General features: G+C 36.8%; 2 protein-coding genes across 3 annotated transcripts in view; one reads left to right on the top strand and one right to left on the bottom strand.

The window, feature by feature from the left end:
• Window positions 1–18472: 18472 nt before the first annotated feature.
• On the bottom strand, window positions 18473–36866 carry LOC131158834 (proteinaceous RNase P 1, chloroplastic/mitochondrial-like). Of its 2 annotated transcripts, none has more exons than XM_058113741.1 (7): window positions 34973–36866; window positions 34789–34878; window positions 34500–34681; window positions 34266–34386; window positions 33739–33807; window positions 33502–33631; window positions 18473–18802 (listed from the first exon to the last, which is right to left on the bottom strand). In XM_058113741.1, the coding sequence occupies exons 1-7, from the start codon at window positions 36827–36829 to the stop codon at window positions 18585–18587; spliced, it is 2667 nt and encodes an 888-aa protein (XP_057969724.1). In that variant the 5' UTR covers window positions 36830–36866; the 3' UTR covers window positions 18473–18584. The 2 variants fall into 2 exon arrangements, with proteins under 2 accessions (XP_057969724.1, XP_057969725.1); XM_058113742.1 differs by having other exon boundaries at window positions 18473–18790.
• Window positions 36867–69365: 32499 nt separating this feature from the next.
• LOC131158833 (peroxisomal fatty acid beta-oxidation multifunctional protein AIM1) overlaps window positions 69366–72089 on the top strand; it is an 18826-nt gene continuing 16102 nt past the window's right edge. The window contains exons 1-7 of the mRNA XM_058113739.1: window positions 69366–69729; window positions 69851–69922; window positions 70707–70769; window positions 70863–70919; window positions 71044–71111; window positions 71188–71269; window positions 71378–71433. Of these exons, the coding sequence (XP_057969722.1) occupies window positions 69636–69729; window positions 69851–69922; window positions 70707–70769; window positions 70863–70919; window positions 71044–71111; window positions 71188–71269; window positions 71378–71433 (492 nt within the window). The 5' untranslated portion in view covers window positions 69366–69635. The remainder of the gene's footprint in view (window positions 69730–69850; window positions 69923–70706; window positions 70770–70862; window positions 70920–71043; window positions 71112–71187; window positions 71270–71377; window positions 71434–72089) is intronic.

The raw sequence follows: 72089 nt of genomic DNA, 5'->3' as shown, positions 1-72089 counted from the left end.
CAGGTACCATTAAGTAAAAATTAAATCAGAAGATGTTCCGAAAATGGCTTTTCGAACTAGGTATGCCCACTATGAGTTTTTGGTTATGCCCTTCAGACTGATCAATGCTCCTGCGATATTTATGGATTTAATGAACAGGGTTTTACATGAATACCTGGACCAGTTTGTAGTGGTTTTCATTGATGATATTTTGGTCTATTTGAAGAATCTGAGGAGCACGAAAATCAATTGAGGATGGTGTTATAGGTGTTGAGAGAAAGGAAGTTGTACACTAAATTCATAAAATGTGAATTCTAACTAGAGGAAGTTACATTCCTTGGGCATGTGATATCCAGGGATGGTATCTCTATAGATCTGAGCAACATAGAAGCGATAGTGAATTGGGCGAGATCGAGGAATGTGCAGGAGATCCGAAGTTTCTTAGGTCTGGTAGGATACTATCAGCAATTTGTGGAGGGTTTTTCCAAACTATCGGGTCCTCTAACACAGTTAACGAGGGAAAATATTAAGTTTGAGTGGACCGATGATTATGAGCAGAGTTTCCAAGAACTAAAGCAACGACTCATCACTGCTCTAGTTTTGACCATTCCGTCAGGAAATGATGGTTTCATCATTTATAGTGACGCGTCTTAGAAGGGGCTGGGGTGTGTTCTAATGCAGTAGGGAATTATGGCATACACTTCTCGACAACTTAAGGAATATGAGAAGAACTACCCTACGCATTATTTGGAGTTGGCTGCAATGGTGTATGTATTGAAAATATGGAGGCATTATCTGTATGGTGAAAAGTGTGAAAAATTCATAGATCATAAAAGTTTAAAGTATTTCTTCACACAGAAGGAGCTGAATATGAGGCAGAGGAGGTGGCTGAAATTGATTAAAGATTATGATTGTACCATCAGTTACCACCCAAGAAAAGCTAATATGGTAGCTGATGCGCTGAATTGTAAGTCAGGAAGTGCATCAATATCAACAATTGTAACTCAACATCAGATCATGATGAATTTAGAAAGATTGGGTGTGGAATTAGTAGAGGAAGATCACTAGGCACTCATTGTCAATATGGTAATTCAACCCACTTTATAGGAAAGAATTAAAGTTGCTTGGATGAAAGATGTGGAATTGGTAAAGATTGTGGATAAGGTGCGGAGTGAACAGAAGACGGACTTTAATATCTTAGATAATGGAGTGTTGAGATTCCGTACCAGACTATGTGTACCTGCTTATGCTGAGATTAAAAGAATTATCCTGGAGGAAGTGAATTGTCCCCTTTATGCAGTGTACCCAAGAAGCACTAAAATGTATAGGAATCTATGGGAGTCATTTTGGTGGAGTAATATGAAGAAAGAAATTGCTCGATATGTAGATCAGTGTTTGACATGCCAGCAAGTGAAGGCTGAGCATTAGAGACTGACAAAACCGTTGCAGCCACTTCTCATTCTCGAGTGGAAATTGGAGTATATTTCTATGTATTTTGCTATGGGATTACCACTGGAACTTCATAGACAAGACACTATCTAGGTAGTCACTAACCAATTCGCGAATATTGTTCATTTTCTTCCAATCAGAGTTAACTACTCCATGAGTAGATTGGCAGAATTGTATATACAGGAAATAGTTAGACAGCATGGCGTGCCAGTGTCCATCGTTTCTGACCAAGACCCACGGTCACATTTCAATTCTAGAAGAGTTTACAAGGAGACTTGGGATCTCAGCTGACATTTAGTACAACATTTCATCCTCAGACCGATGGATAGACAGAAAGGACCATAAAGATATTGGAAGACATGTTGCGAGCTTGTGTGCTAGACTTTAGTGGTAGTTAGGTCTAGTATTTGCCACTAGTTGAGTTTGCTTATAACAATAGCTATCACTCCCCCCCTATTCTCTTCAGCCGTCTCTCTCTCTCTCCTCACTCTCTCTCTCTCTCTCTCTCTCTCCTCAAACATTCATTCTCTTTCTCTAATATTTTTCTCCATCCGTAAGACAAAACGAAAAACAAACACCACTACAGGGTCCTAACTTCGATCCTCGTCATTTTAATCAGAGCAGACTCGTGGTTTGGGGATCCTAGGCACTACTCCAAAGTTAAGGTAAGAAAAATGAATTATGTCTATCGTTTTAGAATTTAACCAATTAACGGGAGCATGTGGGCCTATGGATGTTAAGATAGTAATTACACCGGGGTTGAGCTGATTAAATTAAGGTATATGAATACAGGGTTTCGTGCAAACGCCGCAAACACTATTTTAGGATCCCTGTAGGCATTTCTCCAAGAATCAGGTAAGGGAATAGATCAGCTATTTTTAAAAGAAACTTACCAGTTAAAATGCAGTATTTGATTATATAAATTATATGTATGATTTTTCTGGATAATCAGGTATACGAAAATGATGTTTATAATTTAATGTGTATTTTTGGGAAATCAGGTGTTAGAATTGAGTAAACCCTAGAAGTTGATTTAATATTATTTTTCAGCAAAATATGTTCTTCCCAGGCAGTTAGAATATTATAGAGTAATACTCACTTGTGTGGCATAAGTATGAATATTTTATGGTATATATATAAGCTAGCCAAATTATTTTATGATTATACAGAACAAGTATAGTTTGATAATGATTTTTAGAAAATGCTATAAACATTACAAAAATTATGATATTGTTCAGTATAATATGGTAGTTCAACCGGCCTAGTGCCGTGACAGTTTAGCCGGCACAATGTCGTGACAGTTTAGCCAACCCAGTGCCATGACAGTTTAGCCGGCCCAGTGTCGTGATAGTTCAGCCGGCCTAGTGCCATGATAGTTCAGCCGGCTTTATGTCATGATCTATTCAGAAATTATGATATGACATTTTTTACACAAAAATATGAAAACGAGATATGTTACAGTTATATTATGTATTATATGGTAGTAGAATCCTAATGGATTAGTTTAGATTTAGATTACGATACCGTATCTATTATTTTAGATTAGTGCCACCACACGTCTCAGATAAAGTATTGGTGTATGGTAGACGATTGGGCCATTGAAGAGCAGCATATCCCTTCTACCAATCCGAACCAGGTTGGGGTGGCCAGTAGTGCTTACGGACAAGTCAGTTTTGGCTTAGTGTGGTAAGCCAACCATTGCTAAGTCCTGCCTACGGGCTGCACAACCCAATCATGTGGGGGTAATACATGATATCAGCTAGTTATCCATCTAGGGAAAAATTTCAATATTATACAGATATAGCGGATGATTTACATGAATATAGAGATTTTCTATACCAGAATAAGTTTTTGTTGAAAAATATGATTTTACCAGTCTTATATAAGTATGAATACAGATTTACATGATTTATCAGTTACAGTTAATTATGTTACAGTTAATTATTTAGAGGATATGTTTATAATACACTAGAACTCATGTTGCCACACACTAATGATAATCTACCCCATCTTATTGAGAGGTGTCTCACCCAAGAATTTAAACATTTCAGGAAACCCAGACAGTCGTGTGGAGCGAGCTCCATAGTAGAGGAGACCTTGGTAGTATAGTATCAGGGTAAGTGCTATAAGTTGGGGAATATGTTTTGTATAAATCCTAGGATATTTTATGGATTTTTGGGGACATGTATGTATATTTGTGGAAACAGTAGAACTCTGATATTATATGTGAGGCTTAGGTACATTATGTTTTCTGTTGCATGAATAGTATGTATTTAAGAACAGGTATACCCCCGTTACCCCACTTTGGGTCTGGGTTGACATTGTTGATATTATTATTATTCGTATCGGAGCATATTTTTAGCACAATTCACAAAGTCGCTATAGTTCGATATCAGAACAAATTTATCTTATATATAAGATGGATAGTCGAGTTGTTATATTTTTTATCAAACTATCAAAATCTGGTAGCTAAATCGCGCACTGAGAATTGGGGCAGTAAAATCGTAGTTCTCCTTTTCCTTCTTACCTATTTTGGATATTTCTACTCCATTTGATCAATTTTCACCATTTTGGATGATCATGAGTTGTATAAAAGAGTTATAAGTGTTGTAGTATGTGGCTCATATCGAGTGAAATACGTGTACAGAGAAAGCAAGTTGAAAAAAAACTAGGAAGCTGACTTGAAGAAAACCATCTACGGTTTGATGAAATCGTTGACTAGGGTTAGTATAAATACATATGATGTAACCCTATTTGCTACAACAATAGAATTTAGATACCGCTCACTCCTGTGGATGTAGGCATACTGCCAATTCATGTTAAATTCTTGTGTTTTTATTGCTCTATCTCTTTGTTTTACTGTACTATTCATCATAAGTGCCGCATGTTTCTCAACAAGAAGCAATTCAAGTAGATTTTGAGCTTTTCACATGAAAATCGAGACAAGCCTCTTTCTTGTTTGTTTCAAACATTTTAATTCCTTTTTTGCCACTTTTTACTATTTTTAGCAATTTGAAATGATCCAAAATGGCTAGGAGCAATCCAGCAATCCCTTTTTTTGCCTATTTTGGTCATCTTTACTCTTTTTTTTTTTATTATCAATTTTGACAATTTCAAGTGATCTGAAATGGTTTAAAAGGGTTAAAAGCAATTTGACAAGCTTTTGGCTTTCACCATAAAAACTAAGAAAATACCTTTTTTAAGCGATTTCGGACATTTTTACTCCTTTTTAACCTCTTTTTTTTTTTTTTTACTCTTTTGGATGATCTGGAATGGTCCAAAAGGATTATGAGTGAGTCCCCCCCCCCCCCCCCCCCCCCTCCCCTCCCCTCCCCTCTTTTGCCTCAACTTCTCCTTTTCAAAAATAAAAATTACGCAATATTTTGTAAACAACTTTTGCAACTTTTAAAAATCAACTTTTAGGTTTTTTTGAGAAACTTTTTAAAATTACAAATTTTAAAATTTTAAAAGCTAAAAGCTAAATCCCCCCCCCCCCCCTCCCCCTCCCCCTCCCCTTTTTGCCTCAACTTCTCCTTTTCAAAAATAAAAATTAGGTTGCAATATTTTTTAAACAGCATTTCCAACTTTGAAAAACCAACTTTTATTTATTTATTTTTTTTTTTTGCAAACTTTTAAAATTACAAATTTTAAAATTTTAAAAGCTAAAAGCTAATTTTGTTCTCCAACAAATTATTTAATTTCACTATTGTCATTAATTTTTTTTTTTCGAATATTACAAAAGTGTCAATGCATTAAATATATTTCCTAAAAATACATATCTATTTTAGTAATTTTAAATACTTTTAGGCACCTTATAATTTTTTTTTGCAAAACACTCTAAGCCAATTTTTTCTTTCTAAAAAGCCCTTTTAAAAAGTCACAGGAGGGCCAAATTAACCCTAGGAGCGATCAAGATGAATTTCAAGCTTTTGGCACCCAAAAAAAAAACCCTTATATATACTTTTTCCTTTTTATGCAATTTTCTACCCTTTCTGGAATTTTTTGGAATTTTTAAATTGTTTTTTTTAACCCAATTGGCATTTTGTCCATTTTGTTGAATTAAAAAAAAATTAAATGGGCACATGCAGAACATAACAATATTGTTTTGACAAATCAATAGTCAACATAATCAGGGGCACGCATACAGACACATGCATTTAAATGACATCGTTTTGGTGAGCCATCCATTCAAAAAAAAAAAAAAAAGCGCACATGTGCGCACATGCACCCGATTGTTTCTAGTGAACAACGTCATTTTTTATTGAAAAAAAAAAATAAATATTTATAAAATGACAAAAAAAAGAAGATTAAAACGACATCATTTTGGCCTGGGAAGTTTCTTCTACCGTCTGACTCAGTTTTTGGCTGAATTTTGGCCCAATTTCCACCACTTTTCCCCACAGAAAATTGGAATTACTTATACAACCAGGACACAGTCAAGATATCCTTATAGATTGGGCTCTTTTCTTTTTTATGAACATTTGAGTATGTGGTATAGTTATATATATATTTTTAAAACAATTGATGGTGATATAATTATATTCATTTCGATTTGATATCTGTATTATAATAACTAATACATGATATTATTCTTAAAATTATAATTTTAGAAAGGAAAATCATATAATTTAGGAAAATTATCATATAAAAGATTTTTATTGACTTGGAAAAAGATTAAAGATATCAGTATGTACTTGTAACATAATTGTATGCATTACCATGTTAGACTATTAGAATATATGCACAAATTCCATAATTTGAAAGACATGCCTAGAGTTTGGACGTAATACATGATGTAAAGTATTTTAAAAGTATCTTTCCTTTGAAGAATGTTTGTTAACAAAACTTTTAAGATATTTCTATTTTTATAAAGATTTTGTAGTTGTTTGTATGTGAAAATTTTTATATAAGAAAATTAAATTTGAAACATTTTGTACAAATAACTTGTACAAAGTTTTAATTTTGTATACAAAGTTTTCCCTACAAGGGTAATATTAACTTGTATTGCATGTATGCCATGTTTTTTATTTGTAGAATAATGAAATATTATTTAATTACATACTAACATGGTATAAAACCTAGGAGTAAATTTAATAATTTTGATACATGATTTCTTTATGAATTTGAAGTTAAGAATTTATGTAAAATTCTAATGTATTATCCAACATTTTTGTTGTAATATGCAGCTCATATTGAGTGGAACACATGTATAGAGAAAGCATGCTGACGAAAATAAGAAAGCTGGTCTGAAAAAAATCATTGAAGATTTGCATAGTGAGTCGACGGTTACATCGATGATTTCAGGCAAAAACCAAGTCAGGAAGAAAATCGTCGATGGTTATATTGACAGTTTCAGACAAAAGCTAATATAGAAGGAAACTGTCAATGATTTGGTGAAACCGTTGATGGTTTTGTTCAGCGCTGTTTTTAAATTTTGAATGGGGAAGATCAATAGGTTGGGGATACGGAAGAAAATCCTCCGAGGATTGATACAGGGTATTTAAGAAACTTTTTAATCCCCCTGTACGTGTATGATTAGCATAAATACAATATTGTAACCCTAGTTTTGAAAGATAGTGAATTCTAACCGCCGCTTGCTCCCGTGGATTCTTGTGTCATTGTTTATTGCTTTCCTTATTACTAATATAATTGTGTTTTCTGAATAATGCATCGTTAGTTGCTGTATTGCACGATTGGTTTCGCACGCATTAATTTGCACAACAAATTGGTATCAAAACTATTGGTTACAATGGCTAAGATTTCTTCTCGAAGTTCGACATTGTCAAGTTTGATGGATCGAGAAATTTCTGACTATGGGAAAGGAGGGGGATTTGTTAGTGCAACAGGGTATGGTAAAGGCGTTATATGGAAGGCAGTTGGAAGGCATAGATGACATGAGTTGGAAGGAATTGGAAACAAAGGCTGTGGTGACAATCAGGCTTTGTCTGGCTAATGACATGATGTATCACGTCATGGATGAGGAATTACTAGCGTCAATTTGGCTAAAACTGGAAAGTCAGTATATGTCCAAGTGTTTGATGAACAAGCTTTATCTTAAGCACAAATTGTATGGGCTTAATATTTTAGAGGGTTCGGATCTAAATCAGCACATCAACGTGTTCAACTAGATAATTAGTGATTTAAAGCGAGTTGATGTGAAGTTTGAAGACGAAGACAAGGAGTTGATGCTGCTAAATTCCCTACCTTCGTCTCCTACGTATGAAAGTTTGGTTACAACTCTAATGTGGGGAAAGGAAACTATCGAATTGGAGGAGATCGCAGCTGCTCTTTTAGGTTTTCATCAGAGAAAGAAAGCCAGCAATGAGAATTTACAAGGTGAAGGGCTTGTGGTGAAGGGTAACCAAGAACGTGGGAGAAACAAGTTTTGGAGTGGGCCGAGTAATAATAAATCTCGATCAAAATCCACGAAGAAGAAGGGCATACTATGTTTTAAGTGTCGAAAAAAAAAGGCACACAAAACTAGATTGTCCAAAAAAAAAAAGGAATGTAGAAAATAAAGAGGATTCATCAAAATCTGCAAAAATTGTGGAAGAAGCAGACTCAAAGAGCGGTGATGGAGATGTGCTTTCGGTTTCATCTGGTTTAGATCATCTCATTGATTCTTGGATCCTGGATTCAACGTGCTCCTATCACACGACACCAAATAAAGATTGGTTCATCACTTACACGTTAATAAATTTTGGTTCTATTCTTATGGGTAACGATGCATTATGCAAAGTTGTCGGAATAGGAAATATCAGAATTAAAATGTTTGATAGTGCCATTAGAATGTTGTGCGATGATAGGCATATACCGGAGTTAAGAAAGAATATGATTTCATTGGGCACTTTAGATTGTAAAGAGTTGAATTACAAGTCTGCAAGTGGAGTGATGAAAGTGAGTAAAGTGTCTTAACCGTTATGAAGGGGCAAAAATTACCAGGAAATATCTATACACTACTACGTACCATAACTATAGGTGGAGCTACAGCTGCAGAGTCAGAGTCAGATAGTTGTCTTGTGGCATATGTGGTTAGGGCATATAGTTGAGTGTGGGATGAATAAGCTTCATAACAGAAATCTTTTAAAGGGTGTCAAAACATGCAAGCTGAATTTCTGCAGGTATTGTGTTCTTGGGAAACATAATAAGGTATAGTTCAAGACAGCCACACACAAAATAGAGGGAATTCTTGACTATATTCATTCATATATTTGGGGGGCAGTAAAAGTATCACGTGGAGGACATACGTATTTTGTGAGTTTTATTAATGACTACTCACTAAAGGTCTGGATGTACTTCATGCAGCACAAGTCAAGGACGTTTGCCAAGTTCAAGTTGTGGAAAGTTGAAGTGGAAAACTTGACTGGGAGAAAGATCAAATGCCTCAGGTTCGACAATGGTATTGAGTACACAAATTCAAAATTCATGGAGTTGTACGAGCAACATGACATTAGGAGGCATTTCACAGTACGCAATACACCATGTTAATTTAGGTATAATCCCAAAAGGAGGGGTGAATTGGGTATTTTCAAAAACTTTCAAATTATTTACCACTTAATCCCTATTTCTAAATTTAATAAATTGATTGCAGGGGTTTAAGACTGATTTAAATTATTATATCAATGAATTCTATTTTACCCAATATAATTATCAAGTGCGTGTGGGGGTTATTCAAACAAACACACATGTAATATAAGTAATGAAATGCGGTGCAGAAAATAAAAAGAGTAAAGGAAGAGAGAAGGCAAACGCAATTTTTACGAGGTTCAGCCAACCCGGCCTACGTCCTCACCTTAAGCAACTCACTCAAAGATTCCACTAAATCCCTACTCCTTTAATCGGGACAAAACTTCCCTTACATCCGCTACTTACAAGAGGCACAGCTTCCTCCACACTCAGTTCACAATCCGAACTGTGATTACAATATATAATGCAAAATCTACAAAACAACTCAAGATTTGCTTCTAACAAAGCTAGTGAGTACAATTGACAACTAACACATATCCATATAATGAAACTTGAAGTTCAGTATGTATGTAACGATATAATCGTTAGATGAATGATATGTTTCAACACACAATTTTTCTTTTTATCAAATCTCCCAAAATAATGATATAAGTAAAAGCTTTAGAGAAATTAGGGTTCTAGTTCAACTTGCTAAATACACGAATATCAAATGTGAACTTATCAAAAGATTTGTCTTGGATATTATAATGATAAAAAACAACAAGTTTTCTTCCAAATATTCAACCACAATATGATCTTTGTAATATGCCAATATATATATATATATATGATATGATTTCCAAAGATCAAAATCTAATATAATATTTTTCAGAAAATATCTCTCAATAATATATATAGTTATGAACACTAAGAATATTCAATCAAGTAGTTTTCTAATATCGAACATATCAAGTCTTTAAATGAAAACTCACTTAAATAAAAAATATTTAACCAATGACTAAAGCTTTTCTCAAGTATTGATCTTATCAAAATGATTTAAATATATGCACACTCAAGATCAACCTCTCAACAAATATTCAATAATGGATTTTGAGATGAAAAGCTCTTTGAAAAATAGATATCAACAAGCAGACCAGCTTAGATGAAAAAATCTATGAGAAGATATATTAACGAGAAAATCGATTTACCAAACCTCAGTACCAAGTTGATTGCGTTCCAATCACAAGAAAGTATTTGAAGATCAACATAGCTTTAGCTCAGATTTGAAGTATAAGATTTGAAATCCCAATCAAGAACTCAGCAGTGTATTCTCAAAGTTGTGCTAATCTTACAATATGCTCAATCGTATGCCAAAGGTTTGTTCTCACTTCACTTCTTGGGGGCACAAGGGTTTGGATGTTGATTATATAGGTACCCTTGCCCTCAGAATGAATCTTAATCGTTGGATCAAAAAATAACTCGCGTGTTCTGTCATTAAAAATCAAAATTTTTAATCTTTCCGTAAGTTCAGACGACTGAGGGTTAGAGCCTAGACGACTGAAGTTCCTTAGAGCTTCGAAAAAATTAACCTAGACACGGGGTCAGATGACTGAAGTTGGGGTTCAGTCTGCTGAAGTGTCAGGTTCAGACAATTGAAGTCTGAATTTAGTCTTCTGATGTGCTTCTGTTAGTTTCTGTGTTTCACCATTAATTCTTTAGACGACTGAACTTAATCTTCAGTCTTCTGAAGAAATTCTTAAGACGACTGAGCTTAATTTCGGTCTTCTGAAGTTAAATCTTCAAACAACTGAACGTGGAGTTCAGTCTTCTGAACTGTTCATTTCCTGGATTTTTCCTTTTTAGTTTCAAAAATTTGCTTTGCTCTCTTTCTTTGCTCTTTTATAAAATATTTTCCGGGGTTTCAAAAATATCTCTAAGTTCATAAATATCCCCAAATGATGTCCATGAGATGCATGAGTCCTAAGGTATATTTTGAGCCTCAAATTAAATCATATGAAATATGTGAATACATTAGTTCTAAATACCCATTCCCATGACGATTTTGAACTTGCCGCTTGCATCTTCATTCTTCAACTCTTTTAGTTCCATGGATTATGCCAACATGTATATTCTTTAATCTTCATGGCTTCCATGACTTGTTATCTTTCCGTACATACTAAATATTTTTCGTATTCACAATCTCAATGCACAGATCAAATACCAAGTGATTTGTTATTATCAAAACAGGATTAGACTCATAGAGTCAACACACCACAATAGAATGGTGTGGTGGAAATGATGAACAGAACAATAGCTGAAAGATCTCGGTGTCTCAGGTTGAATATAAAGGCTTGCAAAGAACTTATGGGCAAAGGTAGTGAATATAGCGTGTTTCTTGATTAACAAATCACCAAGGCAAGCATTAGATGGGAAAGTAGCAGAGGAGGTGTGGACAGCCATCAAGGTAGACTACTCTAGTTTGAGAGTGTTTGGATGTCCAACCTACATGCATATTTCTATTGAGGAGAGATCAAAGCTTGATGCGAAGTTTATACACTATATCTTTCTGAGGTATCAGAAATGGGTGAAAGGGTTCAAACTGTGGGATCTGAAGGCAAACAAGGTGTTGATCAATAGAAATGTAGTTTTTGATGAGAAAGTCATGTTGCAACGTACTCAGGAAGACAAGAAACGGGTGTTAGAAAACTGTAGCAGTAACAAGCATGTGGTGCAGATGGAGCCAGAGACTCAAGGTAGAGATGACAATGTTCAAAATGCAGGGAATTCTAGCTCTGGAGACTAGCAACATCACGGTATAACTATAGACAGATTCAAACGCACTATCAGGCCACCCTCCAAGTATGGATTTGATGATCTAGTTTCTTATATACTCATTACTAGTAGCAAGAGTTCTACTACTTTTCAAGAGGCGGTGCACAGCCAAGAGAAAAGTATATGGATGGGTGTTGTGGTGGAAGAGATGGAGTCTTTACATAAGAACTAGATATGGGAGTTGTTGGAGCTTCTAAAGGAGAAGAAAGCGATAAGATGCAAATGAGTGTATAGGAAGAAGAAGCAGTATTAGAAAAAAGAGAAAACGGTAGCAAAGGGTTACTCACAGAGGAAATGGGTTGATTATTATAAGATCTTCTCCCCTGTGGTCAGACACACTTCCATCAATACAGTGTTGGGAGTAGTGACGCATTTTGATATGCATTTGGAGCATATGGATGTAAAGACAGTGTTTCTTCATGGTTATTTAGAGGAGCTAATTTACATGGTATGACTAGAAGGGTTCAGATAGCTTGGACAGAAACACTTAGTCTGTAAATTGAGGAAATCACTTTGCAGGTTGAAGTAGTCTTCGAGGCAATGGTACAAACGATTTTATTCTTACATTACTCGGATTGGCCACATGATATGTAAGTATGATTGTTGTGTTTATGTGAAGAGCCTTGATGATTGTTCATTCATTTTTCTATTGCTTTATGTGGATGACATGTTGATTACTGCGAAGAGTATAAGTGAGGTCAATAATTTGAAAACCTTGTTGAGCAAGAATTTAACATGAAGGATTTGGGTGCGGCTAAGAAGATTCTTGGGATAGAGATTCACAGGGACAAAGCATCCAGGAGATTGTGGTTATCTCAGCGTAACTATGTTGAGAGGGTGTTGGAGAGGTTCAGCATCGATAATGCAAAACTAGTGAATACGTCATTGATGAATCATTTTAGATTGTCTACTGCTCAATGCCCAAAGACAGATGATGAAGTTCAAGTCATGTCAAAGGTTCCATATGCTAGTACAGTGGGGTGCTTGATGTATGCTATGGTTTGTACAAGACTGGACTTAGCACAAGTTGTCAGTGTGGTGAGTAAGTTTCTTTCAAATATGAGACAATAGCATTGGGATGTAGTCAAATGGATGTTCATATACTTGAGGGGTACTGCAGACTATGGCATCATGATTGGTAGACAACAATGTGATCCTTCAATTGTGGGATATGTGGATGCAAACTATACATTGGACTTGGATGACAGGAGGTCTACCACAGGGTATGTATTCACCTTTGTGGGAGGGCCTATTTGTTGGAGGTCCATGGTTTAGTATCTAATTGTACTATCTACAAGTAAGTCAGAGTATATGGCAGTGGTTGAGGCTACCAAGGAAGCATTATGGTTTATAGGAGTGGTCAAGGAGCTGGGTATTCAATAAGGTGGAGTTCAACTGCATTGTGATAGTCCGAGTGCCATTTATTTGTCAAAGAACCAAGTGTATCAAGCAAGGACCAAGCATATAGAGTGAACTACTACTTGAAAAAGTTCATACTTCTGAGAATATAGCAGACATGTTGACAAAACAAGTTGCCATAGACAAGTTCAAGCTTTGCTTGGACTTAATTAACGTCTCCAAATGCTAAATGAGAGGCGTCCCAACCTATTGTCCCAAGTGGAGCTGCGGGTTATGTTTTCATTTTCTCCTAAGAGGTGTATATTTGTTAAGGTGGAGATTGTTGTAGTATGTGACTCATATTGAGTGAAACACATGTACAGAGAAAGCATGCTAACGAAAACACGGAAGCTAGTCTAAAGAAAACCATTGACGGTTTGCATAATGAGGCGACAGTTACATTAACTGTTTTAGGTAGAAGTCAAGTCAGGAAGAAAATTGTCAATAGTTTGATGAAATCGTCAACAGTTTTGTTCAACGCTATTTTTGAATTTTGAATTGGGAAGATCAATAGGTTGAGGATATAGAGGCAAATCCTCCGAAGATTAATACAGGAGTATTTAGGCAACTTTCTAATCCCTCTATACATGTAGGGTTAGCATAAATACAATGTTGTAACCCTAGTTTTGACAAATAGTGAATTTCAGCCGTCGTTTGCTTCCGTGAACGTAGGCATTTTGCCAAACCACGTTAATTCTTCTGTCATTGTTTATTGCTTTCCTTATTACTTGTGTGATTGTGTTTTGTGTATAATTCATTGTTAGTTACTGCATTGCACGATCGGTTCCACACGCAATAATTTGCACAAAAATTTTAATAACTATTATTTTTTTTAAAATCAATTAGTGAGTTTCTTCCAATTTCAAATAAATTTCAAAATGCGCTATCGATTCCAACACTACCCTAATGGAAGTGTGTCTGACCACAAAGGGGAAGGTCTCCTCATAGTCAACTCCTTTCCTCTATGAGTAACCCTTTGCTACCAGACGAGCCTTGGATTTTTCTTATTCTTTTTCTAATATTTCTTATTTCTTCCTATACACTTATTTGCATCCTATCGCTCTCTTTCCCTCTAGAAGCTCCCCTAACTCACATGTTTGATTCTTATGCAAAGACTCTATCTCCTCCACCAAAGCACCCATACATCTACTTTTCTCTTGGTTGTGCACCGCCTCTTGAAAAATAGTAGGATCCTCGTTACTAGTAATGAGTGCATAAGAAACCAAATCATCAAATCCATACTTAAGAGGTGGCCTGATAGTGCATCTAGGCATGTCTATAGTTATACTTTGATGTTGTTGGTCTTCTGAGTTGGAACTCCCTGCGTTATGAACATTGTCATCTCTACCTTGAGTCTTTAACTCTACCTGCACCACATGCTCATTGCTGCTGTAGTTTTCTAGCACCTATTTTCTCTTCTTCTTGAATATGTTGCAACATGACTTTCTCATCAAAAACCACATCTCTGCTGATTACCACCTTATTTGTCTTCAGATCCAAACCTTTCACCCCTTTCTGATACCCCAAAAAGATACACTGTCTAGACTTCGCATCAAGTTTTGATCTCTCCTCACTAGAAACATGCACGTAGGCTAGACATCTAAACACTCTCAAACCAGAGTAGTCTACTGCGCTACCTGTCCACACCTCCTCTTCTACTTTCCCATCTAGTGCTATCCTTGGTGACCTGACTTGTTAATCAAGAAATATCTTATATTCATTACCTCTGCCCAGAAGTTATTTGCAAGCCCTACATTCAACCTAAGACACCGAGCTCTTCCAGCTATTGTTCTATTCATCATTTTTGTCACGCCATTCTGTTGTGGTATCTTGCGTACTGTGAAGTGTCTCTTAATGTCATGCTGCTCACACAACTCCGTGAACATTGAATCTTTGTACTCAGTACCATTGTCGAATCTGAGGCATTTGATCTTTCTCCCTGTCTGGTTTTCCACTTCAACTTTCCACAACTTGAACTTGGAAAACGTTTATGACTTGTGCCGCATAAAGTACACCCAGACCCTTCGTAAGTAATCATCAATAAAACTCACGAAATATATATGTCCTTCCCGTGATGGTACCCTTACTAGCTCCCAAACATATGTATGAACATAGTCAAGAATTACCTCCGTCTTTTGTGTGGCTTTCTTGAACTACACCATATTTTATTTCCCAAAAACACAATACCTGTAGAAATTTAGCTTGCATGTTTTGACATCCTTAAAAATATTTCTCTTATAAAGCTTCATCATCCCACGCTTTCCCATATGACCTAACCACATATGCCACAAGACTGTATTATCTGAGTCAGACTATACAACTGCAGCTCCACCTACAATTGTGGTACCTAATAGTGTATAGATATTTCCTTTTAATTTCTGCCCTTTCATCACTGTTAAGACACCTTTACCCACCTTCATTACTCCACTTGCAGATTTCTAATTAAACCCATTACAATCTAAAGTGCCCAATGAAATCAGATTCTTCCTTAAATCCAGTATATGTCTAACATCACACAACGTTCTAACAACACCATCAAACATTTTAACTCTGATATTCCTTATTCCAACAACATGATGCAACGTTACCCATCTAAATAGAACAAGGATTTACTAACATATAGGTGTCAAACAAATATTTATTGGGTGTCATATAATAGGATTATGTTGAATCTAGGATCCAAGAATCTGTGAGACGATCTGAACCGAATTAAACTGAAAGCATATCCCCATCACCGCTCTATGATTCTCCTTCTTCCACTACATTCGTAGATTTTGATGAACCCTCTTTATTCTCTTCATTCCCCTTCTTTTTCTCTAGAAAATCTAGATTTATGTGCCCTTTTTTTCCTGCACTTAAAACACCGTGTGTCCTTCCTCTTCCTGGAATTTGACCGAGATTTATTGTTACTTGGTTCACTCCGGAACTTGCTTCTCCCATGTTCCTAGTTACCCTTTACCACAAGCCCTTCACTTTGTAGATTCTCATCGCTAGCTTTCTTCCTCTTATGAAAACCTAAAAGAACACTTGTGATCTCCTCCAATTCAAGACTTTCTTTTCCCCATATCAGAGTTGTAACCAAATTTTCATACGCGGGAGATGCAGGTAGGAAATTTAGTAACATCAACGTCTTGTCTTCATCTTCAAAGTTCACATGAACTTGCTTCAAATCACTAATGATCTGATTGAACACGTTGATGTGTTGGTTTAAATCCGAACCCTCTGACATCTTAAGACCATACAGTTTTTGCTTAAGATAAATCTTGTTTGTAAACAACTTGGACATATATCGACTTTCCAGTTTTAGCCAAACTACCATTGGAGATTCCTCATCCATGACGTGATACATCACGTCATCAGCCAAACAAAGTATGATAATCGTCACAGCCTTTGCTTCTAGTTCCTTCCAACTGATGTCGTTCATGCCTTCCGGCCGCCTTCTGTATAATGTTTTCACCATGCCCTATTGCACTAAAAAGCTCTTAACCATCCTCTGTCATAGTTCGAAATTTTCCGATCCGTTGAACTTAACAATGTCAAACTTTATAGAAGAAATCTCAGCCATTGTAACCAATAGCTCTAATACCAATTGTAGTGCAATGAAATGCGAAAACGATCATGTAGTGCAACAATCACGATGAATAATACGAAAACACGTAAAAGTAATGAAAACAATAAAAGACAGACAAGGATTTAACATGATTCAGCAGAATGCCTACGTCCACGGGAGCAAGCGGCGGCTGAAATTCACTATCAATCAAAACCAAGGTTACAACATTGTAGTTATGCTAACCCTACACATACAAAGGGATTAGAAAATTTTCCAAATACCCCTGTATCAATCCCCCAGAGGATTTGCCTCCATATCCCCAACCTATTGATTTTCCCAATTCAAATTTCAAAAACAGCGCCGAATAAAATCATCGACGGTTTTCCTTCACTGGAAAAAGCCTTCAATGTGCCTACATCAAACCGTCAACGGTTTTCTTCCTAATTTGACTTCTGCCTAAAACCGTCGATGTAACTGTCAATGTATCTAGTAAAACAATCAATGGTTATTCTTCAAACCAGCTCCTTGTTTTCTTCAACCTGCTTACTCTACACATGTGTTCCACTCAACATGAACCACATATTACAACAGGCCAAATTGAATAACATTGCATAATACAACTCTTAAAAAAGGTCTAATGACAATTGACAAGGGGAATTTGCTCTCCACCCATGTCTCAGAATTACCGTGGCCTGTCTCCGAATTACCGTGGCTACAATTTCATGTCAAGCAATCAACTAATCATTAAAAAAAAAAAAAGGAAATTGGTCCTTTTTGGTGTTTTTCTATTATATTAAATCCTTCAATCGAGTCGTCATTGTAGTATTTCAAAATTTTTAGATATGAAAATCAAGTCAAACCCAACTAATCCAAAATAATCTGTGAACTCAAACTTGATTCAATTAGGCCTAATCATATTATATACCAACATTACATAATATGGAGTAATACAATATTATGCAAATGCTTAGATAATATATTAATATACAATATAAAATAAAGTTGTGAAAACTTGATTAAACTTGATTAAGCTAACGATCAGTTAAAAATTTTGAACTTGACCCAACATATATTTCGAGTAGCCTGAGCTCCAACTCATGTAAAATCAAGTGAAATTGAGTTCTGCAGTAAGTTGAATCTAAATAGCTGAGTTGACTTCAGTTCACAGCATCCCATTTGAGGTGGGTGTTGAGCTTGTGAGTTGTGACTTCCCAAAGTAGCACACAATTTTAATGTAGGTATATGCGAGGAAAAACTAAATTCAAAGTTCTTATATGAATTACATTCAATAAAATAGAGCATATGGTCTGTCCCATCTAGGAGGCTGATCCAAATCACTGATTTACAGTTAAAACTTATGCTGTCTTTGGGGCATAAAGTTTGAAACTTGGATTTGGTATGACTCCTCCATGCTTCCAAATACAGTGTTTATGAAAATGCTATGTGAAATGATGATAAGTCACTAGACATTGAATGCTAGAATTATGTACAGGACACTGCTCATAAACTAGTGAGCATAAGCACTATCAGAGAGAAGTAATCCACGTATTCACACATTATGCATTTCACTTGCAAATAAATAGCTTTACAAAGAGTTGTACCAAAATCATTTTGCATGACAGGTAGAATACCAATAAATGAAAACTTAAATATCCCAAATAAGATTACAATCCACCTCCCCACCCCCCCCCCCCCCCCCCCACCCCCCCACCCCCGACCAAAAAAAAAAGCATGTAAATTTTTTCTTCAGAACATGTTGACAAATGGGTTGACCTTTGCCAGCAGAAAAACTGCACGAAAGTTTGCACTCGAGGGCTTCAAAAAATTTTCAGTTGTATAGTCTATTAACTTGATTGTGGGAAGGTTTCAGATCGGAATCACTTTGCCAGTGCACAAGTGGCTGAACATCCCAAACATTATCAACATCAAGTCATATTTGAAAATCAATTACACAACTACCAACTTCCTCTGCAGCTTCAATGTCAAATAGGATGGTATGATGATTCGAGGGCAGAGAGTCTGAAAGAACATCTCTGAGATTTCTGTAGAGTTCCTGAGGTGAGGTTTTAGTATTTTCTTGATTGCCATAATTTGCCAGAGAAGGCTTCGCCCCAGATTTGGGTTGAATTTTTGAGCCTGCACATTCCTCTGTGTGGTGAAGATGTATTATTTATCAAAATGTACTCGAAATTTCAATAGAAATAGCAGTGGGAGAAGGGAAAATGCAATAAACAAATACAGATAGCATGAATTCAGACATTGAAGAGAAACAAGCATAAGTGGCCGAATATCTGTTGATACATCATGATCATGACCATAAAAGAAAATAGACATCACATCTCAAGGAAAATGAGAATCATGGAACAAGCTCAGCAGGAACTTACAATCTCAAACTCAAATGCACACTGGCTTATCTAGAGAGTAAGCCAATTCTCCAAGTTTGACTAATCTAAGATGGCAAAAGCAAATTGGAGGAAAAGAACTTGTTTGGAAAAGAATGACTTGGAGACAGAGAACAATTACTAAATTTAGACTGATTTTTGGAAAAAAACTAAATGGATAAAATGGAACTTGTTAGGAAAACAATAAACTTGGGAAAAGAAAAAAGATACACAAGTTAGACTGACTTCAGATGGCAAAAACAAAATGGACAAAAACAGAACTTGTTAGAAAAGCAATAAATTGAGGACAAAGTTACTCAAGTTGGATTAATCTCCCGCAGAAAAAACAAACTGGAAACAAATGAAACTTCTTAGAACAACAATAACATGGGGTTAGAAGCTTCACTTTGTGCAACTTCCAAGAGGATTTTTTTTGTGGGAGGCTGGGGGGGGGAAGAGGTTCAGCACACACAAAGGAGAGGAACATCCTACAACAGTATAGACTTACCCAACTGAGAGAATTGTTACAAATACCAACCACATCAAACAGCTTCATAGCATTGCACAAACTTTTCTATAAGTTCTACTAAACCCAATTTAGGTTAAAGGCCTTAAAGCAAGAAGAGACAAAGAAGATGGGCTTTAGCGTGATAAATAAAAAACAGTGCGACAGTGAGCGGAGTTCAATTTCAATATTTCTTGAATTCTTAAAATATGTACATCCCAATCTTACAATATATAATACAAACAAAGACTCTAAACAAGGAAACAATCTCCCTACAAAATAATATAGAATTTTCTACATTTACTCACTTTCCTAATTTACTCAATATTGTCAAGGATACTCAGGATTTCAACACTCTCCCTCAAGTTGGATCATAGGTATTAATCATATCCAACTTGCTAATGAAATCGTCAAGGTTCTGTCATGCTAACCCTTTCGTAAAGATATGTGCAGTTTGTTCCTTGGTAGGTACATAAGTCATACAGATGATTCCTTCTCCAACCTTCTATTTGATAAAATGTCGGTCCACTTCCACATGTTTAGTCATGTCATGTTGAACTTTATTGAGAGAGATACTGATGGCTGCTTTGTTGTCACAATAGAGTTTGATAGGAAATTTCACTGAAATGTGTAGCTCTTCCAAGAGTTTCCGTAACCATAGTCCTTCACATATCCCCTGTGCAACTGCTCTGAATTTAGCTTTAGCGCTACTTTGAGCCACAACATTCTGTTTTTTACTCCTCCAAGTTACCAAATTTCCCCATACAAAGGTGCAATATCTAGTGATTGACCTTCTGTCTTCTGCTAAATCCTGCCCAATCCACATCTGTAAAGATTCCCACTTCCTTGCTTTCACATTTTTTTAAAGAAGAGTCCCTTGCCTAAAGAACCTTTGAGGCACCTGAGGATCTTATACACAGCATCTAAATGAGTCTTTTTCGATGAATGCATGTGTTGACTTACAACACTTACCGCAAATGCAATGTCAGGTCTAGTGTGCGATAAGTAAATTAGTTTACCAACCAATCTCTGATACCTTTCTCTTTCAACTGGTATTCCACATTCTTTGACCCTCTTTACTGCTTCAATTGGGGTTGACCTTCTGTCTTCTGCCAATCCTGCCCAATCCGCATCTGTGAAGATTTCCACTTCCTTGCTTTCACATTTTTTAAAGAAGAGTCCCTTGCTTGGAGAACCCTTAAAGTACCTAAGGATCTTATACACAGCATCTAGATGAGTCTTTTTCGGTGAATGCATGTGTTGACTTACAACATTTACCGCAAATGCAATGTCAGGTCTAGTGTGCGATAAGTAAATTAGTTTACCAACCAATCTCTGATACCTTTCTCTTTTAACTGGTATTCCACATTCTTCGACCCTCTTTACTGCTTCAATCGGGGTTTCACTAGGTTTGCATCCAAGCATGCCAATTTCGGTTAGAAGATCAAGGATATACTTTCACTGAGAGACACTGATACCTTTCTTTGATCTAGCAATTTCCATTCCCAAGAAGTATCGCATTTGTCCCAGGTCTTTAAATTCAAATTTAGCAACTAGGACTCTCTTTAATCTTTCCATCTCCATTGTATACTATATCATCAACATATACTATCAAAATTGTTTTCTTACCATTTTCAGACTGTTTGAAGAACATAGTGTGATCTGATTGCCCTTGTTGATAACCTTGATTTTTAATTACCTTTGAAAATCTGTCAAACCATGCTCTAGGGGATTGCTTGAGTCCATACAAGGACTTCTTGAGTTTGCATACTCTGTTTTCTTCACCTTTCTTACTGAATCCTGGTGGTTTAGTCATGTAAACTTCTTCTTCTAGCTCACCATTTAGAAATACATTCTTAATGTCTAGTTCCTGTAGTGGCCAATCTAAGTTGGCTGCTAATGACAGGAGTACCCGAACTGTGTTTAGTTTTGCCACTGGTGCAAATGTCTCTGTGTAGTCAATGTCGTAAGTCTATGTAAATCCTTTTGCAACAAGTCTGGCTTTATATTGTTCAACTGTCCCATCAGCTCTATATTTCACTGTGAAAACCCATTTGTAGTCAACTGGTTTCTTTCCACTCAGTAGGTTCATAACATTCCAAGTTTCATTTTTTTCAAGAGCCCACATTTCTTCCATAACGGCTTCCCTCCATTCAGGACTTTCCAGAGCTTCCTGAATATCTTTTGGAATTTTTATCTTGTCAAGGTTAGAGGTAAAAGTACGATACCCTGTAGACAGAGTTTTATAGGACATGTATTTTCACTAGGAATATAGAGTACATGACCTAGTTTGTTTTCTGACTGCAATGGGTAAAATTATGTCATCAGGTGTGGACTTATCAGAAGAAAGCTCATGATCAATGATTACCTGATCAGGACTGGGCGTCAACTCATGGTTGCTCAAAGCTATCACCGGTTCCAACTCTTTTAGTGCCTCGGGTATGAGATTCTCCTTGTGCTTTGTTTTTGGCTTTCTAGAGTAAACAAGTATTTCCTTTTGTTTTTTCGTATCTCCCCTTGAGTTTAAGTGATCATTTGTATATGGTAGGTCAGGACATGCAATGGGAGACGCAATAGATGGGTCAGGGAAAGAAGCAATGGGAGACTCATTAGATGGCATAGATTCAGTAGTAAAGAAATCAAAGAACCGATCTTCACTCTACTTCTCCCCCGGGCTTCCAGAAATAAGGAGTGGTTTCAAAAAAAGTGACATCAAGGCTAACAAACATTTCTTTGGAGACTGGGTCATAACATTTGTAACCTTTCTGGGTATGAGAGTAACCAATAAAGACGCATTTAATGGCACGAGGTTCCAATTTATCTTGATTGTGAGCATGAACATGAACAAATGCAGTTCATCCAAAGATTTTTAGAGGAAGACTGGAGTGGAGTCGAGAGGTAGGAAAATATTCCTGGAATTTTTGGAAAGGAATTGTAAAGGAAAGAACCCGACTCGGCATTCGATTAATGAGATGTGTAGCTGTTAAGATAGCATCGCCCCAAAAATAGTTCTTCATATTTGTAGTGAACATCAATGCCCGAGCTACTTCAAGTATATGTCTGTTTTTTCATTCAGCGGCCCTATTTTGTTGAGGGGTATCCACACAAGAACTCCGGTGTACAATTCCACTTTCTTGAAGATAATTTCCCATAATATCATTAAAATATTCTGTACCATTATCAGTACATAGAATTTGAATGTGAATTTGAAATTGTGTTTGAATCATGGAGTGAAAACTGACAAAAATATACCAGACTTCCGTTTTATCTTTCAACAAGTAGACCCAACAAATACGAGTATGATCATCAATAAAGGTAACAAACCATTTTGTATGAGTGCGATTAGGGGAGCGTGAGGATCCCCACAAATCACTGTGAATCATAGTGAATGGGCGGGATGGTTTGTATGTGACTTTTGAGAAAGAATTACGCTAGTGTTTTGCAAGCTCACAAACTTCACATTGAAAATCAAAAGACGTTTTATTTAAACAAATAGAAGGAAATAACGTCTTAAATATTGAAAATTTGGGTGACCCATCCTAGAATGTCATAACAAAAGTTCCCTATCTCTAGAAATAGATGCAGAATCACAAATTGCAGTATTACATTGTTCACTCGTATTTGCCTCCTCAAAGTAGTAGAGTCCCTCACACACCTTAGCACTGCCAATCGTCTTTCCCGAAGATAGGTCCTCGAAAACACAAGGAGATGAAACAAATTTAGAAAAGAAATTAGAATCTTTTGTCAACAGGCTAATGGATAACAAGTTGCGAGATAGCTTAGGAACATGCAGGACAGATTTTAAAGTTATAGAATCAGATATGCGAATACTTCCTTTGCCAGCAATAGGTGATAGAGATCCATCTGCAATTTTTACTTTCAGATTTCCAGTATATGGTGAATAGGATAAGAACAATTAATAAGAGTCAGTCATATGATCAGATACACCCGAGTCAATTATCCATAGTGATTTGTAATGGGATATAGTATTTAGGACTGACAAAAAATTACCTCGGTGAGCTAGAGAACCAGTGGAAGACTGACCCGATGTTTGAATTGAGGAAAACATTTTATATAGCTGATCCAACTGCTCAGGACTAAATACACCACTTGGAGTGGTATTATTGATTTTTTCACCTTGTGATTTTTCAATTGAATTGTCAGTAGTAGCCTGATACCCACGATTTTTTTTATATTGTCTCAACTTCCAATCTGTAGGCTTTCCATGAATCTCCCAGCAAGTATCTTTTGAATGACCTAGCTTTCGACAGTGCTCGCACCATATTTTACCTTTTTGTGATCTTTGCCCGAATCCTGGAGGGCCTTTTGATATAAGGGCTGAGATGTCAGGCCCATTGGGATTCGGCCCATTCCCATTTGTACTCAGATTTTGGACGGACAGGTCCGGCCCGATACGATCTCCTTGGGGCCTCAGCATCACTCGTCTCCTGCTCTCCTCCCTCCTTACCTCGGCGAATACTTCTCGGGTTGAAGGCAAAGGTCTCCGGCCGAGGATTCGTCCCCGCACGTTGTCTAAATCTCGATTGAGGCCAGCCAAGAACTCGAAGACCCGTTCGTTTTCAAGCCTCCTCCCGTATCGCGTGCTGTCGCCAGAGCACTCCCATCCTTTTCGATGCTCAAATCGAGCTCCTGCCAGAGATGGGTCATCTCCATGAAATACTCCGTGAAACCTCTATCACCTTGCCTCATCTGCCACAATCGGGTTTTGATTTCGAAGATTTGCGAATACCTGTCGACATCAGAGTAGGTTTCATGAACGGCGTCCCAGACATCCTTCGCCATAGGCAAGAACATGTAGATTTTTCCGATCGCCGGCTTCATTGAATTGACGAGCCAAGTCGTGACTATGGAGTTTCCGGACCTCCATTTTTGCAAGGCGACAGCATCGGTAGGGTCTGGTCTCCTCCATTCGCCGGAAAGGTAACCCAGTTTCCCTTTTCGTTCAATCACCAATTTTATAGATTGAGCCCATTCACGGAACTTTTTTTCGTTCAATTTCTCCACTGAGAGTGGAAAGGTTGTATTGTCCAACCCATTCAAACCCCCAGCAGATGTAGCCTCCAAATCCCCGTCGGGTTTTCCAGAAGAGCTTGACCCTCTGCTAGTGATGCTAGCCATCGTTAGCTAAGGTTGAGAAAACCTGGCTCTGATACCATGTGAGCGGAATTCAATTTCAATATTTCTTGAATTCTTAAAATACATACATCCCAATCTTACAATATATAATACAAACAAAGACTCTAAACAAGGAAACAATATCCCTACAGAATAATACACAATTTTCTACATTTACTCACTTTCCTAATTTACTCAATATTGTCAAGGATACTCGGGATTTCAACAGCAACCTTTGACTTTATAAGAAACAAACACCCAATAAAAGACAATATACCCAACGAACCAATAGTCTTAGTGGAAAAAGAGATTTGTGTGCCCACACTCCAAGCAAACGGAACCCAAGGCTTTGTGTGAGCCGATACCCTGTAATCCAAATGCGGGCCAACCTGCTGAACCAAACACCCAAAAGTCATTTTCAAAACCTTTGGGGCCTGTTCAGTTGTGAAAACCAGTTTAATTTTCCATTTTTTATTTTTTAGAGAATTACAAAAATGCCACCTTAGCTTCCAGTTTTTCACATTTACATACGATCTGTTTGAATCAAGGATTTTGTGGGGAAAGAAAAGGAAAGGAAATGAGAAGGAAACTCATTTTTCATTGTTTTTTTTTTCTCTTTATATCAAATACTACTAAAAATGAAAGTTTGTTCTAACATAATCAAAAATTAAGTAAAATTAAATGAGTGATATATAAAACCAAATTTTTATTCATTGATTTGATATATTTTCTATTTTCCTTTTGAATTCCCTTGATAACCAAACATGAGAAATTGGACTCCTTTATGTTTTCCTTTTCTTTCCCTCATATTTTCTAAGTTCCAGATGGGGCTATAGAAAACTTGGAAAACAAAGAGTCATTTTCCAGATTTTCTATACAAATCTTGGAAAACTGGAAATCAAGGCGACATTTATTTAATTAAAACTGGAAATGGAAAATAAAACTGTTCATGGACAAGTGTACAGACCTTCAGTTTCACCAGCTCCCTCCATAATTTCAAATTTAAATTCACTGTTACTAATCTTGAATACGCCTAGTAAATTCATCCACAACCAAAGCACAAAGGTAAAGTCCAACTCTGATTAAAATCTTCTCTCCTCCATTTGTTTGTGAGTTCATTTCATTACAGCACTATCATACATGTTCCAAATCCTATCAATGTATCCAGTATGCAATGTTTCTTTTCTAACACCACATAATTTCCCTCAGACCCTAAAATACACTTTTTAAAGCCAATAAGTACCTTCTAAAGGTCATATTTTCCCCTATAAACTAATCCATCCATTACTTAAAAATAGATTCCAAGGCTGGTCTCCCAAGCAGACTTCTCTAAAAAAAAAGAGGTTTGAGTCGCTGTCTTGTTGGAACAAAAAAATAAAAAGTCCTCACAAAAAGCAACAATCACAATTTTCTAATGCTCCTGTTCCATATATTAGACTCAATTTTGTTCCAAACTTATTTATTTATGTTTGAATCTCCCATAAAAATGCTGCCACCGTCCATGTACTTTCAAACTTCCAAGTGTTTCCTGTTTTCATCCTTTCCAAAGCTAATCTTATTTCGGATAATCCGATTAATCTAACTATAAAGACCAATATTTTAAAACCTTCATGTCCTAAATATAAGTCAACTACAAGAGAATCAATTCAAATAATTATTTCAAACCCCGCCCTTTTTCTGATTTGTAAAAAGTAAAAAAACCATTCCGCCTCCCTAACCTCATCATCCTTTACTGGAGCTTTTTGAACCCCACCCCACCTCCTAGAAAAATTTAACCACTTACTTGATCTGCATACTTACCATGCCATCCTCTTATCTAAACAAGTTTATAGATCTTTCCTTCCATCTTATATACCTAACTTACAATTATAGTCATGTACTTAAAATACAAAACCTCACCAATTGATTATATAGCTTCCGTTTTAGCCCGTGTAACTTTCAAAATTCCTTCATTCCTACATTTTTTCTTTTGCCAAAAATGCGAATGAATTCGGTTTTTCTTTACCAAAAAATTAAGGACAAGTAAAAGACCAACAAGGCAACAAGAATGTAAGCTGAGGCAATAAGAAAGACGCAATAAAACTAATTTAAGAAAGAAGATAGCCTTGATTGCATTAAAAATGGTGAAATAGGATTTATGAAGATTCACCCCATATATTTGTAATGACCATGCATAGTTCCAATTGTAGAGAATTCCACTTGTGAGTTTGTCCCACTTTGAAAAAATTGAGTGAATGATGGGTGCTTATATACATGGTTGGACCCAAAACCTAATAGGCTTAAGCTTTTGGGTCAAGTTGGTGTTCACCCATGTGTATAAAGCCCATCTACAGACTCCTCTGATGCTAACAAGTGATATCAGAGCCGACGGTTCATAACTCTAGGCGAGCGACATCGCAAAAAATTCGAAGCGTGAAACTAATTCTCCTGACGTGCTAACAGTTGAAGGACCTAGTGTGTGACCAAGACCAATAAGGATCATCTAGGCTTGGAAAATGCATCCGAATAGGGTCAAGACATAGGAGGTAGGATTGGTTCGAAGGCACATGGAATACAATCCGAGACATATAAGGCGCAGTGGTAAGGCCCACTTGAGCAACTTTTGGAGAATTGGGCTTACTACCATAAGGGAGATAGTTTCCATTCAAAGGGGAGCAATTGGAACTCACAAGTGAGAGGGAAATTGTTGAGAATTCCATTTGTTAGTCTGTCCCACATTGAAAAAATTGAGTGGATGATTGGGTGCATATATACATAATTGGACCCAAAACCCAATAGGCTTAAGCTTTTAGGTCAAGTTGGTGCTCACCCATGTGTATCAAGACTACCCATGGACTCCTCCGGTGCTAACAAGTGGTATCAGACCAAGGTTCAGTGTTCTTGTATAATTATGGATGTTAGCACAAGTAGAATGATTCTTTTGAATGGCACAAATTATTAACTGTGGCAAAATAAAATGAAAGACCTTTTATTTGTGAAGGCTTTGCATCTTCTTGTTTTTGCTACTCAAAAGCCTAAATTTAAGACTGATGAGGAATGCAAGTTTGAGCATCGACAAGTGTGTGGTTTTATTCGAAAATTTATTGAGGAAAATGTTTACATTCACATTGATCAAGAGACACATGCACGTACTCTGTAGACCAAACTTGAAAACTTATATGCTTCAAAGACTGACAATAATAAGTTATTCTTGTTTAAAAGGATGATGCAACTGAAAATATAAAGAAGAGACATCTATGGCTAGTCATTTGAATGAATTTCAAGGAGTTATGAATCAGTTACTTGGTATGGGCTTTAATTTTGATGATGAAATTATAGGGCTTTGGTGGCTTGCTACCCTACCGGAGTCTTGGGAAACATTTCGGGTTTCACTTATTAATTCTGCTCCCAATGGCATTGTGACTATGGAATTTGCCAAGAATGGTGTGTTGAATGAAGAAATGAGAAGGAGGTCTCAGGGTTATTCATCACCGTCTGAGGTTTTAGTAACTAAAAATAAGGGGACAAGTAAATACAGAAGCGAAAAGGATAGAGATAAAAGCCGAAGTAAGTCAAAATCAAGATATAAAATCTTGAGTGTCATCATTGTGGCAAGATGGGCCATATCAAGAAATACTGTTACAAATGGAGGAAAGAGAACAAGGGTGGTAGTGTTAAAGAGAAGAAAGATGTCGAAAGTACTGATCGTGTTGCCACTACTACCTTTGATAATCTGGTGGTCGTTTGTGATGAGAATATGACTCATCAAGTTGGGTGATAGATACTAGTGCTTCACTTCATGTCACTTCACGGAAGGAATTCGTCACATCTTATACGCTTGGTAATTTCGGGGTACTGAAGATGGGTAATGACGGCTTGTCACAGGTTGTTGGCATGGGAGATGTCAATTTGGAGACTAACAATGGAGCAAAGCTAAAGCTCAGAAATGTCTAGCATGCACCAAATATCTTTTGATTTATTTCAGCAGGAAAGCTCGATGATGAGAGATTTTGTAACACCTAAATGAGGGTCAATGGAAATTGACTAAAGGCTCCTTGGTTATAGCTCAAGGAAAGAAGTGTTCAATTTGTATTTGATGCAGGCTTCAATTTCCAAAGGCATTGTTAATGTGATAGAAAATGAAAACTCAACTGAGTTGTGGTATAAACGACTTAGTCACATGAGTGAAAAGGGGCTTAACTGTTTAGTGAGGAAGAATCAACTTTCTGGTTTGATGAGCGTTACACTGAAGAACTGTGCTCATTGCTTGGATGGAAAACAGAAAAGAGTCTTATTCAAGTGTCACCCTCCTTCAAGAAAATCAGATTTTCTAGAGTTGGTGCATTCCGATGTTTGTGGTCCTTTGAAGGTAAGGTCACATAGTGGTGCACTTTATTTCGTGACTTTTATTGATGACCATTCAAGAAAACTTTGGGTCTATGCTTTGAAAAAAAAATACCAAGTACTTGATGCGTTTAAACAATTTCAAGCTTCAGTTAAGAGGCAAACAAGGAAGAAATTGAAGTGCATTCGTTCTGACAATGGTGGTGAATATAGTGGACCATTTGATAAGTACTGTCGACTGCAGGGAATCAAACATCAGAAGACACCTCCTAAGACACCACAATTGAATGACCTGGTTGAAAAAATGAATAGGACAATGATTGAGAGAGATGTTTGCTTTTAGATGCAAAGTTGCCCAGATCATTTTGGATCGAAGCCTTACATACAGTGGCACATGTGATTAATTTGTCTCCTAGTGTTCCTTTGCAGAATGATGTTCCAGATAAAGTTTGGTCTAGCAAGGACGTCTCTTATGATCACCTACGTGTGTTCGGTTGCAAGGCATTTGTACATGTTCCAAAGGATGAGAGGTCAAAGTTAGATGCCAAGACTCATCAATGTGTTTTTCTTGGTTATGGTCAAAAAGAATTTGGGTACAAGTTATATGATCCAGTTGAAAAGAAGCTTGTCAGAAGCAAAGATGTAGCTCTCATTGAGGATCAGACCATTGAAGATATTGACAAAGCAGAGAAGATAAATCCAAAGAGCAGTGATAACTTGACCGATATGGATCCAATTCCTTTAACCCTTTGCCTAATCCAATTGAGAATGACATGCAAGAAGATGTTGATGATGATCAACAAGGTATAGGTGAACTTAATGCTCCCATGGATGATGTTGGGGATGATCAACCCCAAGCACCTATGAATTCACCAGCAGTTCCACTTCGAAGGTCTACTAGAGACCGACAGCCTTCTATGAGGTATTCTTCTAACCAGTATGTTTTATTAACTAATGGAGGAGAACTAAAGTGTTATGAAAAGGCTATGGAAAGTGACTACAAAGATCAGTAGGTTGATGCTATGAAAGATGAACTTAAATCTTTGCATGACAACCATATATTTGAGCTGGTGAAATTGCCTAAGGGTAAGAGACCTTTGAAAAATCAGTGGCTTTACAGGTTGAAGCAAGATGATAATTCTTCAAGTCCACAATACAAAGCCAGATTGGTCGATAAGGGTTTTAGCCAAAAAATGGGGATTGATTTTGAGGAAATATTCGCCAGTTGTAAATATGTCCTCAATCAGAACTATATTGAGTTTGGCAGCCTACTATGATTTAGAGGTTGAAGGATGTGAAAACTGCTTTTCTTCATGGTGACTTGGAAGAAGAGCTTTACATGGAGCAACTAGAGGGTTTTAGTGCACAAGGAAAAGAGGACTATCTATGCAAATTGAATAAGAGCTTGTATGGATTAAAGCAAGCTCCAAGACAATGGTAATATGAAGTTTGAGTCTGATATGGGGGAGCATGGCTATAAGAAGACTACTTCTGATCATTGTGTTTTTGTTTAGAAATTCTTTGATAATGATTTTATTTATGTTGATAATATGCTTATTGTTGGTTGTAATGCTTCTAGAATTGACATATTGAAGCAAGAATTAAGTCCTTTGCGATGAAGGACTTGGGACCAGCAAAGCAAATCCTAGGTATAAGGATAACATGTGATAGAAAGGCCAAGAAGTTATGGTTATCATCGGAGAAGTACATTGAAAAAGTACTTCAAAGGTTAAATATGAACAAAGCTAAAATGGTGAGCACTCCTCTTGCTACACACTTTAGATTGAGTGTCAAGCAAAGTCCTTCCACAAACAAAAAGAAGGAAGACATGCAGAAAGTTCCTTATGCTTCAGCCGTGAGCAGTTTGATGTATGCAATGGTATGCACAAGACCTGACTTGGCCTATTTTGTTGGTACAATCAAGTTCGTTTCTTTCTAACCCAAGTAGAGAGTATTGGAATGCAGTGAAGTAGATTATAAGATATCTTCAAGATACCTCCAACTTGAAACTTTGTTTTGGTAATGAGAAACCGGTTCTAGTTGGATATACAAATTTTGATATGGCTAGAGATATTGACTCCAGAAAATCTACTTCGGGTTTTTTGATCACTTCTGCAAGGGGAGTTGTGGCTTGGCAATCTAGATTGCAAAAATGTGTTGCTTTGTCCACTACTAAATCAGAGTTTATTGCAGTGACCGAAGCGTGCAAGGAGTTGATTTGGATGAAGAGATTTATGCAAGAACTTGGCTTTATACAGAAGAGGTATGTGTTATTTTGTAATAGCCAAAGTGTTATTCATCTTGATAAGAATTCGACCTTTCATGCTAGGTCTAAACATATTGATGTAACGTATCATTGGGATACGAGATGTTCTAGATGCTAAACTGCTACAACTCGAGAAAAATCATACCAATGATAATGATGTTGATTTGTTGACTAAGTCTTACCAAGAGAAAAGTTTGAAACTTGTTGCTTGATCGCTTGGATGGCGAGCACCTCCACATAGTTGGGAGGGGGAGATTTGTTGGGTTTGGGTATCCCTCCTATGTGGAGAAATTCAACCCTTTAGCCTATTTTCTTTGGGCTCTTTGTTGGGTTTTTTTTTTTTCCAGAGGCCTTTTTACACCTTATTTAAGCAAAAGAAAATTAGGTTTGGCCGTATAGAATTCCATCATAAAAGTGAGAGAGAGTGTGCAGCAAAAAAAGGGAGAACCATGTTGAGAAAATCTGGCCTTTTGCTATAGTGCGCAGTTTTGATCAATCGACGATTGGAGGGTCATCTGTGGTCCGATTGAGCTAATTTTTGGTCAGTCGATGGAGGACTCATGGATGCTGATTTTGAACGGTCGGATTGGTCGTCCAAACACTGTAGCATCAAATATTGGGTTTGAACAGTAACCACGTTTTTTTGTGAAATTCTCACCTTTCCCTATTTGATTTTTAAGATCTCTTGTTGCTAGTTAAAAATAGAGTTATGTACTCATTGTAATAGCTGAAAATTGAGATCTAGTACACATACTTTTATCATAGTGAAGTTTTAGAGTGGAATCTTAAGTTCCATGGTTTTTACCCTTTGATTTGAAAGGGTTTTCCATGTAAAATTGTGTGTCTCGTGTGATTGCTATTTGTGATCATCTTTGGGCTGATTTTGTGCTGCTGAAAATATATATTTTTGTGCTATTGTCATATCATAAGAACTAATTTTATTAATTGGGAGAGAAAGAACTTCCGGTTGTGCTTGTGCCATTTTTCAGTAAGTCTCGTTTCTTCCCATCACACTTAAGGTCAAGTTGGTGCTCACTCATGTGAATTAAGTCCATCCATAAACTCCTCTGGTGCTAACAAGTGGTATCAGAGCCAACAGTTCGTAACTCTGGGTGAGTGACATCGTAAAAAAAAAAAAAAATCGAGGCGTGAAGCCAATTCTCCTGATGTGCTAACAGTTGAGGACCAAGCGTGTGACCAAAGCCAATAAGGATCATCTAGGCCTAGAAGATGGATCTGAATAGGGTCAAAACGTGGGAAGTAGGATTGGTTCAGAGGTACTTGGAATGTAATCCGAGGCACGTAAGGTGCAGTGGTAAGGCCCACTTAAACCACTGTTGGAGAATTGGGTTTACTCCCATAAAGGAGACAGTTTCCGTTCAAGGGGGAACAGTTGGAACTCACAAGTGAGAAGGAGATTGTTGAGAATTCCACTTGTGAGTTTATCCCACATTGAAAAAATTAAGTGAATAATGGATGCTTATATACATGGTTGGACCCAAGACCCAATAGGCTTAAACTTTTGGGTCAAGTTGGTGTTCACCCATGTGTATAAAGCCCATCTATAGACTCATCCGGTGCTAACAAGTGGTATCAAAGCTGATGGTTTAGAACTCTAGGTGAGTGATATCGTAAAAAAGTTGAAGCGTGAAACTAATTCTTCTAACGTGCTAATAGTTGAAGGACCAAGTGTGTAATCGAAACCAAGAAGGGTCATCTAGGCTTGGAAGATGGATTAGAATAGGGTTCGGAGGACCAACAGGATAGGTTCGGAGGCACGTGGAATGCAATCTGAGACAAGTAAGGCGCGATGTCAAGGCCCACTTGAGCAACTGTTAGAGAATTGGGCTTACTACCATAAGGGAGATGATTTCCGTTCAAGGGGAAGTAGTTGGAACTGACAAGTGAGGGGGAGATCATTGAAAATTCCACTTGTTAGTTTGTCCCACATTGAAAAAATTGAGTGGATGATTGGATGCTTATATACATGGTTGGACCCAAGACCCAATAGGCTTAAGCTTTTAGGTCAAGTTGATGCTCACCCATGTGTATCAAGATTACCCGTGGACTCCTCGAGTGCTAACACCAATACAGACATCTTTATCTCAATAACAGAAGTGTATAACTCACCAAATGTAGGACATATAGAAAGACCAAAATAGCATATCAGATTTCACGCTGCCAAACCCAAACATTTAGGGCAAGGAACCATTGAGTGAGTGAACTTAGCAATTACCTTTGGGCCCAGGAGCAAAATCTTGCTTTCCCATCTGTGGAACAGCACGAGTGACGCACAACCATGTTCTCTCCCCTTCAGAATTACTTTCTGATACAATGGGAATGTGCCAGTGGCCTTTCTCCGATTCCTGTCAATTAACACATAATTCTACCAAGTTAATTAACTCCAAACTAGTCAGTATATCAATGCACATGCCAGCACAGTGCACACAAACAGAGAAGTAGGGATTCTGACCTGAATTACAACAGAACAAGGAGGCGGCATATGAAACACCGGACCAGTATCAGAAAAACTGAAATGTACCTTATTATTAAGAGAACAAAGAGTACTTGTTAACAAACTGAATCAGTAATCACACAAGAATTCACTATTCAGATAGTCATCTTAAAAAAGAACTGAAAATTTCTTTCAAAATATGGATAACAGAGAGCTCCATTTATTAGAAACAGAATCTGCCAGAGAATAAAAGCAGCAGTATTGAGGATAGACAAAAGCTACAACAAATATTTTGAAAGAGGAAATTCAAAAAATAAATGCTCCTTTAACCCGGAATGGTTGTTCCACTGTACATAGATACTAAAACATATGACATTCAAGAAAAAAACTTATTGCTCTTATTATTATGCCAGAAATAAACTTGGACACAGACAAATACATCCAAAAAAAAGTATGACCAGAAATATATATTTTTTGGCAAACTTAAAAATTATGAGCAATAAAAGGCTGCTCAAAAGCAAAAAATTATAAATAGCATAACTCACTTGATGTCGTTCTTTCCATTTGGGGAAGAAGCTGTTCCCTAAAAGCTGAAATGTATGGTCTCTCATCTCATCATTCGTCACAATCAAGCACTTGAACTTTATAGCTGCATACAACCAGTACCTGAAGCACAGCTTATTACCCATAGCATTTTAAATGCATGTGCTTTATAAAAAGTGTTTTGGCATAGAATTTTTGCTGACAAAAAAATCCATGTAGTATTATCTAGGTCTCACCAATCATCATTTGAACCAGTAGGCGTTGCATAAAATGCATCACCTCTCTTCCACTTCTCAATTATTGCCTTATTTACTGGTTCATCCATTTTGCGTCCAGTGACACGTTTGTGATGTAAAATGATAAGTGGCCATCTCTTTGAAGGAAGCATCTGGCGTATTCCATTAACAACAGCATTGATCTAAAAGACTCCACCATAAAAAGAAAACCATGACAGTTATTAATAAAATGAAAAGGAAATATATTCTATATTTCAGTGCATTTATCCTAAGCAATCAAAAAACTTACCTTTGATGGCATGAATCTCCCTTGGTTTAAAAGGCCCACATTAGCTGCATCTACAACAGCCTCAAAAGGTCCATAGTAATCCAACCATTTCTATGATGACAAAAAAAATCACAGAACAAAATTTTTTCTTTCCACTTCATCAAATCCACATCTGAAATTTGAATTTTGCTGGGATTTATCTTACCTGAAATTTCTGAAAGGTTGAATTTTTCTCTTTACTTATAGCTAGAGATGCGACCGACTTAGCAAAATTCTCCGTTTCTGTTGGATCAAGATCAATCAAGGCCAATCTTTCTCCGCAACTTTTACATAAACCATCGGATCCAACAATCGTGTGTGAAACAGTCCACTTTCCTCTACCCAACCAACCCTGCCCATGCCAGCCTCCACCGCTACTTTTTATTGCTTCCTTAATCAATCTCTGGTCCCATTTTCTTTTTCCAACTCTTGAAGCTATCTTGCTCTTGAACCATGTTTCAATCAAATCTGCAGTAGAAGATGAGACCTTTCTTACACTTGTTCTAAGATTATGCAGCAAATAATAAACCTTGTCACTTCTGCCAGCTCCTATACTAATTCTTAGGAGTGCTTCCAGGTCAGGCTCTTCCGGACAGACACCATGCTTCAGCATATGCTCTTCAACAGAAAAAGCCTTATCAATGTCCCCACTACTGCAGAAAGTAGACAGAGCAGGACTATAGGATCGTAGCCTGGGGTTTATCCCCAGTGGCTTCATTTGCTTTACCATATCAAATGCCATATCACCATTACCCATCGACATTGCCAACCTAGCCACAGACGTCAATATTGCTTCATTCATTGGCACCTTAGCCAAACACATCCTCTCATAGATTTCAAAACCCCTCTGGAGTGCATACTTCTTGACATCTTCTCCAACCCAAATATCTCCATCTCCTTGACCAGTGCTTCGGTATTCTGCAATAACAAATGTATCACCAACACCCTTTCTCAAATCATCCAAAGAATGAGAATTAGAGTCCACATTCCCATTAACATACTCTTTTCCATCCAAACTGCTACCTACATCATGTTTCATTTTTCCCACTGGAAAATGATCAGAATTCACCTCCACTGTATCAGTATTTTCACGACTATTACCTAAATCAACCAAGCCCCGATTGTTAGAAATGACAATATTTGATCCAGTGCCCCCAAAATTCTTCTCAACCATGTCCCCAATTTCACCCACACCACATGCTTCAATGGAGTCCAATGTATTCAAAGTGCGAGCACCTTTCCCGCTTTTGGCAGGTGTAACAACACCTACCGCTGCAGAAGAACAAAGATACAAAAGCACCATATAATGGTACTGCCCCACCTCGACGCCTTCGCTTCTTGCCAAATCATAGAGCCTAATAGCACCCAAAACGTCTCCTCTTTTTGAGCACATATCCAACGCAACTCTAAACCGAGTTTCCGACGAATCCACCTTCTTTTTCTTAGAACCCATTACTATATTCTCCGCTCCCACCTTATTATCATTGTCGTTCTTGGATATTCTATCCATTCCATTAACTACTACAGAACTAATCATAGTTTTCGAAAATTTCAGTGATGAATTTCCATTTTTAGACCTCGGAGAAGAAAACCCATGAGCGCCAGAACCCATATCACTCTTTTGTCCAGAATCCAAGGTCTTACTTGAGTGTTCATTTCCTGTGAAACCCTTCTCAGTCTTTTCCTCCACCGCTGAACTAACACGGGTTTTCGCAGATTCTGTGTCTAACCATTCGTCTCCAGAAGTTCGACGAGAAGTCCCAGAACTTTTTTGTTTTCTGTTTCTAAATTTGGTGGTTCGGGTTGCAAGTTCGGCGCTTGGGGTAGAGAGCTCTGTGTAAATTTGGGCAACATTTGCTCTAGACGTAGAAAATCTCGGTTGTAGTGTGCGCTTGGGAGTCCAGAAAGTGTGAAGAGGGGAAGAAAAGGGAAGTAGTTTAGATGCATTAAGTGTTGAAGAGTACTTACGTAAAGACGCAGGGAGGAAGTGATCCTGCTGCAGTGTGTTGAAGGCAGAGGCCATTTGTGGCCGTTGGAGGGGGAAGAGCCCTCCGCCCTCCATGTCGATATTAGCTTGGATAAGTCCAAATTACACTACTGCCCTTCTCTATTTGGCCTCAAATACATATATTTTTTGAGAGTTCAGAATTCTCATGCACCTAGTCAATAGAAATGTACAAATTGATTTCAAAAAATTTTTTAAATCTCTTCTAAATTTTGATAAAAGATACAGGCCTTATTTTATTTTTAATAAAAAGACTACCCTATGCAATGAGAAATATCAATACCTCAAAACTTGAATGTTTTGAAAGATAAGTTAGATTTTAAAAATCTAAAGAGATTTATCAATTTTCGTTAAGGTGAAGGGTTTGTAGAGTTTTTGATATTTTCGAAGATTCATATCTTTTTATTAAACTTTAAAAATGATTAATATCATTTATGTTGAGATTTACATAACCCAGACTTAGAAAAAAAAAAAACTATGAATGCATTCAATTTTAATTACTAATCAACTTCTAGGGTATCTTGATCAAGTAAAATAAGTTCTTATAAATTAAAAACAAAAAGTTATTTAGACCATTGTTCAAAAAAAAAGTAATGTGTGTTTTTATATTATTACATTAACCCAACCAATGGTCAAAATCATAAACCCATAACCAATACAAGTAACTCCTCTCACCCTCTTCTCCAACAACTCATTCCTTGTTCGTGTTTTTTTTTTCTTTATTGGCTTAAGGAAAAGTTATTTCAAAGTGTATGCTTGTGATTTTTTGTTTTTTAGGACAATCCCTCATGTCTAATCTTACTTTAATCAAAAACTATATTAGTAATTAACATGTTTTATAATAACTAGAATGAGTATTCATAATACCCTCTCATCTTTTCGTTATAATATTTACAACAATCAAACTAGTGAGGACAAAAATGGTTATCCTCAAGCCAGAGAAAGCAACCTACGGGCTAAAGTAAGCTTTAATCCATAAAAGCACCTTACCATGCATTAACTTGAAAAATGACTTGTGGTTGGCAAGGACTGATGAAAAAAAAAAAAAGCCTTTAAATTTGAAGATAAAAATTGTAGAGATGGGCTATATATAGTTAGTGCTCATTCTTCCACAAGAAAAATATATTGCTTACCAATAGAGTAATTTAGGAAACATGACAAATTAACTTTATCTCATGTTTCTCATTGCATGTCAATGCAATGTTGAGTATTGAAGAAGCATATCAAGTTTCAACATCTATTTTTGTCTCATTCTATCAAATTCTCGCAATTGGCTCGTTGTAGTTCCCTACAAACTCAAGCAACCTTAAATAACCATTAGGATTAGGTTGCATTCTTACCCTCACATCACTATGTACTTTTCATTCTTGCGAAGAAAGACTAATAACTACATATTGTTTTGAAGATTATAATCTTCCATCATTTTTCTAACATGCTTTCAAATTATTTCGGAGTATGATTCTTTGATATGCATCTTTTAAAGCCAACAACAAATTTTTATATGAAAACATTTATGATTACATTCCTTTAAACATGCCATTTGTAGAAGCAATGTTGAACTTAGGGAAGCATGAAGTGTTTACATACTCACTCTATGCATGGGATAATCTTCATATGTTACATCCAATTGTTATTTAATGTTTAGCATCAAGCAAAGCTTGCAATCACTACACATTGATATCAATTGTATTGGGTAAAAAATGCATATCCAAAGATTGTAGTTTGGTAGTGATTATTGAAGCCTACAAATTTCATGTTTGATAGGTTATGTCAAACATGAGCTAAACATTCATAATCCATGAGACCTAGAATCTTACCAAAATAATTTATTTAGTTGAATATCACAATCAACGTTGTCTATGAAACAAACAAGAAGTCAACTTTTGCTAGAAATACTAATAATATAAAAGTGATAAATTTACAAATAAAAAATAAAAAAATAAATCACGATTCACAAATAGGCTGAAGGACGAATATCTCGCTCTCTTTAAGGAGATTCAAGCCTTCTGCGGTTTATTGGTTTAACCCACGAATCGGTGCAATAGGTTTTCTCAAGACTTGTCTCCCCTAGGATACAATAGCCCGATCTGAATCGTATGACTCTCCAATTCTGCACAAACAAAGGAGTCCAAAGCTCCCAAAAAAAACACCTTTCTTTGTTTGTCAAACTCTCTAGACTCAAAATTATATGATGAGAATGAAGAGAATAAATTGGGGTATTGTACTAATACTTCAAGGGTATATTTATAAGCACAAAATGACCCTTCGTTCTCCATGTACTTAATAAATATGATATGTAGATATTAAGTAAATACATACTTAGATCCAAGATAAATTTATATAATTAATTATGCATTTATCAAATACATGAATGAAAGACCATGATTAAATGTGGATGCATCACCCAATCCAAGGTACATGCTTCTTTTCCGAGATAGTAATAAAATAATATATAATAATATTAAAATACACCAACAATTCCTCTCCCCCCCCCCCCTCATTTTAATATTATGTATGTATCATGCATGTAGAGAGTTTAACAAACAAAGATGAATAATTATGCATAATGAAGGTGTGCTATGCATTGAACCTTAACTTAACGAACAATAATCTTTACTCCAGAGTCAATAGTGGTCTCAAACTTGAACTATGACTGCTTAAGGGAAATAAAGTATTACTACTCGCACATAACCACTCAAGTGTTGACATGAGCTTTAATAGCCAGCACGTTTCGGCCTTGTGCTTATCCCAGTTTCATGAGCATATTTGAGAATAAGCTCAATTCTCATAGAGAGCGGCCCCATTCTCATGCTCACATAGGTGAAATCTGTCAAGGGTGCTCCTGTAACTCTAACACCCCACTTGTAAGAGATATAGATTATCATTAAGAGTTTTAAAAGACTCAACATTCGTTGTTACAGGATAAATGCACTTACACCATAGGGATGAGTTTTAAAAATAATAGTGCATTTCTTACGACCACTATATGATTCGTTCTTCCCATTGAACCCAATTACAGGATCTCTGGTCCTTGGGTTGGGTATCCTCATACATGGTTCATGATTATACAGGCTTTAATCCCATCCCCCTCGATGTATTATAGACCCTTTCTCTTGCTAAGGCCTTAATTAATGGATCTGCAATATTTTCAGAAGATTTTATATAACTCACACTAATTATAACACTACTCAAATATGATCTCACAGTACTGTGTTTTCTTTTTATGGGTTTAGATTTACCGTTATAACGACGGTTGTTCACTCTACCAATTGTATAATACTATCACAATTAATTAGGATAGGTGGTATTGGTTTTTCCCAAAATGGGATTTCGTACAACATTTCTCTTAACCAACTTGCTTCTTCACTAGCTGATGTTAAAGTAAGAAGCTTAGCTTCCATAGTTGAGTTAGCAATTATTGTTTGTATTTTAGATTTCCAGCAAATAGCACCACCACCTAAAGTCAAAATATAATATGTGGTAGAGTGAGTATCACCTGACAAAGTATTCCAATCAACATCACAAAAACCTTCAAGTATAACAGGATACTTAGTAAAAGATAAGCCATAATTTTTTGGTACCAACTAAATATTTCATTACATGTTCAAGAATATTCCAATGTTCTCTTCCTAGCTTGCTCGAAAACCTACTAAGTATTCCTATTGCATATGTAATGTTAGGTTTAGGTAAATCAGTTGCATATCTCAGGCTACCAATAATGCTATTATATTCCTCTTGATTAACCACTTTATTCTTATTCTTAACAAGAAATAAGAGATTACCTAAATCAAAAGGAGTAGTACCATGCTTGCAATTATTATAGTCACCTTTATTCAAAATTTTGTCAATATAATGTGACTGATCAAGAAATATACAAACACACAATCTTGTATTTTTTATGTCTAAAATAATATTAGCCTCACTTGAATCTTTCGTCTCAAAATATTATTTTTTAGCATAGTTTTTGGTACCTCAAAAAGGAGTGTACACGTTGAACCAAGATTTATCATAACAGACATGCCTATTAGCACCCGAGTCTGCCCACCACCCCTCAATATGGTAGGAATAGTTCCACATTTTCGAAATTTGCAAATTCGAGTAATAAGCCCACTTTTGCCACAAACATTACAAACATTGTTGTTTTACTTGTAAGGGGGTCCTTGGTTCAAATTCTTTTAATTAGGGTAGCCCCAATTTATTTTATGAGGTCTATTGTTATTTTTCATATTTCTCCTCTTAGGCTTTAATTGAAGGTTCTTTTAGGAAAAAAACCTTTGGGTAAAGTATTATGTTCGGAAGTAATAAAATTTACCTTTGTGGTATTACCGTTATTGGTATTACCATTTTCTTGCAGAATTACATCTTACCCTTTTCCTCCTTGGTGTCATACTTATTATGTAAAACCTTTTTGTCTTTCCATCTTTTGAAGTGGGCTCCTCTAAACCGAAAAGGCTTGTCACGATCTCCAACATTTTCACTCGATTTCTTAAGGACTGTAGGCTCCATACTGAATCTCCTTAAAATTGTTAGAAATACTAATCATATAAAAATAATAAATTTACAAATAAAAAATAAAAAAAATAAATCACGATTCACAAATAGGCTGAGGCACGGATATCTCGCTCTCTTTAAGGAGATTCAAGCCCTCTATAGTTTATTGGCTTAGCCCACGAACTGGTGCAGCAAATTTTCTCAAGACTTGTCTCCCCTAGGATATAATAGTCCGATCTGAATCATATGACTCTCTCCAAGTCTGCACAAATAGAGGAGTCCAAAGCTCCACAAAAAAGACACCTTTCTTTGCTTGTCAAACTCTCTGGGCTCAAAATTATATGATGAGAATGAAAAGAAGAAATTGGGGTATTGTGCTAATACTTCAAGAGTCTATTTATAGACACAAAATGACTCTTCATTCTCCATGTACTTAATAAATATGATATGTATATATTAAGTAAATACATACTTAGATCCAAGATAAATTTATATAATTAATTATGCATTTATCAAATACATGAATGAATGACCATGATTAAATGTGGATGCATCACCCAATCTAAGGTACATGCTTCTTTTCCAAGATAATAATAAAATAATATATAATAATGTTAAAATACACCAACAACTTTTGCTCTACCACATAGGTAAGTTAATCCCTAGCATCTCTAACTTTGGTTTGATGCCTATCATCATATAATTAAATTTGATTACACAAATGGTTCTAAATGAACCCAATTTTCTCATCAGTGCACCAAAAATATCCATAATTTTTGTTTTTTTGTGGACCAATACATCTCTCATCATGTGCTTCTACGTTATTAGGACATTTTACTACATTGTATGAATGTAGGAAAAGCACATAATATGGAGCTACTATGGAATGATCATGTTTTTTCACAAATTGAGTCACATATTTTTCGAATCATATATTATGTCATAAGAAAAAAAAAAAAAAAGCAAAGAGCTTGACAACCAACTCAAATCAAAGGCCTTGACTCTTTTATGTGTTCTAATTGCTCCAAATATTTTGTTGCATAATGTCCTTCTTTCGAACACTTTCATCCTCAAGAGACAACTATATCATTTTGTTTCAACATTTTGTTTCAATTGGAAGTCTACATTGTGTTTGGGCTACAAAATGGGAGGTAGCCTATCTTCTGTCCCATATTCCTCCACATCCTTAACAAGATTCGAATCTAAGACTTACAAGATGAAGTCCCAAGCTTTAAGTGAATGTTTTACATATAAAGTAGAAACCTTCTATTGCTTCCTTAGACTTGAATATGAGTTTGGAGACTTTTTCTTTTCAGTTAACTCTCTATATTGTTTGTATGAAATTTGAGAACGGGGTCCACTCGATCAAATTGCAACCACTTCCCTCATGACCCATTGCACCTTCAAAATGACCATAGCATTAATTACCATGACTAGCACCATCTTCATAGTCACTGTCATTGACTTCGTCATTCAAATCAACAATGGTATTATTCCTCTTTATTATTTCATTTCAGTCCATTACAATCAATGTCAATCTTATATAAAATAAGAGAAATGATTTACTAATGTTTGTAACAAAAGGATTTGTAGATTTAGACTAGTTAGTGTAATAAAAAGAGAGATCCATTATTTCCTTTGGCAAAACGAAACATTATATTGATCGTGTCTTTTTGTTAATTGCCAGTTGTTGTCTTTGTAGTATGGTACAATGACAACTCTATAATTCAACCTGCTCAAAACTCCTTGAAACCTATTGTTCCTTTTATCTCACTACCTTATTCATCTAAATCCTCACCCTACCCTTATCCCTTAGGAACCATCATATTTTTTCACTTCATTTTTAAAAGATTTGCAACTTGTTGAAAAATATGCATTTGCAAGACCAAGGATCCAATGCTTGGAAGGAATCCTAAAGAAATATGACTCAATTTTCTTTTATCCATTCAATAGAGTCATTACTAACATTTTATTAGTTTTAGGTGTAGTTAGGTCACCTAATTACTATCATTTTAAAAAAAACCTAAGTTAAACCTATGAGTATATAAAATTAAAGTTATATATTCTTCATACAACTTTGAGTCAAGTTCGAGAGTACGATTTTACACCTAGAAGGAAATAGCACTCCTAACACACTTGTTCCATAAAAAATACATTGATGACCTTAGATTATCTTATAATTAAGCAAACATGGTCTTCAACTTTCTCATGGGGAGTTACCTTATGTTTAAACATTGAATCCTCTCATTGTCTTCTGGTATCACAATGAGGTGTACAAAGTTCATGTCATTCTAGGAAATCTCAAGAGGATGTTATTGCCTTGTTTTAAGCTCCAACATCATATTCAATTTTATTTATATACCTCAGGACAATAGTTGTGCAAATTAATGTGCAGTGAAAACAAACGATCTTACAATGCAACAACAAATAGTGAAATATATAGAAAACACAATCATGTAGATTATATGAAAGCAATAAAACAATGACATAAAGAATTACGTGGTTCGGCAATGCTTACATCCACGGGAGCAAATAGTAGTGGTTTTTCACTATTTGTTGTCAAAAGACATCTAGATTACAACATACAACATGTATATATAACCCTTCCGAAGGTTTCCCCCCAAAACCCAACCTATACAACTTCCCAATTCAAAATTTGAAAACTAGCGTTGAGTAACCAAGAAAAACAGTTGATGGTTTTAGACATACTATCGACGATTTGAAGCTGAGACCAAATAGTTGATATAACACTGCATAACAGTCGATTGTTTCTTCTAAACCTGTCAAAACTGTCGACGGTTTGGTCTTGCATACCAACATCTCTGTTTTCCACCATGTTTTCTCTTAGTACATGCGTCCTACTCAATATATGAGCCACATATTACAACAATCTCCACCTTAACAAATATACGCTCCTTAGGAGACAACTAAAAACAAAACTCGCTGCTCCACTTGGGACAATAGGTTAAGACCGCCTCCTGTCTAGTAATTGGAGACATAAACCAAGTCTAAATGATGCTTGAACTTGTCTGTGGTGCTTCGATTACTGCCATATATCCCAACTTAGTTGTAAATAGTGCAACCTGAGACTCTACCATGGACTTCCAACAAATAGGCCCTTCCACAACATACCCTGCTGTAAACCTCCTATCATCTAAGTCCCCCGCATAGTCTGTGTCCACAAATCCCAAAACTAATGGATCACTCTATTGCCTACTGAACATGATGTCATAGTCTAAAATACCCATACTGGCAGCTTGTTCCAGACCTGGTCTTGTACTAACCATAGCATACATCAAACACCCCACTGCATTAGCATAGGGAACCTTGGACATGTAACGAACCTCATCATCCATCCTTGGGCACAGAGCGATAGACCATTTAAAATGATATGCCAACAGTGTACCAGTGACCAATTTTGCATTAGCAATGCTAAACCTCGCTAATACGTTCTCCACAAAACCACCCCAAGATAACCACAATCTCGCCATAGCTCTGTCCCAACGAATCTCCAACCAAAGAATCTTCTTGGCCGCCCCCAAAACCTTCATATGTCAAATTCTTTTCTTAACAGAGTTTCCAACTAATTAACCTCAATCAAAGTTTTCCCAGCAATTAACATGTCATTCACATAAAACAATAGAGATATCACCCACTTGCATCCTATCGCCCTCTTCCGTTCTACAAACTTCACCACTTCCCACATCTGATTCTTATGCAATGACTCAATTTCCTCCACCATAGTATCCATCCATCTACTTTTCTCTTGTTTGTACACCGCCCCTTTAAAAATAGTAGGAACCTTGCTACTGGAGTAGCAATGAATGCATAAGACACTAGAACATCAAATTCAAACCTAGGTGGTGCCCTTGTTGACCTTGTTGGTCATATTCCGTTTTGATTATAACAAATACTCTTGTATTTAATGGTTGATGAGTTTGTGTGCAGAATCAATTGGAAGTTTCATATGGTGCATGCACATGGACTTGAAAGAAACTGAAGATCTAAAGTGTTTATTTTGTAATTTATATTCCATAATTTTGAGGGTCTGTAATATTAATTATGGTCTCGTAATAATTAATGCATTGCATGCATGATAGGATAGATAAACTCAATGACTATAGCTTGACCATAGGGAACCGCAAAACCGTTGGGATCACCTTCGGTCAACCGACGTCAAATTTTTTGGATTTAATGCTTAAGGTCATAGATTGACTTTAGGTCACCAAAATATTGCATGAAAATGTCTCCCATAGTCTTGAAAATAAGCATCATATAATTAGGGACACTTTAATAAAGGGAAAAACACCGAAATGCCCAAGGATGGCATGTTCGGTCGACCGAACTCAGTTACACTGAGATCTTCGGTCAACCGAACCCCCACCAGATCAACAAGTTGACCCCTCGGTCGACTGACTAGAAACATATAGGCAATGCCCTGGTCGACCAAACCCCCACGTGGGAATTTCCAACTGCCCGGTCGATCAAACCTCCTAGTTCAAAATGATTTAGTCGACCGAACCGCGCGGATTTGGAAAATCACCTTTAAAACCCTCAAGTACGGTCGACCATCCTTCTAGTTCAAAATATTCCTAGTCGACCAAACCCCGACACTCGATTAACCGAACCTTAAGTACGGTCGACCGGTGCTCTCGGGTTGACGAATTTTACCGAGGCTAAAAATGCTATTATTTTTATTAACCTCACTTAAACTTTTGCAAAAGTGACTCATATGTCCCAAACGGTTATAATTTTGGGCAAGTCTATATGTACCCCCTCATTTGCAAAAAATTAGTATGAGATTAGCAATTATAATTAGCAAATATCCTCTGATTTTCAAAAATCCAAATCTCATATTCAAGTCATATATTTCTCCACTTACTCATTCATATTGCAAATACTTCTTTGTAAGAGTTTTTCTTATGTTAATCTCACTAAGCTTAAACTGTCTCTTGCATGTTTTGATTGAGATTTATTTTTCATAAAGAGTAAGTTTCAAGTTTTTCTAGGAGACTTCGTTTATAAGTCTTCCGTAGGAAAACTTTTTTGAGCTTGTGAGTTTTGCATATTCATTGCAATACTCAAGAGTTCGCATTGCATTTTGGTTGTGAAATAATATTTTACAAACCATTTTCAAATATCTTTTGTGATTTATTTTGAGAAAAATATTTGTTGAAGGTATTTGAAGTGTGCTTGAAGATAAATACTATTTTACCAATCGATTTCAAATATATCTTGTGATTTATCTTGAGAAAAATATTTGTTAAGGATATTTGAAGTGTGCTTAAAATCTTTGCTGCTGCATTGTGATTGATTCCAGATTCTTACATATACACTCTCACAAACTGATTGTCATTCTTGCATTATTTTGAGAGTAGATATCAAAACTACATTGAGCTTATCATATCCTATCATTTGATAGTGTGCATTGATTTGTGATATTGTGCGTAGTGGTACATATCTGCTTGTGTAAGAAGCATTTTCATGTACATAAATTTCATATCTGTTGTATTCCAGGCGTGGGCCTGAAGAAGGAGACTAGCCCTGTTGAATAGTCTCGGATTGGCTTAGACCCGGTTAGGAAAGTTAGGTGCACCATCCTGGTAAGGTATAAGTTGAGGTCAGCCCTACTAATTGACCTGGTTGTATTAGGTGCCGCTCCACCCATTAAGTGAGTCGTAGTGGAATCCTTGTGCTGGAGAGCCAAGACGGGGACATAGGCACTTTGGCCAAACCTGATAACATTTCTTGTGCTTGCTTTTAATTTTCGTAATTTAAATTCCAGCACATGAATGTTTATATTTTACTATTGTGAATGATTGGATTTATAATTGCATAGATGGACCCTAAGTTAAGTAATATTGTTGTTAGATTAGTTAAACTTAGGAGAAAATTTTAAATACCAATTCACCCCCTCTTGGAAATACACCAATTCCAACAGCCCTAACAGTGCATTTGGGCCCATTGTGATCTAGTTGGTCTCCTAAGCTAGAACTCTCAATATTATGAACAATGTCATCTCTGCCTTGAGTCTGTAACTCCACCTGCATCACAATCTCATTTTTGCTGCATTTTATATTGTAATACTAATGGTCTTTTGAGCTAGAACTCCCCAGGAACAATGTCATCTTTACCCTGAGTTTTCAACTACGCCTGCATCACATGCTTATTGTTGTTGCAGTTTTCTAGCCCCTGTTTCTCTTCACCTATCTGAGTAAGCTGCACTATGGCTATCTCATCAAAAACCATATCTTCACTCATCACCTCTTATTTTCCATTGGATCCCACAACTTGAAACCACCTTTATGATACCTAAAAAGATGTACCATCTAGAATTTCTATCAAACTTAGATCTCACCTCATTAGAAATGTGCACAGCTAGACATCCAAACACTCTTAAACCAGAGTAGTCTGCCGCATTACCTATCCACATCTCCCCTACAACTTTCACATCTAGTGATACCCTTGGTGATTGGTTAATCGAGAAACATGTCATACTCACAAACTTTACCAAGAAGTTCTTTTCAAGCCCTACATACAACCTGAGACACCGAGCCACACCGTTCTGTTGTGGTGTTTTGCTTACTATGAAGTGTCTCCCTATGCCATGCTACTCACAAAACTCATTGAACATCAGTGTATTCAGTTCTATTGTCTAACGTGAGGATCTTTCTCCCGGTCTGGTTTTCCATCTCAACCACAAGTTAAACATGAAAAATATCTCTGACTTGTGTCGCGTGAAGTACACCAAGACCTTTCGTGATAAACTCACGAAGTACATATGTCCAACCTATGATGCTATCCTCACCAGTCCCCAAACATCTGGATAAATGAGTTAAGAATACCGTCCATCTTGTGTGTGACTATTTTACACAAAACAGTATTATCTGACTCAAAATTTGCAGTTACAACTCCACCTACAACTGTGGTACCCAACAGAGCATAGATATTTTCTGCTAATTTATGTCCCTTCATCACCATCAAGATGCCTTAACACACCTTCATTATCCCACTTTTAGACTTGTAACTATACCCATTACAATCTAAAGTGTCCAATGAAATCACATTCTTCCATAGATTTAGTACATGCCTTACATCACAAAATGTTCTCACAACACCATTATACATTTTAATTATGATATTCAATATTCCAATAATTTTGCATGAAGCATCATTTCCCATTAGAATAGAACTAGAATTAACTGATATGTAGGTGTTAAACCAATCTTTATTTAGTGTCATGTGATAAGAACATCTCAAATCTAGGATCCAATAATCCGTGAGGCGATCTGAATCCAATGAAACAAAAAGCATATCACCGTCACTGCTCCCTGAGCCTCCTTCTTCCACTACATTTGTAGACATCCTAATTTTTACCAAGTCATTTTTATTATAAATGTAATGACCTGCTTAATTATCCTGATTTTTTTTTTAATAGCAAATAACATACTCTGATACCATAGTATTAACCTAAGCAGCAGGAAGAGGAAATCATACAAACATAACCATACCATTATATAGAATACAAAACCAATACCACACAATACCAGAGTACTACATATTTCCCAAAATATACATATATCTGTTTTCCCCAAAAATACCTTCAGCTAGCTAGGGTATACAAAAATCTTCCACTATACTCACTTTGCTATCAGGGCACTACAGACGCTCCTCTACTTGCGACCCTGGTCTGCTCGCCTACTTGGATCACCTAAAAAAAAATATTTCAACACTAGGATGAGTCAAGGCTTAGTAAGATGATATATGCTATTACTAGTGTGTGGCAATTGAGTTATCATATCATAAAAATCTGTTTCGATATAATCAAGTATATCTGGATCTATAATTACAGTACAAATTATAATATCCATCCCCATTTCCATGTCATTTAACACATCTGTATTTAAGTTATTATTTAGAAATACTTCTAACATACATAGGTAATTTTCCTGTCTCTGTAAAATCAGTATATACATAATAATAATAATAACTATAAAATTCCCCCTGTGGATATCTGTATGTCATGATTTAACCCCTCATGACAGGGTTGTGCGGCCCGTAGGCGGGATCTATAATGGTTGGCCGACCAGGTAAATCACTATACTCCCTCGGTCTAATCTGCCCACCTCAACCCATATCTGGATGGGGAGCCTGTCCACATCAAGGGCACTATATGATCGACCTACAGCCTATTATCTGAATAGGCGGTTGCACTCTGTAACTGTAAACTATATGTAGCTACGGTACTATGCTCTGTAAACTGTATGGTCCAACAGGGTTTGATACTATATACATATTCATATATACTCTTTCATTGTTTTCATCATGTTTTCAAAATTACCATAACGTTATCTTTCTGTTCTGTAAATTCTGTAACTGTAGCATCTCGATGCTATCTCTGTATCACTGTCTGTATATTCTATATATGCTCTATCTGTATACTCCGTATGTTATGGTAATAGAAAACATGACATTGCTTTAAACTCTGTAAATCATAATACTGGAACTACATAATCATAATACTGTATTCGTAATTCATATAATCATGGTATTAAAATCTGTAAAATCATGGTACTGTAATTCACATAATTATAGCAATGAAATACATAAAATCATGTACTACATACATATTCTCAAGCCACACCATACCGTAATGCATAATTTTCATAAATAAATAAAGTGTATAGTAATTTGAGACTTCCTAGCATAGCATATATCCCTTACTTTACTACTGAAAAGCCCCTAGGGAAAACAAGCTTAACACCCGCAGGGCCTCCTACAAAACACCCTAAAACCTACATATGCCAGAACTAAACATCAGTATTTTCCTACCTACATTATTTCCTATAACTACCATGAGGCCAAAAAGAGACTAAAAGGCCTTATCCTGAATTTGGGATGAAATCCAACTTCGTTTTCTTGACGATCCGCTCTGGTAGTCTTGTAGAGAACTCCACCAGAAGCGTCGTGGTAGCTTCGGATCTTTGATCCGGCGACTGGTGGGGCCGAAAACGAAGAGATAAGGGAGAGAGAGTCGTAGGAGAGAGAGAGGCGCAGTGAAATTGAGAAATATCCTGATTTTTAGCTATTTATAGGGCTAGATTCGTCGACGAGTCACGTCACTTCGTCGATGAATTCTTCATAATTTCGTCGACGAATTCTTTGTAATTTCATCGACAAAGCTTTGTATTCATCGACAAAATTCAGAGAAGCCTAAACTGTCTCTCGGTATTTTCTCGTTGATGAAGCCTAGCAAAATTTCTGAAATTTTCATTATTCCCAAAATGCAATGTCGTCGACGAAGTCTATGGCCTCTTCTGTTTCTATTTTTATTTTCTCTCCCTCTTTATTATTAAAATGTTATTAGTCTTCGGGTCACTACATTCTCCCCTCCTTACAAAATTTCGTCCTCGAAATTTACTATTTGAATTTCTATCTATACTTTCATCATTCCGTAAAGAAAAAATGTCTACTTATTTTATTACCTGCCCTCACTTATAGCGGAGGAATACTGTGGTTAAATGAGTAGTTTTGTGAGATTACAACCATAAAGAAAATTTCCCCTAGAACAAAATACTACACTCTGTCTAAAGTATTACATGTACCTGCAAAAGAAACTCATCTAACTATTATACTTTACCTGGACATCTCTATTTCTCTTGGAACAACTGCGGGTATCTTTGTCTAATCTGCTCCTCGAGTTCCCAAGAAGCTTCCTCTATGGCGTGATTCCTCCACAAAACTTTAACTAACTGTATTTCTTTAGTGCATAAAGTCTGGACCTTTCTATCCAAAATCTGTATTGGTACTTCTTCATATGCCAATGAATCCTTAAGCTCTATCTCTGCATAGCTAATGATGTGGGATGGGTTTGGGATGTATTTCCATAACATGGCAACATGAAACACGTTATGAATATGAGCCAAAGCTGACGGCAAAGCTAGCCTGTAGGCAACTGACCCAATTCTCTCAAGTATCTCAAAAGGGCCAATATACCTAGGGCTCAACTTGCCCTTCTTTCCAAACCTCATAACTCCTTTCAGAGGAGCTATTCTCAGAAAAACATGATCACCTACTCCAAATTCTAGTTCTCGGCGGTGAGTATCTGCATAGCTTTTCTGCCGACTCTGCGCTGCACTGATCCTATCACGAATAAGTCGGACTTTATCACATGCTTGCTGAATGATCTCTGGACCCAAAACTAGCCTTTCACCAACTTCATCCCAGAAAAAAGGAGATCTACATCTCCTACCATATAATGTCTCATAGGGTGCCATGCCGATGCTAGTCTGATAATTGTTATTATAAGCAAATTCAACTAGCGGCAAAAACTGAATCCAGCTACCTCCAAAGTCTAGCACACAAGCACAAAGCATATCTTCTAATACCTGGATGGTTCTCTCTGTCTGACCATCGGTCTAAGGGTGGAAAGCTATGTTGAATGCTAACTGAGTCCCTAGTGCCTCCTGCAAACTCCTCTAGAACCGTGATGTAAAACGTGAATCACGATCCGAGACTATGAATATTGGCACTCCATGAGATCGAAAAATCTCTTGTATGTAAATCTCTGCTAATTTGTTCATAGGGTAGCTGGCCTTAATAGGCAGAAAATTCACTGTCTTCGTCAATCTATCAACTATCACCCAAATGGCATTCTGTCCATGCAACACCAGCGGCAGCCCAGTAGCAAAATCCATAAATATGTGGTCCCACTTCCACTCAGGAATGAAAAGTGGCTGCAATTGACCAGTCGGCCTCTGGTGCTCAGCCTTAACCTGCTGGCACATCAAATACTGCCGTACAAACTCTGTTATCTCCCTCTTCATGCCACTCCACCAGAAAGAATCTCGCAAATCCCTATACATTTTCATACTGCCAGGATGAACAGAGTGTAGAGATCTATGTGCCTCCTCTAGAATCGTCTTCCTGATGCTATCATCTGCAAGCACACACAATCTGGTGCAAAATCTCAAAGCCCCGTCATCAGAAATACTAAACTCTTCCCCCTGACCACCTTGAACTCTGGCTATCACTTCCACTAACTCTGGATCATCTCTTAAAGCAGCTTTAATCTTCTCATATAATGTGGGCTATATAACTAAACTGGCCATAAGCGCCTGAGAATCATTCTCCACTAACTCTACACCAAGTCTCTCTAAGTCCATCTGAATCGGATGCTGAACTATCACTACTAACTGTGTTGTGTCTCCTAATTTACGACTCAAAGCATCAGCCACCACATTTGCTTTACCTGGGTGGTAACTGATGGTGCAGTCATAATCCTTAATGAGTTCCAACCATCTCATCTGTCGCATGTTCAGCTCTTTCTGTGTAAATATGTATTTTAGGCTTTTATGATCAGAAAATATTTCACACCTCTCACCATATAAATAATGCCTCCAGATCTTTAGCGCATGAACAACTGTAGCCAATTCCAAATCGTGAGTAGGGTAGTTCTTTTTATATTCTTTCAGTTGTCTGGATGCATACGCCACCACCCTACCCTGCTGCATTAACACACAACCAAACCCTTTCAAGGACGCGTCACTGTAGATAACATAACCATCGCCACCTGATGGAATCGTCAAAACTGGTGCAGTGACGAGCCGCTGCTATAATTCCTGGAAGTTCTGCTCACATTCCTCATTCCACACAAATCTGGCATTTTTTCTAGTCAACCGCGTGAGAGGACCTAACAAGGCTGAAAACCCCTCAACGAAACGATAGTAGTAACCTGCCAGTACTAAGAAACTCCTGACTTCCTACACATTTCTCGGTCTAGCCCAATTTACCACTGCGTCAATCTTGCTGGAATCCACTGCAATACCGTCCCCTGAGATCACGTGGTCTAAAAATGCCACCTTCTCAAGCTAGAACTCACACTTGCTAAATTTAGCATAAAACTTCTCCTCCCTGAGAGTCTGCAGTACCTGCCTCAAATGCACCTCATGCTCCTCAAAACTCCTCGAGTACACTAGTATATCATCAATGAAAACTACTACAAACTAATCTAGATACTAGTGAAAAACTCTGTTTATCAAGTCCATGAACACGGCCGGGGCATTCGTCAAACCAAAAGGCATAACGAGAAATTCATAGTGCCTGTACCTGGTCCTGAAGCCTGTCTTCGCGACATCCTCCGCTTTTACTCTCACTTGATGATACCCGGATCTGAGGTCAATCTTGGAATATGCCCGTGTACCCTGGTGCTAATCAAACAAATCATCTATATGGGGTAGAGAATATTTATTCTTGATAGTAACTTTGTTTATCTCCCTGTAGTCAATGCACATCCTCATAGACCCGTCTTTCTTCTTTACGAACAACACTGGAGCTCCTCATGGCGATACACTGGGTCGTATAAACCCCTTGTTCAACAAATCCTGCAACTGCTCCTTCAATTCTCCCAATTCAGCTGGAGCCATACGGTAGGGAACTTTAGAGATCGGCGCAATCCCTGGAGGTAAATCTATAGAAAAATCTACCTCACGCACATGAGGCAACCCTGGTAGCTCCTCTGGAAAAACATCTAGAAACTCTCGTACCATGGGAGTACTGTCAATCTTTAATTCATTTTCAGATGCTTCTTTCACAAATGCAATAAACCCCTGACCTCCGTCCAAGAGTAATCTACCTGCCTGCACAGCTGATTTTAACTGCGTTGGAGCACGCACCCGTGAACCAACGAATCTGAATTCCTGCTCTCCAGGTGGTCTGAAAATTACTTCTTTCTGAAAACAATCAATGCTGGCATGATTGGTAGCCAACCAGTCCATACCCAGTATTATGTCGAACCCACACATATCAAACATAATAAGATCTGTTGGCAGCACTTTCCCCTGAATTTCTATCGGATAGCCTCTAAGTACCCTCTGACATCTGATCACTGACCCTGATGGTGTAGCTACCGACAGTGCTATATCTAATGACTGGGTCTCATTCTTAGATAATTTAACATAAGATGTAAAAATAAAAGAATGTGTAGCCCCCGAGTCAAAAAGAACAATAACTGAATATGATGAAAGAGTAAATGTACCTATCACCACATCCGTAGCAGCCTCTGCATCTCCTGGCGTCAAAGCGTATACTCGTATTGGGGCTACATTCCTCTGCTGGCCACCCCTAGGCGCCTGGTATCCTCCCTGATAAGGCCTGGGTGCTGGAACCTGATCTTGCTGACCTAGGCAATCACGTATCTTGTGGTCGGGTCTCCCACAATGATAACATACATTGCTCCCTACTCGGCACTCCCCCGGATGACGTCTCCCACATGTCTGACATATCGGAACCATCGGCATATTCTGATTCCCCTGAGATCCTACCATCTGACTCTGATCTCCCCTATCACGACCTCCTCTTCATGGACCCTTACTGGAGCTCGCCTGGAAACCTTGAGGCCCAGGCCTCTTCCTCTAACTCTGAGCTGCTACACCCCTCTGAATGCCACTCTTAATAATCGCAGCTCTGTCTACCAGCTCTGTGAATGTCTGAGCGCTGAAACCAATCACCTACTCAAACAGATTCCGTCTCAGTCCCTCTTCAAACTTCCTCGCCTTCTTCTTTTCATCAGGTGCTAAATGTGGAGCAAAACGCTACAACTCGACAAACCGAGCCGCACACTGAGATACCGTCATCTGCCCCTGTACCAAATGCAGAAACTCTGCAGCTTTCGCACTCCGAATGATAGCAGGGAAATACCGCTCGAAGAACATATCCTTGAATCGATCCCACGTCACTGGTACTAGAACCAACCTCTGCTCCTCTATTAGTCGCGCTTCTCTCCACCAGCACTTTGCCTCCCCTGTCAGCTTAAATGTGGCAAATGCTACCTTCTGCTCGTCCGTACATGGAAGCACTGCCAACGTCTCCTCGATATCCTGGACCCAATTCTTAGCTACAATCGGGTCATCACCTCCAGCAAAGGATGGGGGCTTCATATGCGTGAACTACTCTATCGAACAGCCACGCTCCCCAAAACTCTTGGCCATCTTAGCCATCACCTACTGAGTGACACTACGTAGTACAGCATCTGAGTCTCCTCTACCCATGCTGGAAGGACCTGGCCTATCCTCCCCTACATTCGTGCCACTGCTACCTGGGTCCATCCTGAAAACAAGAACACCCTTAAGCACTTATTCCCTATACGGACCTATCCGGTACTAACTCAAAATCAACTACCTTCCCTATCCTTAACTAATATCTGGTTCTGTCATCTAGACACACGACCCGACAATAGTTTAGTATGATTTTCCTAAAATTGTCATCCCATAAAAAACACAGAAACCACTACGGTAATCCTGTACGCAGACACAAAACAAACCTTAAATCTTTTTCCTATACTCTGGTATTACTTCTGCTGCACTCTAAAGTCTACAAAACCTAGCAAACCTAGGCTCTGATACCAAATTGTAACGACCTGCTTAATAAACTGATTTTTTTTTTAAACACTGTAACAATTAACATACTCTGATACCATAACATTAACCTAAGCAGCGAGAAGCAGAATCATATAAACATATCCATAACCATTATATGCAATACCAGAGTTTTGAAATGTTTTCCAATATATACAAATATAATTGTATTCCCAAAATATCCTCAACTGGTGAGGCTATACAAAAATGCTCACAAAAATGATACTCACTCTCTAACAGGGCACTACAGATGCCCCTCTACTTGCGAGCCTGGTCTGCTCGCCTACCTGGATCACCTAAAAAAAATATTTCAACACTGGGATGAGCCAAGGCTCAGTAAGATGATATATGCTATTACTAGTGTGTGGCAATTGAGTTATCATATCATAAAAATTTGTTTCCATATAATCAAGTATATCTGGATCTATAATTACAGTACAAATCATAATATCCATCCCCATTTCCATGTCATTTAACACATTTGTATTTAAGTTATTATTTAGAAATACTTCTAACATACATAGGTAATTTCCCTGTCTCTGTAAAATCAGTATATACATAATAATAACTATAAATTTCCCCCTGTAGATATATATATGTCATGATTTAACCCCTCATGACAGGGTTGTGCGGCCCGTAGGCGGGATCTACACTGGCTGGCCGACCAAATAAATCACTATACTCCCTCGATCTGATCTGCCCACCTCAACCCATATCTGGATAGGGAGCCTGTCCACGTCAAGGGCACTATATGATCGACCTACAGCCTATTATCTGAATAGGTGGTTGCACTCTGTAACTGTAAACTGTATGTAGCTACAGTATCGTACTCTGTAAACTGTATGGTCCAACAGGGTTTGATACTATATACATATTCATATATACTCTTTCACTGTTTTCATCATGTTTTCAAAATTACCATAACGTTATCTTTCTGTTCTGTAAATTCTGTAACTGTAGCATCTCGATGCTATCTCTGTATAACTGTCTGTATATTCTGTATATGCTCTGTCTGTATACTTCGTATGTTATAGTAATAGAAAACATGGCATTACTTTAAACTCTATAAATCATAATACTGTATCCGTAATTCGTATAATCATGGTATTAAAATCCGTAAAATCATGGTACTATAATTCACATAATCATAGCAATGAAATACATAAAATCATGAAACTACAATTCGTAAAACAGATTCCCGTACTACATACATATTCTCAAGCCACACCATACCATAATGCATAATTTTCATAAATAAATAAAGTGTATAGTAATTTGAAACTTCCTAGCATAGCATATATCCCTTACCTTACCACTGAAAAGCCCCTAGGGAAAACAAGTCTAACACCCGCAGGGCCTCCTACAAAACACCCTAAAACCAACATATGTAAGAACTAAACATCAGTATTTTCCTACCTACATTATTTCCTATAACTGCCATGAGACCAAAAAGAGGCTAAAAGGCCTTACCTTGAATTTGGGATGAAATCCAACTTCGTTTTCCTGACGATCCACTCTGGCAGTCTTGCAGAGAACTCCTCCAGGAGCGTCGTGGTAGCTTCGGATCATCGATCCAGTGACTGGTGGGGCCAAAAACGAAGAGAGAAAGGAGAGAGAGTTGTAGGAGAGAGAGAGAGAGGCGCGGTGAAATTGAGAAATATCCCGGTTTTTAGCTATTTATAAGGCCAGATTCGTCGACGAGCCACGTCACTTTGTCAACGAATTCTTCGTAATTTCGTCGACGAAGCCTTGTATTCGTCGATGAAATTCAGAGAAGCTTGAACTATCTCTCGGTATTTTCTCGTCGACGAAGTCGTGTGTTTGTCAACGAAATTCTGAAGACCTTCGTCAACGAAGCCTTGTGTTCGTCGACGAAGCCTGGCAAAATTTCTGAAATTTTCATTATTCCCAAAATGCAATGTCGTCGACGAAGTCTACGGCCTCCTTCTGTTTTTGTTTCTGTTTCTATTTTCTTTCCCTCTTTATTATTGAAATGCTATTAGTCTTCAGGTCATTACAATGAATCATGTCACCCATTTCAAAAACAAGGGTCCTGAATCAAATTAGTCTAAATTTTGATCCGAAGGTTGGGAATGTTCATCATTAAGTTTTTATTAACTATTCCTAAGTTGATAGGGTTACAAATGATTTGCTTACCTAGCCATGTTCATAAGTGTCCATTAGACCCTTAACTGATTATTTCAAGGCCACATCATGGGAATGTAAGTGGTGTTAGGAGTATTGTAAAATCATGTGTTTTGTCAAAATTTGCTAATTAATTGAAATTTTTTAAATCCCGTTTGTTTTCATACATAAGTAAAGGCCTAGGCATGCATAATGAAATAAGACATTTTATTAAGTGGGCATGTACCCGAGTCATGAGACACAAAGAAATACAAGGTGTTGACTTTGGTGTGATCCCAAGAGGGGGGTGAATTGGGTATAAAAAATTTCTTCTTAGGTTAAACCAGATGACAATAGTATTACATAACCTAGGGTCTGTCTAAGCATTCTCAATTCCCCAAATAATCAAGTAAGCAAATATTTAAAATAAATATGACATTCACTGTAAGTTAAATATTTGCATACGTGCATCACATCATATCCCATTTTAATTTAAAGCTTGTATGAAAAATGATTTACTAATTAACGCAAACATACACGAGTGCTACATATCTCATTTAATTTAAATATGAGCATGCAAATAATTATGATATTAAATTAACATCCATACACATGTTGAAATTAAAGTGCAGGAAATTAAATAAGATAGAGAGAGAGTGACACATAGATTTATTATCGAGGTTCAGCCAATACTGCCTACGTCCCTGCCTTGGGCATACCCCCTAAGGATTACACTATCCCTACTCACTTAAACGGGAGGAGCAGAAGTTGTTACAACCTTTCCTTACAGGGCTAGGTAAACCTCAGTTCAATTACAAGGCTAAGCCTAACTTGTCTCCCTTACGGGGCAGAGACTCTCTAGTTAAATTTTTAGGCTGAATCGAATTGGTCTCACTTACGGGGCTGAGACTCTCTAGTTAAATTAACGGACTGAACCCAATCGGTCTCACTTACGGGGCAGAGACTTCTCAGTTCAATTAACAGGATGAACACAACCGATACAATAAAAACCATTTTTGTACATATTACATTGCCTCTAAATTCAAGTAGAAATTTACACGTTACAAACTTTAATGCACTCTCATATGATATGAAATTAATGCTCAGTAGAGTAAGGGTGTTTTTCTTAAAACCAATTTTTGCACACAAAAATTCATATGATCTTTGATTTCAAAATGAAATATGCAATAAATGTTTTCAAAGATCTGAATGTGATAAATGTGTTCTCTAATAAAAATCTTGCAATAAAAATGTTTGGAGTAGCTAAGAGTTAAGCTCAAAAAAATTTGCGCAATGAATATTATTTGAGCATTTGAATCTTGCAATAGAAGTGCAAAGATTCAAAGGCTATGAAGAGTTTTTTAACAAAATAATTATCAAAGATAACAATATGGGAAGAACTCTAAACTTACTCTCAAAAATAATTTTAAAACTAAAAGTTCAAGAGAGTAAGTGAATTTGAAAAACAAAATGCCCAAAAAAAATAAAAGGCTCTCTTTCAAAATATTTTTCAAAGAGTAATAAAGAGAGTTGGAGAGTGTAAAATTTTACCCCAAACTGATTTTGCAATTAAAAATGTAAGTGGGAGAACTTTGATTAGGAAAATAATTTTGAGAGAAAAATTGGTTAATCAAAGTTGCTAATCTTGACTAATGAAGGGGTATTTATAATTTTTCTAAAAATTATGACCATTGGGGACACAATGGGAATTTTGGAAAAGATTAATAGGATTTAATTAAAATTAACCCTGTTTATCTGCTGTAAAAATTTGCCAACCCAAAAGGTTCGGTCGACCGACAATTTGGTTCAGTCGGCTGAGCACTCACAAAAGCTTTTAAGCAATTTTCTAGTTTGGTCGACCATGGCCAATGACCGGTCGGCTGAGCCAGGTGATTTCCTAAGGCTTTATGGTTTCAGTTGCCCAGTGAAGGGTTCAGTTTGCCGAGATTGAACTTCGGTCGACCGAGAGTATTTTGAACTAGAAGCTTGGTCAGTCAGGGCAGGTGGAAAAAGTCAAGTTATATGGTTGGTCGACCGTGGATAGTGCGTTCAATTTGAGGTCGGTCGCCTGAGGCATGGTCAACAAGTTGAATTTTGGCCTATAGTGTGTTCAATTGACTTAGCGGTTTTCAGTGTGAAGGGTTCGATCGACCGGGCTTTTAAATTAAGCCAAAAATTCTAACATAGGTCAACCTTCGTCTGCCCTGAGGGGCCTTTGATTCCCTACAGTCAATCTAAAGTTCTGTCTGAGCATTCAAATCATATCATGTAAGATATATGCATTATTACAGACCAAATGATAAAAATAAATGTATATACAATTTTTTTTTTAAATGTCTTCATTTTCCTTTTGCTCTTCGAGACTCCATGGAAAGCGCCCGAGTGTATTGTCTTTATGTTCTTCATGGCTTCCATTTTCAGTCCCCTTATATGTGTGTTGAATTATAACATGTTCAATCACTAAATATACACATAAGTAATTTGTGTTTTGTTAGTATCAAAACAGGGATCAGACTTAAAAAGTCAACACAAGGAAACAAGGACATACAGGGAAATGCTGAAATACAAGGAAATACAAACAAATACAGATAAATACAGGGAAATAATGTACAATGCTAAAACCCCAGCCTAAACCCTATTGAAACTGAACTCGAGCCACTAACCCAATGAAACTGAACCCAAGCCACTAACCCATTGAAACTAAACCCGAACCATACCCACTGAACCTAGCATAGAACCAGACCCTCCATTAACCCAAACTAGAGCTTAGAGCCCACACATTTAAAACCTCCCATAGCACATGCCTTAAAACACAAAACCCACCTGTTTTAAAAGAAACCCAAAGCCCACTTGTTTTAAAATAACCCAGGCGCATGCTTTTAAAAAGGAACCCCAAGCCCACACCATCTTAAAATAACCTAGGCCCATGCTTTTAAAAAAGGGTCCCAAGCCCACCTGTTTAAAAAAAAAAAAAAAACCCGAGCTCACACTATTTCAAAAGTACCCCAACCCATTCCTTTAAAAAATCCCAGGCCCACCTGTATTTAAAAAAGGAAACCTAGGCCCATACCTATTTAAAAAACCCCGAGCTGACACTATTAAAAAGGAACCCAGACCCATGCTTTTAAAAGATCCCAGGCCCACCTGATTCGAAAGAACCCAAGCCCACTCAAGGCACATCTGAGCCCACATGACCCAAGGGTTGACTCGTGCGAGTCAACGCAGTAAGAACTCAACGGGTTAGGGTTCGGACGATTCAACTCGTCCCTAAACCCTAACCCCTGAATCTGGGAAACCCTAGAATCAATCTCACATAGCACTCAACTCAACATTCAATCCACATGCAACAAGGAAGACAAAGCACACACATTTATACACAGCAACAACAAGTCTAAAAAAAAAAAAAGCAAAATAGATGAAAGAGAAGATACTTAGCTTCTGCGTCTTTAGTCAGACCTCTCCTAGGTACTCATAACAAGATTCACCATGATTGGAACGCCTTCAGGTGTTCTATAGTTCGCCACTGTCGAGGCGAATGAAGCTAGGGGGGTTTCAGTTTCATAGAAGACAAAAGGTTGTAGTGATTCTGAAAAAAATAAAAATTAATTAATTAATTAAATTTAAATTTAAATTAATTAATTAGTTAATATTAATTAAATAATATAATATATTAATATATTATAATATTTTATATATATATATATATATAAGATTACACCTGAAGCTTCATCAATAGCGAGGAAACCCCCTCACGCAAACTCTCTCTCTCTCTCTCTCTCTCTCTCTCCCTCTCTCTCTCTCTCTCTCTCTCTCTCTCTCTCTCTCTCCTAAATTTCTCGGTGAATACTCGGCCGATTGAAGAATGGAAAATACCACTGGGTTCCATTCTCGGCCACCAACATTTTAACCAAAGTGGATTTGTGATTAGGGCGTCGTAGGCACCACTCCTAGGATAAGGTAAATTCTCTCTCTCTTCAAAATTTTCTCAAATCTTTAGCCAAATTGACGATCAGACACCACCACAGGGTCCTAACTTCGATTTTCGTCATTTTAATCGGAGCAAATTTTTAATTTGGATTTTCTAGGCACCACTCCAAGGCTAGGTTAAGGATAATGAAATATATCTGTTAATTATTTTTAAAGTTTAATTAGTTATTGGGAGTATGTGGGCCTAGGAAATATTAAAATAATTATAATTATGGGGTTGAGTTGATTGAACTGAGGAAATGTGATTTCAGGGTTTTGAGCTCTCAATCGCTGCGGACTTGGGTTTTAGGATCTTCGCAGGAATTCTCTCAGTAAGTAGGTAAGGGGAATAGGTTATGTCAGGAATCTTTAAAATATTATACAAATGCTTTTCTGAATATCTAAGCATGCGTAAAAATGATATTTTTAGTAGAAAATTTATATTTTTCAGGGTGGATATAATATTATAATTTACCATACAAAAATTTGTGTGGCATGAGGATGTTTTAGGGATTTAGTAATTATAACGTTTTTACCAGTTATGATATGACAACAATAATGTCAATTATGATATGTGATTTATATTGAAATTGAGAATGAGAATTTTACACTGAAATGTGCTTTAACTGATCGTTGAATTATACTGAACTTGAGAATGATGGTTTTTATACGAGATGTGATTTACCTAACTATTTACTGATTTATGAAAAATGGAATTTTGATACTGTTGTTGTGAAAACCACAATATAACGTTGGTAGGAAATGAGGAGTTCGTTATATAGTTGGATATGGAAATGGTAATATAACATTGGCAAGGTATGAAGAGTTTGTTATATTGACCGCTTTTGTGAATAATATAGAAACCACAGTATAACGTTGGCAGGATATGAGAAGTTTGTTATATTATTGGTTGAATATAATGTTGGCAGGATATGAGGAGTTCATTATATTCGTCGTTATATTTATACCAATATAACGTTGGCAAGATATGAGGAGTCTGTTATATTGATATTATATAACACTGTGTAAATGGTAATATATATATATGAATTAAGAACCTTGGTGGGTGATTGATGTGAAGAGCATGGTATCGTAGCTACAGTATTAAAAGAGTGAGTGCAACCACACTAACCTGGGATGGTAGTGTAGGTGATGACAGTCAATTGGGCCTGCGTAGAGTTATTGATCGTCTTGGGTTTGGACCAGATGCGGTAAGCTAATCATACTACAGATATATATATATATATATATATATATATATATATATATATATATATATATATATTTGACTTAACCTAGTGGTACTTAACCTAGTGGTGGCTAGCCTTGGTTAAGTCTAGCCTTCAAGCCGCACAACCCTATCATGGGGGGAAGCATGACGTTAGCCAGTGAAACCCAACAGGGGTGGTTCTTAATGGGATATATATGTTGATTATTTACATGGAAGTATTATATTGAAATTGAACATGTTTTGGGAAAAGAATGTTTTATCTATATCTATATATATGTGTGTGTGTGCGCGCGCGCGCGTGCGTGCGTGCGTGTGAATTCAGATTTAGACATTTTTCACAGATCGAATTATTGACTAAATTGATGTATTTTTACTGAGAGGTGTCTCACCCCAATATTTATTCTAACATTTCAGGACCTCGAGAGGATCGAGCCTATCCCTCTAGAGCAGGGCATTGAAAGAGAGTGTTGAAAGTAAGTATGGGAGTGAATTATTTTTATTTAAGGAGATGTATCTGTACACCTGGGATTAAGATAACATTTTGGGGAGAGTGACCTATTTATATATAAGATAGCACTAGAACTCTGAAATATTGTATTCTGGTTTGATATTTATGATTCCGCTGCATGTATGTATTTTTGGGTTATACAGTTATGGTATTAGAGGGGAAAAAATGGTAGTAATTTTGGGGCGTTACAAGGGTTCCATAGATCTAAAGGTTAGGATTTCTAGATCTAAACTTTAGGGTTTCTAGATCCGAAGGTTAGGGTTTTTTGAAAGAATAAAGGGGGTCCAAAGATCTGAGGTTCAGGGTTTCAAGTGGATTAGAGAGAAGGAGGAGAGAAATAAGAAATTTGGTGTTTCAAATCGTTCGAGAGAGTGGAAACAGAAAGTAACAGAGGGTTCTCCTTCGAGAACTATCATGGAGTTGAAGAGCAGAATTAGAGGAGGCTAGGGTTTTAGGGACATGAAGGTTTGAACTAGAGTTTCAAATCATTCGAGAAGAAAAGAAAGGGAGAATAGCGAGTTTCGGAGAGAGGAGAGAGAAAGGAAATGGAAAAATGGATGAAAACGTAAAATTTGACCTTATATATGTTCAATTTTGAAGCCACTGGTGTGCGACACATGGCGCCCCAACCTCCATACATTCAGAGTGTTATGCAACTTCTCTTTAGCCGTTCATTCTATGCTTTTTCACGACGGCCACAATTGTTCCACGTCGATGATCCAGGTTATATTGGAATGCCCCACCCAATGACCGACACATCGCCAAGGAACGTCAGCTTGACGTCATCTCCTACTAGCTTAAGTAACCGTATATGTATATCCTTGTATATGCCATGTGTCCTCACCCAGAGACGACACGTGGTCTAGCCTATTGACCTGGTTCGGTTCTTTGAGAACCAGTTGACCCCCACCGAACCACTTTGAACCGGCCTATTTAATTTCTTATTTATTTTCTTATATATTATTTGTTTTGTTTGAAAATTGGGAAAAATAGGGAAAAATCAAGGAAATTTTTGGAAAATACTTTTGAGGTAAGAAAATTGTTTTTATATACTTTTCACTTGGAAAAATAGAAAATGGGTTCCAAAAATCTCCTAGAAAATTTTGAAAATATTTATAAAAATTCTATAAATTTTGAAATAAATCTCAGAGCTATTTTCATAAAATATTTTCTTGATTTTTATCCATATGATTTCAAAAAAAAGGGGGGCATGAGCTCTTTCGAGCCTCACATGTCTTAGTTTTGAGGGATACCTTACTTTAGTTATATTCCATAATAATGTGCATGCTTGTATGTTTATTTAATTGTATATGCTTAAATAACGTGTCTAGTTAGGAGGAGTAACCTAAAAGGCCACCGAAATTTAGTTTGGGATAATTTTTAATTAATTAGGTATCGTTCATAGAACGGGTGTGTGGGGGGTGCTAGTGCCTTCCTCTCGCATAACCGAACTCCCGATCCCAATCTTGGTACACACAGACCTATTTTACCCTTAATTGGATAGTAATCATGTATTCTGACCACATTCCAAAAGGTTAGTAGCGACTCCAACTCCAATTTTTCCAGAAAATTAAATCAATCATTTTTATTCGCCCACCCCGGGGCACCTTGCTCCCGGGATGTTGCGACAACATTCTTAGATTTTGACGAACCCTCTTGATTTTCTACATTCCTCTTCTTCCACTTTGGACACTCAGGTTTTATGTGCCCAGTTTTTTCCACTCTTAAAACATCTTATGTCCTTCTTCTTTTCAGACTACGACCAATGTTTATAATTACTCGATCTGCTCCGGAACTTGCTTCTTACATGTTCCTGGTTACCCTTTACCACAAGTCAAGACCTTGCGAAATTTCATCGCAAGCTTTCTTCCTATGATGAAAACCCAACAGAACGCTCGATACCTCTTCCAAATTCAGAGTTTCTTTTCCCTATGTTAGAGTAGTAACCAAATTTTCATACGTATGAGATGCAGGTAGGGAATTCAATAGTATCAGTCTTGTCTTCTTCCTCGAACTTCACATCAACCTGCATCAAATCAATGATTATTTGATTGAATATATTGATGTGTTGGTTCAAATCCGAACTCCTTCCATCTTAAGCCAATACAACTTCTTCTTAAGATACAACTTGTTTATTAAAGATTTGGATAAATACTGGCTTTTCAGTTTCTTTCAAACAGTCGTAGGAGATTCCTTATCCATGACGTGATACAACATGTCATCGACCAGACAAAGCTTGATAGTCGCCACAGCTTTTGCTTCCAATTCCTTCCAACTTATTTCATCCATGCCTTTTGATTGATATTCGTATAATGTCTTTACTATACCTTACTGCACTTACAGATCCTTAACCCTTCTCTATCAAAGCCCAAAGTTTCCTGTTCCATTGAACTTAACAACATTGAACTTTTCAGAAGAAATTCTAGAAGCCATTATAACCAATTGCTTTGATACCAATTTGTTATGCAAATTAATGCGCAGCAGAAACAAAACAATCTTACAATGCAGTAACCAACAGTGAAATATACGGAAAACACAATCACACAGATTATATGAAAGCAATAAAATAACGACACAAAGAATTATGTAGTTCAAAAATGCCTACATCCACGGGAGCAAATGAGAGTGATTTTTCACTATCTTTTGTCAAAAGACATGAATTACAACATACAACATGTATATATAACTCTCTCGGAGGTTTTCCCCCCAAAACTCAACCTATACAACTTTCCAATTCAAAATTTGAAAACTAGCACTAAGTAACTGAGCAAAACCATCGATGGTTTCAAACATACTGTCGACGATTTGGTATTGTTGAGAATCTCACTTATGAATTTGTCTCACATTGGAAAAATTGAGCGGATGATGGGTACTTATATACATGGTTGGGCCCAAGACCCAATATGCTTAAACTTTTGGATCAAGTTGGTACTCACTCATATGTATCAAGCCCACCTATGGGCTCCTCTGGTACTAACAAGTGATATCAGAGCCAACAGTTCATAACTCTAGGTGAGCAACATCGTAAAAAAGTCAAGACTTGAATCTAATTCTCCTAACGTGCTGACAGTTGGAGGATCAAGTGTGTGACTAAGGCTAATAAGAATCATCTAGGTTTGGAAGATTGATCCGAATAGGGTCATGACTTGGGAGGTAGGATTGGTTTGGAGGCACGTGAAACACAATTTGAGACACGTAAAGCACGGTGGGAAGGCCCGCAACTGTTGGAGAATTGGACTTACTCCCTTAAAAAGATGAATTCTATTCAAGGGAGAGCAATTGAAACTCACAAGTGAGGGCGAGATTGTTGAGAATTCCACTTGTGAGTTTGTCTCACATTGAAAAAATTGATTAGATGATGTATGTTTATATACATGGTTGAGCCCAAGAATAAATATGCTTAAACTTTTGGATCAAATTGGTACTCACTCATATATATCAATCTCACTCATGGGCTCCTCGGGTGCAAAAAATAACAAACAATCATGTAGTAATATTTTTAAACACAGTATCTAAGTAATATAAATAGATAAGCCCTAGGCACCAAACTCTTAAAAACAAGATTAAATAACTATGCTAATGATAAATTAGCATAAATTTTCTTAGAAAACCAATTTTGTTGTATTTGGAAATACAATTTTTTTTTTTTTGGTTTTTTGGAAACTTTAGAAATTTTTATCTAAATTAGAATTTTGATATTTTATAATATATTTTGAATTTTTTTTTTGAGATTTTCTAATATTCTTAATGAAAACCTCAAATAAAGATAGTAATACAAATGATAAATACCTATAATAATGGTGATGATGATGAACAGGATTGAGATGTCATGAACGTTATACTAGTGGAAATATTGATGACGATGATGATGATGATGATGAACGGGATTGAGATGTCATGAACGTTATACTAGTGGAAATATTGAAAGATGCAATGAATCAAATGTCCCTCAGGAAAATTAAATCAAGTGTTTTGCCAACCTCTTCCACCCGATAATCAATCTTTACCTAGTTTGTATTGGTGTAATTAATAGATATTTATTATACATACCTCCTACATGCAATTTGGAAGACTATTTGTTTGTCAAGAGCAATACTCTAAGGAGTCATAAATAACCCTCAAATATATATATGAAATTGCACCTCTGTAATTTTGCTGTATTATTTATACTTAATCAGATTAGCATTTACATGAATCAATTTTATGCTTATGCATAAATGTTTACTTAGTTTGGATTGGGAATTAACTTTTGCTTATTTAGTCACCTTTCTTTATTTTATATAAAAAAAATTTGAAAAAAAAACCATGGCCTACACAGCATTAATTTTGACAATTTACATTTTCTTACTGAACTAATCCCCAAAGCATCTCATGAGAGTTGTGAGACGTGTATATAATCTTTTTTTTGAAATAGGGAAAAACACATTTATCTCGCTTGAAATTTGATAAAAGACACTAATCTCCCATAATATTTCAAAAATCTTAAAAAACTCTCCTAAGGTTTCAAGAATTCTGAAAATCTCTTCTTCCCCTTATATTTTGTTAAAGAAAATAAGTCTTTTGAAAAGATGTTTATATCTTTTAAGCAAACTTCAAGGGTGGTTAGTGTTATTTTTAAAACTTAGAGGGATATCAATGAAATTTTTAAAAACTCAAGGGATGTTCTTATCTTTTTGTCAAACCTGAGGAAGGTGAATGCCTTTTGTTTTAATATAATAATACTATACAAACTATTTATCTCATTACTTTGTGTCCAATATTAGACACCTTGGATAAGCATGTTATTAGTTGCTTATTCACCTATTCCACTCATTATTTGAGAAAGAAATTGTATGTATACATTTTTAAAGTAATAAAATGTAGAAAGATAGAAAAAAAAAAAAACAATTTTAATGCTCGAATTAAGTAGGAAATTTTGTCCTCTTTTCTTCAAAGTTCAAACCTCCTTCAACCTCATTTAATTTAGGAAATTTTTGTACTCATTTAGCAACGAGTTTAATTTCTATTTCTGTTTTTTAAATAATTACAAATCTCATATTATTTTTCATTAATTTTTAAACTATATATAAAAATTAGAGAGATGCGTTATTATTATTATTCATATTTTCTATAAAAAATTGAAAAAAGGATGAATTTTTATGCTATTTGAAAAGATAAAATTAAAAATTAATTTTTTTTTACAACTAAAATGCCCTCGATGTTCCCGTGTCTTCTGAAGAAGAAGAAAAAACATACTAAAGGTGAATTCAATCTTTCCCACCGTATCATCAATTTTTTACTTAATTTAGGTTGATGTAATTAATAAAAAAATCAATTATCAAATCCTAAATTTGATGTTTGTTCCTTATTTACTTTTATTAATTAAAATTTTATTATTACGAAATAAATAAAAGCTAATTGTCAAATTTAAAATGCTCTTCTTATTTCTTAAAATTTGATTAAATAAAATACTAAAGCAAGACTATTTTATAAGAACTATTTACATACAATATTCACTATTGGGTTATGTTGTGAAAGATAAATTAATTTAATTTTCCTTTTGATTTTATTTTTTAGCATAAATTTCGGATGCGCCTTTCAATTGATTCCTTCCCCAAGTTGATGACTCCATGCATCACATGTTGGCATCGTGACATGTCCTTCCCCAACCCTGAAATTGCCATACCCCCACTAAACTACAAAAGCGACGTCGTCCCTTACCCTAATTATCAGCTGCCCCAGTCACCGTCACCGTCACCCGGCCCCCGTCCAACTTCAAAACGTGGCGACATACAATTCGTAGGACCTAAAAACTTCTCCATCACTGTCCAATAGCATCTGAAAGCTACTGTGACTTTGCTGCCGGTCTTGCTATGACGATGCACACGAGCGCCCTCGATCCCCACTCTTCACCAACAACTTCGTGTCTCACGATTAGTTCCCTGAGTCATTCATCCGTTCGTCGTGACTCGTCTACAGCGTCAGTCAACTTCGCAGTCGACTTCACACACCGGTCGCCGATCATATATAGGAGGTCGACATTTACGTCGTCGATCAAATAGAACAAAACCCTAAATCCGATTCCTAGGCCGGAAAATCTCTGTAGCTCTCATGGCCCAGGCTCGAGTCTCCATGCAGGTCGGCGCCGACGGCGTTGCCGTCATCACGATATCAAATCCTCCCGTCAATGCCTTAGCCATTCCAAGTGAGCTTCATAGGCTTCATCTTCTCGGATTTTTTATTTTTTATTTTTTGTGGAGTTTGCGTTGAATTCTTGAGTATTTTTTGATTGTGGAGCGCTGAGGATTTTGTTCGATTTGCTGCAGTTATTGAGGGGTTAAGGGAGAAGTTCGACGAGGCGATGAGGAGAAATGATGTTAAAGCTATTGTTTTGACTGGTACTTTTTCGATATTCAGTGTAGAGTTGTGATGTCCTTTTGGTGCCTTTTGTGGACTTAAGGAGATCTGTAATTGGTTTTAAAGAAGAAATTATAGAAGGGGGATGGGTATAGGGGATTGAATTTTCTCTCTGTTCATGATGGAGGTTTGAAGTGGTTGATTACTTGACTGACTTTGAGGACCCACTTATGAAAAGAACTGACATGACTACCAACCTTATGTTTCCTCTCATATGTAGAAGAGTCTAAAACGTAAAATAAAATGGATGTTCAAACTCTCAATATAAAATTTGAGTTACATTAGTTGAAGAAATAACTAGGACGATTGACCTTGAAAAAATTTGTATTGTGATGAAGTCCTCCTAAACCCCACAATTCCGGTCAATCAAACAAGCTAACCGAAGAGACACTTAAATAAGTAAAAATTTCTGTTCGAATCCATTCTATGGCTTTAATTTATGTAATATGAATGCTGGGGAAAGTGCACTCATTGTGTTTGAGCGTTTGAAAAATGATGCCAAACAGATAGATTATAAAGTGCGAGCATACACAGACACATCTATGCATTCAATTATACCAATTATGATTTCTAGATGATGAATTTTACATCTTACATTTGTATTCTGTGATAAATTCTGGTTCCTTATTAATGGTGGGTAGATCTCTGCAAAATATCTAGAATTTATATAGTTATTTAGTTCTAAGAAGGGTATATTTTGAATTGCTGCACACTGCTTGGGTGGCTTCTGATTTTATATATTTATTTATTTTTTCCTACTTGAAGGCAAAGGAAGGAAGTTTTCTGGTGGTTTTGATATTAATGTTTTCCAGAAAGTACATAAGGGAGGTACGGGTGATTCTTTTTCATGCAATTAAGCTAATAATACAGAAGTTAGATTCTGCACATCGGTTTTACAAATTTATTTGTTTGGTCTAGCAGGGGATATTTCTATTTTGCCTGATGTATCTGTTGATCTTGTGGTCAACACAATTGAAGGTCTCTACCAAACTTCAACTGTTCCATAAATCCCTTATATGAGAATAAGGTTTTATTGTCCTTAAATTATTATCTTTCTCTGCTTATCTGTAGTTTGTTAATCTTGTTGTTTACATAATGATAGATGCCAAGAAACCTGCTGTTGCTGCTATTGAAGGACTTGCACTTGGAGGCGGCTTTGAATTGGCTTTGGTTTGTGTTTTCTGTCTTCCAGTTGCAGTTTTTAGCTTCAATCAATGAATACACCAATGACAGGATTCTTCTGCAGGGATGCCATGCACGTATTGCTACACCAAGAACTCAACTTGGTTTGCCAGAGCTTACGCTTGGAATAATTCCCGGGTTTGGAGGTACCCCTCTCCTTTTTTTTTTTTTTTATAACTTTTTTGATGTTTTAAAGTGTCTAGCTTTTGGACTTTTAAACACATTGACTGAATCAGTAACTTCTACTTGGCAAGGCACACAACGTCTTCCGAGGCTTGTAGGGCTGTCGAAAGCTGTTGAAATGATGCTGGTAAGCATTCTTTGCAAACAAAGACTATAGGCTGTGGAAGAGGGAGAAGAATGCTAGAGGGGCAATACCTGCCCCCAGCGTCTTTGAAATTCTACACAGAGATCTGCCAAATTTCAAGTGTTCATAAATAAACTCCTAATTCATGCCCTCCCCTATATTTTAGCCTATAATCTTTTAGTAATATTCACATAGTGATTAACTTTCCTCCCTAAAGAAAATTTTATTGGATTCGCCACTGCTAATAGGTATTGATGTATACTAGAGTTCACATATAAGTAAATGTTCTTCTGCTATGTTTTTTCTTGGAGATATTTATATGTTTAATTGTTTGAAATAGAGAATGAAAAATTGTTCTGGTATAGGGATTTGATTCATTAGTCAAATAATCGTCCAGGCATATCAGTACTGACGAGGTTTGCTAGCAACAGTTGCTCCACAGAGTCTTCTCATGCACTCTCTGTAACATAGGACCATTTGGCATTATTTTTCAAAATAAAAATGTGCTACCTGGTTAACCCTTAACCATGGTTAATGGTTTATTATAGAAATAGAAAGGTTGTAGCATTGAGAATCTAAAACCATCCTTAGTGGATTGTGGTTGAAGAAAGTGGCTAAGTGGCCCAGTCATATGTAGAGTGTGTGAAGAAACTACATGG

The sequence above is a fragment of the Malania oleifera genome, chromosome 6 (assembly GCF_029873635.1).
Source record: "Malania oleifera isolate guangnan ecotype guangnan chromosome 6, ASM2987363v1, whole genome shotgun sequence".
NCBI lineage: Eukaryota > Viridiplantae > Streptophyta > Magnoliopsida > Santalales > Ximeniaceae > Malania > Malania oleifera.
This window is presented reverse-complemented; position numbering and strand designations above follow the sequence as displayed.

Bases quoted from the DNA above. Each gene is read 5' to 3' on its own strand.
- LOC131158834 (XM_058113741.1), bottom strand. From the start codon at position 36,829: ATGGCCTCTGCCTTCAACACACTGCAGCAGGATCACTTCCTCCCTGCG. The intron at 34,387-34,499 runs GTGAGACCTAGA...GCTGTGCTTCAG, and splicing joins ACTGGTTCAAATGATGATTG to GTACTGGTTGTATGCAGCTA. The intron at 18,803-33,501 runs GTAATTGCTAAG...TTCACCACACAG, and splicing joins TTTTGCTCCTGGGCCCAAAG to AGGAATGTGCAGGCTCAAAA.